The 71,862-nt window shown below is 45.5% G+C and overlaps 3 protein-coding genes and 1 long non-coding RNA gene across 5 annotated transcripts; 2 read left to right on the forward strand and 2 right to left on the reverse strand.

Annotated features, from left to right (window-relative positions):
• Positions 1 to 11,804: 11,804 nt before the first annotated feature.
• LOC142589806 (uncharacterized) lies at positions 11,805 to 18,904 on the forward strand. Its single transcript, XM_075701383.1, has 3 exons — positions 11,805 to 12,107; positions 13,903 to 14,023; positions 18,689 to 18,904. The coding sequence occupies exons 1-3, from the start codon at positions 12,002 to 12,004 to the stop codon at positions 18,825 to 18,827; spliced, it is 366 nt and encodes a 121-aa protein (XP_075557498.1). The 5' UTR covers positions 11,805 to 12,001; the 3' UTR covers positions 18,828 to 18,904.
• A 9,284-nt stretch (positions 18,905 to 28,188) lies between these two features.
• LOC142589810 (complement inhibitor CirpT2) lies at positions 28,189 to 32,142 on the reverse strand. The gene is made up of 3 exons (XM_075701385.1): positions 31,983 to 32,142; positions 30,941 to 31,052; positions 28,189 to 28,455 (listed from the first exon to the last, which is right to left on the reverse strand). Exons 1-3 carry the CDS (start codon positions 32,092 to 32,094, stop codon positions 28,353 to 28,355), a joined length of 327 nt encoding a protein of 108 aa, XP_075557500.1. The 5' UTR covers positions 32,095 to 32,142; the 3' UTR covers positions 28,189 to 28,352.
• A 7,411-nt stretch (positions 32,143 to 39,553) lies between these two features.
• On the reverse strand, positions 39,554 to 51,998 carry LOC142590951 (uncharacterized). Of its 2 annotated transcripts, XR_012830288.1 has the most exons (4): positions 51,961 to 51,991; positions 50,053 to 50,233; positions 45,291 to 45,405; positions 39,554 to 39,771 (listed from the first exon to the last, which is right to left on the reverse strand). It is a non-coding gene; the product is annotated as an uncharacterized LOC142590951 (long non-coding RNA). The 2 variants fall into 2 exon arrangements; XR_012830289.1 differs by lacking the exon at positions 50,053 to 50,233 and having other exon boundaries at positions 51,961 to 51,998.
• A 15,650-nt stretch (positions 51,999 to 67,648) lies between these two features.
• On the forward strand, positions 67,649 to 68,671 carry LOC142591316 (uncharacterized). Its single transcript, XM_075703643.1, has one exon. The coding sequence runs from the start codon at positions 67,649 to 67,651 to the stop codon at positions 68,669 to 68,671; it is 1,023 nt and encodes a 340-aa protein (XP_075559758.1).
• The last annotated feature ends 3,191 nt before the right edge of the window (positions 68,672 to 71,862 follow it).

Raw genomic sequence — 71,862 nt, forward strand, 5'->3', positions numbered from 1 at the left:
TGTAACTCAGCACCTTGCGCTCCCTCCTCTCAATTCTGCATACCTGCTGAGTCAGAAGTGTAGTACTGAGTGGCTGTGACCATCATGGGATTTGTTATAGTATTTAGCTTGTCTGGTATTCGGTAAACGCACACGGACTGGGTGTTTTACATGAGAGGTGGAGTCGTAAACGTCAGCAGATTTTTCAGGGGCTGTAGAGCGTCCTGCACGGTGCAGCCTGCTGGTGGCGCAGAGCTCAATCAGACAAACACAGATAACATCGTAGTAACCATGGGTATTTGCTGCTGGTGTTATTTTCGGGCCGCAACACGATCATGCCAGTGCCGATAACTTGAACGAGCAGTTACGTAGAATGCACTTCGCCACTACAATATTATATCTGTGTTTGTCCGGTTGAGCTGTGCACCAATGGGGGTGGATGTGCAGTGCAGGCCGCTCACGTTTCAACGTCCGCTCATCAGGTAGCCCGCCCAGACCGCTTGGGTTTGCCTGAATACTGGGTACGCTAAATCTATATTTTTATCCTCTTGTGCAGTAAAGGTTCGAGATGAGGAAGCGGCCTGACAATAACTGCGTCACAGCAAGAACCAACAGAATGACTTTTTCTCTCATGGTATTTATTGTGGATATAATATGTACTTGCCTAAGACATTTGCTCAGCGGGTCAGAGAGTCATAGCCGTGTCTTCAAGTACAAACAAACATTTCACAGTGCAATTATTAAAGTAAACAGTTCTCTACAAAGGAGGTAAAATAATACAGTGTATCAACAATGGCTACTAGTCTGGTTGGAAGTCTCTTTGATCATAAAAGTCGCAGTTTGAAATCATCTGAATTAAATGTGACTGTGAAGAATGGGAGTCCCAGAGAGCAGTCGCCCCCAAAGTGACCTGGGTATTTGATATGCGGCGCGCTTCGAGCCCGTCAAGCGTGTCCCCGGTACCACTCCCGTGGATCCCACAGCTGACGTCTGCAGCCTCATCCACTTGATACGTTAGGTTGCTGGTTGTCGGACGACGCTTTTTCCACGATATCGAGGTATGTTCCGCATCGTCCTCGGACGGGTCAAATATGAAAGCGCTGATGGTGTGGGCGTGATCCGTCGCCTGGCGGCTTTGCCGTCTCGGCTACGTTGCAAGTGTCGGTCGGTCCACGAGTGCTGCGGGCTCGAAAGAAACGATAATCAGTGATCGAGTAGACACAACCAGTCTATCTGGAATGCTGCGTGCTTCTTGCCGCGTGGCGATACCCGGCCCTGCGGGAAGGGCGCCGTAGCGAGCTCGAACACCGTCGTCTCGGACTGTGCCCTTTGCGAGAACGAAGCGTGTTGGTTCTGAATTTCAACCTACCATTCTAGTTTTCCATTAACTGTGCTACGCCATAAGCAGCAACATCTCAAAAGGCACATCTTCACATTTAGCTGGCATAAGATGTCGTACCATATGAGGATTGACTTCAAGATCTTTTTTAAAAGTTATTTGGAGAACATCCCCAAACAAAATAGCGTCCTTGAAGTCAATAAAGCAGTGTTCTATAGTTTGCGCTAAATTACAGAGACGACAGCTAACGGAACATACAAAATTGTCTTTCCTACTCGACCAGGCACTAGCAAATAACGTTTCAGTATGCCTTTTGTAAGGGAGTGTTTGGAGCCTGGACAAATAAACACTGTACAAACTTGTACAAGCACGTCATGCTCAGGTGCGCCCATATAAAGCGATCGGTATGACAGAGATTTTAGAAGCACATCAAACAGATCTTTATACAGATTTTTCCATGAGATAGAGAATAAGTATTCATTTGAGAACCTCATTGCCAGAAAGCACACTGAGAGGGACACTTCACGCATGAATCCCTGCAAATATGGATTTCAAGCAACATTTGCCGAAATTACAAAATTTGGTAAAAGATTTACAAGAATAACTTGTATGAGCGCCCGAAGTAATGGGTGTGAAAAGTCTTGAAAAAGGAAGAAACGAGCTGAACAGTCGTTATAGCACAGTTTCACGTCTTTAAGTATAACGGAGCCGACGTTAGCGGGCGCGAGAGGAGAAAACAAAACAGAAGGATGGACGCTATCAAACGCCTTAGCTAAGTCCACTTGGAGCTTTGCTAGACAGAAGGACACAACAAGCTCTCTTCCGGGCTTTAACATGTGATCGCATACAAAAAGCATATCTAATTCGCGTTATTCATGGCAAAATGGACATGCAGTTTCATATTAAATGTAGTCAGACATAAACTAAGTACATTACACATACGATAAAAAACTGTATTTCTTTCAAGATTTCGAAAGTACTTTGTGGAGAATAATTTTTTTCATTGTTTCGCAAGCGTCCGCACACAACCTAATCGAGGCAATATCAGGGATTCGCTTCATGAGGGGGTAATATTTGAAGACAAATAAAAAAAAATTGAAAGAAACCTGGCAATATACCGCATTTTCGTGTTGTACACGTAACTTTCTGCAATTTCTCGAGCGGTGAGTTACCACATGGAACGTGCATCATTCCAACTCAAAGACTAAATTATAATGTGAATACATGCCGGCACTTCGCATAACGTAAGCAAATTGGGCGAAACGTCTATACTTGAAAGGATCATACTAGGGCTTCAAAATGATAAAATTTTGCGACGCGTATCAACCCTAAACGCCACAGATTTTCACAACTTGGGAGCTGACTGCAAAGTGGAGTTTCCTTTGGAGCACTAAAAGTACAGAACGAGCAATACAATTGGTCAAATCGGCCGACGAAATATTCCCCGACTGTAAAAATCAGCTTGCCTTCATGTCGATTTCACAAAGCTCCTCTTTTAATAAAGCTGCAAACTTACAAGGAATACTTCTGTTTTGCATTAACAATGAAGGATTCTGCTTCATAATTCATATTATATTTCCAAAATTTTGATGGTTCACCTAAAAGGACATGGCTGACCATTGGCGACAGCGCACTTTTTGTATACCAGAGATTTAGTTCATCGTAGTTGAAATCAGAAATTTATTGAATGCCAACACGGTTGTCGTGTTGTCGAGTTAACGAGAAGACATAAATGACCTCGTCTCTCATCAAATTAAAAGAAAACTGCAGAATTTGCGCAAGTCGGCAGGCTGCCCAGCATCAACATCCCGTGCCCACGAGGAGGAGTTTCATGAATATTACTGATGCTTCGATAAATTACGCAAAGGTAAGCAAGCAAGGAAGCAAAAAGTGAGTGAGTGAGTAAAAACTTTATTTGAAAACAAGATATTGACGGATGACCTTGTTGTTAGGCAGCCACGAGCCCCTGGGCCCGGGCGGCTTCTTCAGCTCTCTCGATGACCTTCGCCTGCAGGTCAGGGTCGAAGCTGAGCAAAACGCCCTCCCACTGCTCAGTATTGCTTATTTCGTGATTTGTGTGATTTTCGGCTGGGCACAACCACATAATATGAAATAGATCCGCTTTTTGCTTACAATGGGGCTTACATGTATTAGGGTATTGGTCCGGGTAGTAGTAGTGATAGGCTACGGGGTTGGGGTAGGTGTTCGTCTGAAGTCGTCTCCAAGCTACTTCTTGTCGCTTGTTAAGCGATTTGTGTGCTGGCGGGTACACTGCCTTGGCTAACCTGTAGTACTGAGTTATATCCTGGTAACTGACCATGCAATCCCTCTCTGATCCTAGCGTGAGCCGTTCGGGTGCTCGGTTGGCGAGTCGTCGAGCGGCGGTGTGGGCGGCATCGTTGCCGGGTAGGGAGGAGTGTGCTGGTTCCCAAATGATCTGGATTGGACATGGGTGTTGGTTGGTGTCTACTATGTGTTTTACGGGAGCGGAGACCCGACCTTTCGCAAGATTGCGTACTGCTGCTCTGGAATCGCTAATTTTGTAATGACAATGTGTTGGGGCTATTGCCAGAGCGATAGCCGCCTCTTCCGATGTTTCGGAGCTTCTGGTGCGAATTGAACCACCAGCGCGTATTTGACCTGAGGAGTCCACCACTGCAAGGGACATACAGTTGCGTTCTATGTATTCTGCTGCGTCGACATAGACTACGTCTTTCAAGGCGTGGAATTTCTGATGTAGGGCTTTGGACTGCCAGGCCCTCCTTTCCTTGTGGAATTCGGGGTGCATGTTTTTAGGGACTGGATTAGTTTTGAGATGGCGCCTCTGATCGTGAGGAATGTCCACTTTAATGTTTTGCATCGACTCGTAGTTGATGCCGAGATTCTGGAGGATGTTTCCCCGAAGGCACTCTGAGCTAGCCTTTCGTACTGAGATATAATGTGCACTTCTACAAGTTCATCGAGGGTGTTGTGCACACCTAGGGCTAGCAGTTTAGCGTTGGCCGTTCTTTTAAGTAGCCCAAGAGCCTGTTTATAGGCCCTCCTGATAATTCCCTAGATTGTCTCTCTCTCAGCCGCTTTGAGGCAGAGGTACGGGGTGATGTAGGTGATGCGGCTGAGAACGAATGCTTGTACCAACCTTATGATGGTGGCTTCTTTCATGTCAGAGTGCCGGTTGGCAATTCTTGAAATGAGTCGCATCGTCTGCTGAACGCATGCTTCCAGTTTATGAATTGTTGCCGTTGTGCCCCTGAGCTTGCATGAAGCGGCCTAGTAGACGGATGGTGGTCACCACCGGAATCGCACTTCCTCCGGTTCGCACAGTGATTTCTGGGGGTGGCGCAGTGTCGGATTTGCGGTTTGTAGGGGCTTTGAGTAGGAAGAGTTCGGATTTTTGCGGGGAGCAAGTGAGGCCTTTGTCGGTAACGCACTTTTCAACCGTGTCTACAGCTTGTTGCAGCGTGGTTTCTATATCACCATCACTACCTTTAACCACCCACAGCGTGATGTCGTCCGCATACAGATTATGGTGTAGATCTGGAATCTGATTAATTTGTTCCGTTAATCGGATCATCGCAAAATAAAGAGGAAGGGGGATAAGACTGATCCCTGCGGTGTGCCACGATTTCCAAGAGGGCTCTTGTCCGATTGTAGTTCTTCTATTCTTAGTTCCGCTGTGCGATGGTTGAGGAAATCTTTGATGTAGTTGTAGGTCCTCTGTCCCACACCTAGGTACTGCAGATTCTCTAGTATAGCCTGATGCGATGGGTTGTCAAAGGCCTTTGTAAGATCTAGGTCCAGATAAGCCCGGGTACAATTCCTAGGTATGATGTCCAGAACTTGAACTGAAGCATGGTGTTTTGCGTGGAAAGTTTTGGACGAAAGCCAATTATGGAGTTCGGGAATAAGTTGTTGTCCGCCGCAAAATGATGGAAGTGGTTAAGTACAACGTGCTCCATGAGCTTTCCTACGCATGAGGTCACAGAGATTGGGCGTAGGTTCTCGAGCTGTAGTCATTTACCATGTTTACGAATGAATATTATTTGTACATGCTTCCATTGCGAGGAGATAGAAGCTGTTTCCCAACAGCGGTTGAAGTACTCTGCTAGAGCAGTGATAGATACGTCGTCTCGATTTCGGAGGGTCTTATTTGTACAGAACATCATATTGCGAAAATTGCCATAGCACACTAGACGTACATCACTTTCTCTGGCCGTGCGGTCGGACCCACGCGAACAAGGATCAAGACTCCGCCAGGCTACAAGAATCATTACGCAGCACGGAGCAGGCGGAGCAGCTCTGGGCTGCCCAGCGAGCCCACGATGCGGCCAGGGAGTTACAACTCCCGGTCCCAACGTGGGAGTAGCCCGCTCTATGGGACCTTGCGCCCCATTGCTCGCAGGACCTTTCATTAAAGTTTTTCCTTCCATCCATCCATTTGTTATGCCATCGGGGCCTCGTGCAGATTTAGTTCGGAGTTTCAGCAAGACGGCTCGTACTTCTTCCTCTAGGATGGGCGCATCTAAGTTAAGATTCTCCGGACCAGTGTATGGCTTCTGGGGGATTTGTGCATTTGTGCCTATGTACCGGGTTCGGAGCTCTATTAGAAGCTCGTCGTTCGGGCCCTGGTATTGGTGAGTGATCTTAGTGAGGCATTTCCTCTGCTCGGATTTACTCTTATCCGGGTCCATAAGATATCGGAGGAGATTCCACGTTTTGGCGGGACCGAGTTGTCCCTGCATGCTGTCGCATACCTTTTCCCATTGGTTTTTGGTTAATTGGTTAGCGTATTCCTCGATTTCCAGGTTGATTTGCGCGATGCGCAAGCGGAGTGTATGGTTTAGTTTATTATTTTTCCAGCGAGTTTGCATGCTCTTTTTGGCTTCCCACAAGTGTAGGAGGCAGCTATCCACCTCGACCAGACCATCGTCTTCAGGGATTTCCCTCGTGGCGCGTTTCACGCAATCTCTGAGATCCCCAATCCAGGCCTCGATATCGTTTATATGCTCGGTGGCGGTTGTCTCCCGAATCTGGCCGAAGCGGTCCCATTCCGTGAGCGAAACTCGTTTGCCCTTCTTGCGGGGTGGACCCGCCTGAAAGTGGATTTCTATGATATAATGATTGCTACCGAGGCATTCCCCGGTATTAGTCCAATCCTGTCGGTGGCACTCGGAGTTGAGCTTAGTCTCCGATAAGATCGAGATCGGCTCCTACTGCTCGATCCACCGGGAAAAAAAAGCTTGCACTGGTTTCTTGGCTGCTTTGCGTCGATCGGCGTTCTCGCGATATACTTTGCCTGCCCTCGTTGGGGTGGTTCTGTTCTTCCACCGAGGGTTTCTGCCACTGTCGTTGTCGGTTGATGTAGGGAAGCAAAAAAAGAGCTAGAGTAGCTGCCAACAATGAGTTCAATAAAGAATGCAAGAAATTAAGGCTTAATTGCTCACTACCAGCCACTAAAAATATTTCTAGCATACACTGTATTGCTCACAAGGGGAATATTATCTCCGCAGCTAAGAAACTTCTTGCTGCAAGTTTTTACACGATTGTGGTAGAATGTATGTAGTAAACTAAAAGAATTGGGCTACATCAAGATGTATCCGTAAATAGTTTTATTGCCGAGAAAACTCATATTGCGGTGCCAACAATAAATGAGTTATTCTGAAGGAAATTCCAATATTCGTGCTATTGCTTTAGTTCAATCAGAAGCCCATACAGTGAACGAATGAGGACACAAAATTGAACTCTGTAATTTTATTATTATTGTGAAATCTTCTTTAACCGATGTAAAACGACAGATAACTATGTAAGCGTACAATTTCTTCATTTCTCTGTTTAAGGAAACTGGGTTTTTTTTAATTTTCGTTTAGAGTTTTCGTTTAGCTAGAGTATTTAAAGGAGCAAAAAAGCAAATTGGCGCCACAGATTCAAAAAGATATGTGACATGTCTATGTGCATAACATCTTCAATGAAGCAGAATGTGTACACCATTACAAGAATGGGGGAAATGTAAATTCACCCATTATGCGTCTTTTCATACCAGTTAATTGACATTATTCAACAGAGTGCTGCTTGACGAATGTCTGAGCAAACACGTTTGACATCTGGCAAAAGTTTTTCACCTCGTTATATGTTATTTACAAGTTTCGGACCGCCCGCATGGCCAGTTTCAATGGATCTTTGCAGACCTCTAGAAAGCTTGCCAACACTCCCCCCCCCCCCCCAGTGTTTGCTTTCCAGTACTAGTTAGACAGACCTATGGCAGCAAATGATGGATTACCTGAACAAAAGCAAAACTCAGGTTCGACGATGACAATCAGAGACGTTTGATCCATAGGCATTGTTAGCCGCGAGTGAAGGCATCACTTCCAGACCTCTTTTTGGCAACCGGCTAACCTAATGTGAAGAGTGCTCTTTAGACGTTGTTATTGATGTAGGTCACATAATCATTTATCGGCCGCGTAGAAAGTAAAAGACTTCAGGATATGATGGAATGACTGAAGAAGCCCCGCTGGGAAATTTGTGTATATAGTATTGTAAAGTGTATTATAATACAGCTGGGAATTTACAAGATTACCTTAAATGTTGACATTCCTCCAGATGCAGTTTTTCTTTAGCGCTGGAAGCGGTAGTTGCAAGCCGCGATTTCTAGAAAGGGAAGCGGACGAATATTTACAAATCACTACTACAGAAACCGTGAGGGTTTAGAACTGTGTTATGATCTACGAACCTAGAAAATGCGATGCGACTTCTGCACCTTCAGCGTTTCCAAAAGTCCCTGAAGTTCTGCTTGCGGACAGGTTTAGGGCAGCATGCAGGAAACACTCATTTTTGCCAGGTTGGACAACGTAAATTGGCCGTGCACCTACATTAACCCACCTGCAAAACTTGAAGACCATACAAATGCGCACAGAACAATGCTACCTACGCAGAAGCAGCGTTTCCTTTAGTGGTCATGTTGCGTTCATTTCTTATTTTGGATGTATGGTAGGTGTATGCATGGAATTATTCACTTTATATCAATTAGGTTTCTTTTTTGAATTTGTGTAATTTAAGGATCACTTTATTTACTCGGCAGCGCGTACTGCAATTCAATCGTTTTTTTTTGTAACTAATTAATTGTAACTAGTTACATTTTTGCCGGAACGAGCTCTAATAGGGGACGCAGCTTTGAGCACATGATTTTAGTGGGAAGCGCAGTGTCCAAGGGCATGAAAATGTACATGTCTACGGGGTTTACTTTCATTCACTACTTAGCGTCCTGGAGCTACGCCTCTATCATTTGAACATGACAGGCTTGCAGATTTGCACAGCTTTCTTGTAAGTCTCACTTCGAGCTTTTCTCTAACAATAAATTTCTCTATCTCTCTCACTACCCTAAAAGCTTCATTAAGTGGCCTTAAAAGTGAATTAGGTGCTGCTAAATACTTCCTCGTTTTGTGCGGTCTATGACTTTTCTGATATAGACAGAATCGTTTGCCCGTTAAATTCTTATGTTTCTTTCTTATTTATATATACCGAACCGCTTTCACCTATCTCGAATTGTATCTTTCGGGCTGAATAATGTCCTTTATATCAATAAATAAATTACAGATTTGGCAGCATTTTCAAAGAGAGTAAACCAAGCCAATTTGTTCGAGTCCGTTACAAATAGTCGTTCAAGACTGAAAGGCAAATGACGGAAGGGTGCTTGAAGGCCGTAAACCAGATGTTGACCTACAAATTTAAACCCCGCTTCCATAGTATGACAGTGATCTCCTAACAACAAGGAAGCATAGCGCTTGATAGAGGGCCCGAACATGAACATCGCGGCATTAAGTAACCATATTTTTGTGAGCAAGGTGTTCGTACGTTATAATACCGCCCTTCGCTCCAGCGTCCATATGGAGTGAGGCTTGGGTGACACTTCTGTTGTCTTCACAAGAAAACCAGTAAGAATTACTGAAGAAAGTTTTTAAAGGCATTCTATGTTGATATATGCAACGTCTGAAGGGCTCCCAAGGACGCACTGAAAGAGCCAGGTCTACTCGTAGGATTTACTTTATTTGTGCAATATTAATAAAGCTAGAGAGTAAAGTAACTTTAAAGGAGCGGATTACATTTCTGTAATTGCTCAATTAATTTTGTGGCACAGAATTTATGACAGTAATCAGCTGCAATTATGAAAGAAGTGATTGCATTAGTAATAGCTAACTTTTTTTTCTGTAAACTGTTAAGACTGCCTGCAAGTGTAGTTTAAGGTGCTACGGTTAATTTCATTTTGCCCACTGTACGCGCCAGCTAACGTAGGCAGAGGGTCGATTTGTCGTCCGTTTCCTTGATGAACACACCACCTCTTGCTATTAAGTAATGCAGAGCATTTGAATTTAAACGGAAACTGAAAGTGCATATTTTTTCATCCGCAGCCACTTAGTGGTCTTTTCTTCATTTTCCTTCCGAATGTACACTTTCTTGCCAACCATGTAGGTATTAATAGATGCTGCATGTACTTGCACGTTTGTAGCTGGTATTATTTTTGTACTCGTGCGGTTGTAACTCAATACGGAGTTTGCTATATTTATTTTTATTTGATGTTTTTTACAATTGCTGCTTATATCTTATATGCTATACAGAAGGGCCCGTTACAGTCTTTGACCTTGGGACTTCCTTCGGTGTAATACTTCTTTGTGCTGCCTTCTTTCGAATAATAACAATAAATCCTCATTCACTGCTCATTCAAAAGATGTGAAACGATATTATAGCCATGCGTAGAATACAAGGAGACACAGTTCAGGCTGATTTTGTGAATGTACATCCGGTGTCGGCATTCGCAGAGCCATTCATGCGTATAAGAGTGGTTCATATATAAGAACAAAATTTGTTTTGGCAAGCCTTGGGTGTCTCAAGAGAGGACGAGCCACTAGCTACACTTCCTTTCTACGCTTCTTTCTAAGTTTACTATTTGATGCAAGTGAGCTGAAAATTTTCAAGCCATTCTTACTAAATTGCCGAATATTGCACAAAAATATCGTAAGCACGAAAGTTTCGGAAGTTAGGATAATATTTCAAATCTTTCATTGTTTTATTTAAAATAATAATTTCATTTCAAGATATGCTGTTGCGAATTTATTTACTTGTTTTCGATAAACTTGTGTATTTTGGCTGAACCAAAACGAAAAACGTGGGTTCATCAATCCATCAAAGAATTTCGCAGTTGGAGGCTAAGCCTTTGACCACTTTTCAAAAGTAAATTGATTATTTATTATTTATTTATTTATTTGATTCATTATAATGAAGTTATTCGTTAAAATATATTTATAAAATATATTATTATATGAATAGCATCTTTTGGCAGTCCGCAGTGAGCCTTGTTTTCTAAAGCAGAAGCTAAGACAATATCTTACGGGAGACTTTTAGCAATGCTTAACGACAAACTATAGACATCACACTGCAATACAGTCATGGACAATAGCTCATTGAATCGTTATCCTTTACACTTTGTCATTGCACTTTATTGCAATGATTTCAGTGGTGAGAATTAATAGGATATTGTTATTTCAAAACCAAGCAATAGAACCTTCAGGTAAACGTACTGTAAGTAGAACTGAGTTGTATCAAGATGGATTCATGTATATTCCACGCGCTGTGGAAGTCAGTATAACTGCACCTGTGTTGAATCTGCAAATCGGAAAGACACATTTAGTCAATAGCGCAGTGATCTTTGAAGGAAAATGCATCTCGCAAACTGTCGGGAAAAGCGGCCGAGAAAGGCCACACAGCGATTTACACTGTCACCACCAACCAAGGCACCTTCCATTGATATGCAGTGCACTCACCTGCTACAAAATTTGGCGCTGTTTCTTTGCATGCTTTCTAAACAGCGCAATAAATATTATTGCCTGCAGAATCAGAGTGACGATGTATGAATTTTGAAGTGCGAGCATGATTTAGTGATCTAAAAGTGCAGTACCTTCGCAATCACGTTCCTTTAAGCAAACAACACACCACTCATCGCTTACTTGCATATCCGATTGTCTGCAGTGTGCCGAGCGTGAAACAATGAGCGAACGCTGCTTTGGAGGGTGCAATTGTATGTGTAAAGTGGAGGCCCTCATATTCAAAGGTGGCCAATCGAGCTCAAAAACTAAAAGCAATCTGTTGGAGTGCGGTCTTTCATGATGTATAGCTACACAGAAAAAAAAACATTTGTGTGCCACATGTGGCGTTATTCGAAGGCTTTTTTCGCTATGCACACTTGTGCATCTTTTATAACCGAACGAAAAGTAAAGGAATACTGCGTTCATTCATTACACAATAATGCACAAAAGAAATTGCACACTTCATAGTGGTTTATTTCGCAGGCCAGAACTACGTAAATGGGCTGTGTCTCTTGCGTACTTACGCGATTGTCTAAAGCGTTGCTCTAGTACATCCTTTTTCCTTTTTTTTAGTAGAATCAGGCAGGCATGGCAACGACTTTTTTTTAATGTAGTGAAGAGGAAATAAATGGCACGTTTGTTTCCTTAGCGTACAAAGAGGTATAGCTAACACCTAGCTTTTGCTCGTGCGGTTGATGCAAGCATTTCGAAAAGACTATTGCCGAAGGCAGTGCTTAGGCTTCCGGTATTCGCCGAGTGCAACCAACTGATTCAATTCGATAGTCAGGTGACCCCTAACGAGTAGTTGCATATCCTATATACCGGAGATATGCGAGCTTTGTTTGCATGCCTTTTTTGCATATTTCTTGTGGCGTCATTGCTACCGGACCTTTCAGAAGAAGCTGTAGGAGTTGAAGAAGTGCGCCTTCACCATGGTAAGTTAAACGTATGGATTTTAGCTGTTTCCTGCATGCTATCGTTAACAAAAAGACCAAAGTACCTCAATCCTTATAAACTAATTTATCATATTTCGCTTATTTTTTATCTTCTTAGCAATACTTGACGTATGGCATAATTGAACACTGCACACCAATATTTTAGAACTTTTTCTCCAGTGCACCTAATTCGTGTCCGCTTCAACTTGCTTTGCTTTATTTTTTAATGTGTGCACAACATTTGGCATCCCCAGCCGTGTAAAGTGAAAAGTATGATGCCTCGTATCGGCACAAAAACGCCTAATTTTGCTAAGTTAAATCATTTAATCTTTATTGTATTATAAATGTACATGTTTGGTAACTTTCTGCAGCAAAATAAAAAAAATCGAAAGCAAAAAAAATAGCGAGTACTCGTGAAGATACATACGGCTCCTTAGGAAATGCATGGAAAAACTTGTAGTAAGCTGGGGCCAACAGAAATTTGTAGGTGGCTCAACTTGAACTTTGGGGTTCTGAAATTTGAAGCTGGGAAACCTGAAATTTGAAGCTGGGCCAACAGAAATTTGGTTGTGAGCCAACTTCAAATTTGGGGGTGGACCAGCATAAATTTGGTGGTGGGCCGACTTGAAAAGTGGCGTGAGCCAACTTAAAATTTCGGGGTAGGCCAAATTTGAACGTGGGCCAAATGAAATTTGGGAGAAGGCAAAACTGAAATCTAGGGGTACGGTATAGTGTAGTATGGTATGGTATATGGTATGACAAAACTTTATTGGGGTCCTGCAGTTCGTGAGTCATTGAAGTGGGCCGCTCCCACGTGAGAACCGGAAGGCCAAGCCTCTCGGCCGCATCGGGGGCCTGCTGGACAGGCAACTGAAATTTGAGGGTGGCCCCACTAAAATTTGGGAGTAGGCCAATTTAAATGCGGGGGCGGCCAACTTGAAATTTTGGAGTGGGTCAACTTAAATTTACATGTGGGCCAACATGAAATCTGGGGGTGGGCTAACTCGAAATTTGGGTGTGAGCCAACCTGAGATTTTGGGATGGCCCAATTCACATTTGAACGTCTATGAGCGTCCTTCGACTTATAAAGAGTTATGATGGCTAACGAGTGTGCTGAGACGCTTGGCGCGTTTTCATTATATGAAATATGAAACTGCTTGACATCCTGTTTTTTCTTTTTTTGAGCTCAACCTTTTTTTTGCCTGCAACAAACTATACGCGTGTATGACATAAATTTTGTTGTGGTGGTGGCAATGACGATGTTAAGTTACTGCTACATTTTAACAGTTATAAAAGGCTGGCTTTTGCACATTGCAATTCAAATTTTATCACAATTCCTTTTTTACCTGAAATGTGATTTGCAATAAAGCATAATGTTTAGCAGCTGCTGTGCGCATATAGGTGGATAAGGATCATGCTGTGCATCAATTCATAGGGCGTCTTTCGGTGTTCGTTGCCGTGTACCCAATGATCAAAACGTTTTTTTATACATACAGTCAAATACACTGTTAAAAGGAACACCCAGGTGCAGAGCAAGTGCAAAGTTTTGTCTTCGGCGGGTCTTGGAAAGCTCGGCTCCGCAGCACATAGAACTTGTGCTTGACGGCGCTGGCACCTTTGAACCTCTGCAGTGCATTGTCAAAGCTTCAGCTGGCACTTGCGGCTAGGGCATCAGCGCAATGAGAACGTACCGTTAGGGTGTTCCTTGAACAGTTGACTGCACTGTACAATGGCAAATATTATTTTTCTCACCAGAAATACGCCATGATATACACATTGCCTTAACCTGTTGTAGAGCTCTGCCACTATGGGGAATATAGAATTGAAGATGGCAAAAGCCTCGAACTGGCAAACCCGTGCGTGCGGTTGACGTGCGAGTCACTGAACGCCAGTTACGCCAATGTGTTTATTGCTGGGTAAGTGTAATCTCTCTTTAAATATCTTTATTTCGCATGATATATCTGCGACGGGACTTCCCTGACTATTTTCTAGTTTTCTAAAAGAGTTCATTCTTAAGAAAAACAAAAACAAAATACAGTTTTACTGCTTTCTATCACCACATTTATCAGCTCTACATTCTCTGCGGCAGTACTTAAGTGTAAACATTATTGATACCTCATGTGGTTTACATCGTGTGTTTTTCAATTTATTATTTCTAAACAAAGAGCAGATGCTGAAATGTAATAGCCATGAGCACTAATCAGTAAAAACACATTAGTAGCGTAATGTTGCTTCTCAAAAAGAGGATTAACGCAAGTGCACCCATACATACATGTGCAAAGCAATATTATGGCTAAAAGCTACGCTGTGAAGTCACTGTGGACAATCTATGACACCTCGCATAAAGCTACGTTGTCCCAATGTACCAACCGAAGAAAAGTCACATGTAACCTAAGGCACATTAAGTGTGATGGCCACATGTTCGTTTTGGATAATATTTAAGATAATGTTAAGAAATTATTGGATATTATCAATATCTGACGCACCATTCCTCGTGTAGGTACGTCGTGGCGCCAAAGGCTGATAACCACACTAGGTTGCACTCTTCAAATGAATTATGAATAAATTAACAAATGAATTCGTTCATTCAAAAAGGGAATACCGCTGGTGGAGAAGGAGGGAGATACGGAGGAGAGATAGGCGCTTACTAAATCACACGTGCCAGGCAACTAACAACACCGAAGTGGACTGACGTGACTACGCAATCAAGATTTTCGAGAATGTTGGTCTGTAAAGATTCAACATAGCGATGTAGCAAAATACCCTTGTCGTGTCGAGAAAGATTGAGAGCGGCACAGTGTAGGATATGAGATGCTGTAAGTTCGCTTCGCATACGAAGGGGCAAAAAGTGCATATCCGTAAGGCAAGGGTGTCAATGCGCGTCTTAGAAAAGAAAAAAAAGAAGCTTTTACAATTACGGGTAGCTGCTCATCACAATGCCTAAGAAGACGCCCCGGGACATTGTGCAGATATAAATGTGCAAGCTCCACCATTAACGCTTTGTTTTAACCGTAAAATCGAGAGCAATTTGAGTGGGAATACCCAGTTTTGTCTATAACTTATGTGCTACCCCTAACTATGATTGCACACCTGCGTTTGGGTGCGATGACATCTTACCAAGTTGCTTAAATTTCAGTCCTAAATTTTGAAACAACCATTGCGCCCGACTTTTGAATCCCAATGTTACGTGCCCTCGCATGAGCATATGTCACGCAACATTCACGTTGAACTTCTGTTGTAAGCCGTTCCTGTGGAACCGATATGACCCTTGAACACGACCCTCTTTGCCGTATTTGATCTTCCCTGTGATGGGGGGGGGCGTTATGACTGCGACGAGCATTTCGAATAGACATTGCTCTAGAGTTTACCCTTTAATACATGCTGGCATTTATACGCGGTATAACAACTATAACCGCAAAAATATCTGTTAACAGGTTAAGACACCCTTTATAACATCGTACATATTATTTATAACACGTATTCTTTATAATGCCATCACAATAAGTGCGTATACACATTAGCAGCGCTCGCACTGAAGCTAACATTTACCTTAACAGTTCTGTGCTTGCGAGTGATGGCACAAGTTTGCTTCTCATGTAACGGAAATAAACAAGGCTGCATGTCAAGTGATGCCCTCAAAGAAATGCTTCTTCTTTCGTTATTGTTGGTTGCCTAGCCGCAGCTCAAAATTAAATCAGAAAACCAAGGGGAAGGGTAAAAGCAAGGTGTGCCAATACTCAACATTTCCAATGCGAATAACATAGTCAAAACAGTGGAACATTAATTTTTGCTCGAGCGTAAGACATAACCACTCATATTACATTCTCTACAAAGATTAGCAGTAATCCAAGTAAATGTACTGTAAGGGAGCTGTGGTTTAGTGTGGAGGAACATGTTCCTGGGCGAACTCAAGGGGCCTGTAAGTTCTGCTCAATATTTTCCAAATATTCAATAAGTATTGCGTGAAGAACTATACAAGCAGCTTAGCACAATAAAAACCACAGACACAAGAAAGGTGGACAAATACAAGCGCTTGTCCTTGGGCACCTTCCTTGTGTCTGTGGTTTTTATTGCGATAAGCTACTTGGTCCAGTTATGGAAAACCAACTAGCCCAGCAATGAACTCTTCTATTTACTGTTAGCCATATGTCAATATGTTACCGCAATGTTAGACAAAAAAGTGGTTTCGTTACGTGATCTCTATTAATAAAGTGATCCCTATTATTAAAACAATGTGTCGTGGTGCAGTACGACATAATGCGTGGTAGTACTATAATTTACTGTACGTATGAAACACAGAAGACAAAGTCATTTAACAACTCACTTGTTTATTGCTGTCATTACTGCTTCCGGGGCACCAAGTACATGAAGCAGAATTGCCTCTCATGCAAAAGGTCTCCAGTTGACCAGATGCCAAGTTGCGCATGTATGAAATATTGCAAGTAATACGTTATTTTTTTACAAGAAGGACTTCGCGCAAGGATTATACTTCATTGTGCTTATAAATACGAAAATATTGAAGTTTGATTAAATATTTGAGCGTGTTCTTTCGCAAACATTTGTGTTCTGTTCATTCGGTAAATACAACGTTGTAAGCCGTGTCTGGAGTGACATGCATTTGTGGAAGTATTTGTTGTGGTCAACTCCCGTAAGTTCATTCGAGTGCGAACTGAACATTCCTTTACGGCACTACTTCTTAAAAAGAATTGGCTTGTGGCAGGTAGTTGTATTCCTAAAAACACGCTTTTTTTAATACTTTGCAACGTGGTTATGGCGCACCCAACATGGTTGCTTGGTGGCTATGGTGTTGAGCTGCTAAGCACGAGGTCGCGGGATCGAATGGCGGCCACAACAGCCACATTTCAATGTGGGCGAAATGCGAAAACACCCCTGTACTTAGATTTAGGTGCACGTTAAAGAACTCCAGGTGGTGCAAATTTCCAGAGTCCCTCACTACGCCGTGCCTCATAATCAGATCGTGGTTCTTGCACGTTTAACCCCGTAATTTTAAAGAAAGGTTTATGAAGTTCATTAATGGGGATGCAATAAGCGCTTCAAATGTAGCTTCGTCACCTTCTTCAGACAGAAGGCTCAACGAAGCATAAGTATGAAGGGTCACTGCCTTTTATAATTTTGCCGGAATTCTAATACTAAACTTGAACTGCGAATCAAATGTAATGTAAACCCACTGCTTGATTTCTGGTTGCAAGAAAGGCTCGCACTTGAATTTTCCAAATAGCCCGACGAGCAGACAACGCCACATGCGTGCCATAAACACTGTTAACTCGCCTGTTTGTATATTTCCAGACACGCCTCAGCGACAAGCTGGCGCTGAATATGCCTTCAATTTAGATATTTATTTGAGGCGTGAAAATGATACTACAGAAATTAGAGTGGTGAAGGCGGGCATACAGAATCTAGAAAGCAATTTGAGGGCGTAACTTAACTCTTAGAGCACAACACTATTTAGCAGGTGGCGCTAATAAGGAGGAAGCTTTATCTCAGGGCCAATTCGGATTTCTTCGTTCAAGTACATGCGAAACGCAGGAAGGCCCTGGAAGGCCCTTATTCGACAACAACTAGGTTTATATGAATGATATTTCTTGCACTTTAGAGAGAAAGTCGGACTATACCGACTAGTGCAAGTGTACATTTGAGTTAGGGCATCATACATTTCGCAAGAATTACCGAAATTATTCTGCTGAAGAAGTTGACGCAAACAGTTTACAAACCCGTGATTACTTGCAAAGGACAGAAATAAAGTAGTTGAATAAGCTAGATCCGTTGCAACATTTCAAGCATAGAAATGCGATAGAGGAGTTTACAGCTTCTGCGATTATGACAAAATGTTTATCAAGGTTAAAAATGAAGTATTAGTCATGTGGTAGGGCATTATTTCCTAGTGGTTTATAACACATCAGTCTTGTCCATCAAAGCAAACGTGACCTAAGTCGGCGTTTCGGATGCCAATGAAAACGGTTTTTTTGCAACGGCTTCCGAAGATAAAAGAATTTGCTTAAGACGTCATGTAGCCCACGTGAGGAGTTAGCAATCCTCAATTCTAACTGCAATTTCCTGTTAACTATACAATAGACTTTTAGCCTGTCCCCTATTCCGGCAAACGAGGGAGGTTTGGGCGGATTACCGGATTTGCGGGCGTGTAAACGTGAGCGGCCAGAACCGGTGCAGCCGCCTGGTGGCGTAGAGTTAAACCAGATAAACACAGAGCTAAAACTGCAGTAACCCACGATATCCTGCTTCGCTGCTGGTGCAAATTTTTGGCAGCGGTGTAAATGTGAACACGATTACGCCGCTGTAGAAACTTCACACCAGCAGCTAAGCAGAATGTCGTAAATAGCATTGTGTTTGTGTGGTTGAGGTTTACGCCAACAGCTGGGGCTGCCAATCTGGCCACTCACGTTTACGCCCTCGCTAAACCGGCAAACCGCCCGTGCTTGCCGGAATACCGGACGTACTAAAATTCTCTAATAAAATGGAGCTGCTCAGTTAGCGTTTTTGGAGTTTGCATGAAACATAGTTACGCCACGATGTCAATGTCATGTCTTGAACTACCCTTGCAGATGTGGTGTGGTGGCCCTAGGCAACGATGTTCCAGACCTTTGCAAGATAAGAAAGCCGAAGAGGCGGAAACCTTATCCGGGTTGCTGTCCCAGAATCGTTTGCAGAAGAAAACGTAAAGTCAACTCAAACGCCGAATGATACAAATTTACATTTTTGCTACAAATTTTCTTCCAAGAGAAAAATAAAATGTGACAGCAGGATCTTTTAAAACTACATTCATGTATATAGACGAATGTAATTTTTTCAGCCTGCTATTGCTTCAGGTAATGACAAAATAAAGGCGGCAGAAAGCATCCTCGACGATTATCTAAGTTAGTGCGAAACCTTTTCGATAGTTAAAGATGTAATCGCGTATATGCTTTTGAGAAATATTTTATTTTCGGTTTCTGAACTTATGCTGCAATTCCTCGTCATCCTTTATGCCTTCCACATTTTTATTTCCTTACCTACTCCCATCGCTGTTGCTATTGGCATCAGAGGAGGTGCTACCGCGTTGCGGTGCCGCGAACACTCCATCTTCCCCACGTTGGTCAGAATGTTTGGCAATTTGGCTGACAATTTCAAACTGGCCAACATGCATGAAGCGTTTCACTCGCATGAACGGGGTCCAGGGCGGCACCACGCGCTCGGTGATCTTGTTGAAGGCAGCGGCAGGTACAAGAGCCCCACCGGATACCAGAATCCGTTGCTTCGAGAGAGTCGCCGGAGCGTGGCCCAATCCAGGGAGCCCCTGCACGTGGTGCACAGCTTAAGCCAACTCACGTCCGCCGGGGGATGTCCAAACTCGAGAACCGTTAGGTGCGCGTGCCGGGACATCCTGGCGACGCCCGATCGGAACCAGGGGTGATCACCGACGCTACACGCCGCATCAAATTCGCTTTTGACGAAGTGTTTTCGAAACACGCATTTACACCCTTACAGTTGGCAGTCCTCCAATAGTCACCCCTTGGTCTCGGCGACCTTTTCGGCGGCATTCCGCTTGGCGTGTCCACTACTCCTCGGTGGCGCGTTGTCGCTATCTTTGCTCGCGCTCCTCGGCTGTGTGTATCTGGTCGGCCCATCGTTGCGCCTCCTTGCTCGCCGTGCTCGCCGCTTCAGTGCGCATCGCTCTGTCGCCTCTGCAGAGACTGTGGATTCTTACGCTCCTCATCCGTTCGATATATGCAAGGGCCGATTGTTTTATCTGCATGTAGAGGCCTACGCGCAACAAAGGGCAGTTAGCGCTATCGAAATGCGTCTATTTGTAGCCCGTAGCGATTTCAAGCCAGTATCCATGAGCGAGAGGGGGCATGCACGCATCAGTGACAAACTATGCGACCTTGAGTGGCCTTGCGTTTTACCTTTGTTCTTACTATACTCCATCTCGCGAGTACCTTGCAGCGCGGACGAAGGTACAAGGCGTAGGCAGGCAATATACCTGCGCAGCGATATGCACTTCCGGGTGTAAGTGGGTAACTGCCTGATTATTGCCGGCATTAGAGAGCTTTATTTTTGCTCGCTACATGATATGGTACAGCGATACGTGGCATGTTGTGGCCGTTGCGACTGCATGTCGTACACCTAGGATTACTGTGGCAGTTACCCGCGCCCATCCACCAACGACCACCCGCTTCGATCCGGATTCGCGCTTGTTACTGGTTCTCCGCCGTGTCAACAAGAAACAAGTGGCGAAATCCGTCATCGCTCAGTCGCGCCTCAAGCTAAGACCAAGTCATAAGTATATTTTGCCGTAACTATCGAGATTCTCTGTTTGTTTTCACACTGCTATGACTAAAGACGCGGCGGCGAGCTTTAGAACTAGTTTGATTTCTAGTTAGCAGATGGCGCCACAGCACTAGCACAGTGGATGGGTTAATGGTGCGGAGCGCTATAAAGGGCTAATTGTTCCCAACATAATTATTTACTACCCCGGTCTAGCACAGTACCTGAACGCGGTAGCGAGCAAACGCCAAGTAGATGATGAGCAGATGCTGCACTGCAGATGAACATTTGAAGGCGTTCGTCCCGACTACTTGCTAAAGAGGCTGCTAGGTAAATGTAGAGAAGCGATGCCACGCTGTAGCAGGAATATAAACAAAGTTATAGGCTTATGCAGCCAAAACGTTTTTTGCGTAAATCCACCAACCACGGAGCATGTAGCGACAGTATCGTAAGCAGACGTGAAGCGGACGACGCGGCATGGATGAACACACCTCGAGGGGCATTCGGTCTTCCCATACGCTTAAAGTTAGTGTAGCTTCCGCAATGCCGCACGGAACTACTGAAATACACTGTAGGCTAAGAAACGTTGCGCATTTAAAAGTGCAGTGATTTAAGAGTGCAGTGATTTCACTCCCGTTGTCGCTTTGCCGGTCACCGGCGTCCGTAGCAGGAGTATAAAAGTGTTTTGCCACATTTTTACAATTACATTCAAAATTCAGTGCGCTTGGACTCTGGAAAGAAGGATGACAAGCGAATCTGTGTATGTGGGCTCCTTAATGGCAAAGTGCAATTCCGCCGCGGTTTGGCCCGGCATTGCACTATCTTCGGTATCGGCCCACATATGGGGTGTGCTTCACGCCTGCTTCGCCTCCGCCTCGGGTTGGCCAGGTATCGGGCCAATTTCGGGATCGGCCCACGCATGCGGTGTGCTTATCGCCTGCGTCGCCTCCGCCTCGGGTTGGCCCGGTATTTCCTTACCTTCGGGATCGGCCCCCTTATCGGGAGTGCGTTACGCCGGCTTCACCTCCACCTCGGGTCGGTCAGTCATTGCAATATCTTCGAGATCGGCCCATGTTTGCGCGGTGCTTAACGCCTGATTTATCTCCTCCGCGTGTCGGCCCAGCATTGCACTATCTTCGGGATCAGCCCACGTAATGGCGTTTTATTCTAGTAGGGCCGCGTCAATCACAGCGCGTACGCGACGGCACGAACGCAGGTGGCGTCTGACGGCCGGACGGGAAGGCTGGAGTTCTGTGTCGACACACGGACACGACAGTGGGGGAACCAGCCCTTGACAGCTTCGCTGTGAAAACGTCAGTGTCCCAAGCAAATTTTCCTCTTGTCGCACGTAGTCGCAATAGGATGCCTTGTATCTTTTTTCTTTATTTCTTATAGCAAGAAAACACTGTCAGCAATGTTGGGGGAACATTGCTTACATTAAACTTGGCCACATACAGAAAACGCATACTACATGCTAAGCCATTTAGTCTAACCAAAAATTAAAACTTGAGGAAACTAACAAAATTGTCCATAGTTGAAGCCACACAAGAGCGCGATGAAATGTATCTTGCGCACTACCCACTACAGCAACTGCTTCTCGGCCTCGGCCTCAGCCTTTCAGTAACTGCGCCTATGCTACATCTATGCCACACCAGGGAAATACGCTGCGCCTGGAAAACGCGGTCATGCTCGCAGCGGCTGCGACTCATCGATGCTACGCATCTGCATTATTAATGTAAAGTAGAACCTAAGTGGAAGAACCCGAATGATGCGAGCTGCACAGTTTCATAGGCAAGATAGAAAAAAGAAGCGAAAAAAAGTAGAGAAGGTATCATGTCTAAGAAACATGCAGCGCGAAATGACGACGACAATGACGAGAGGAAAGCATTCGAAGTGCCACGAGCACACGAGGAGAAAGTTCCGGAGGCATGAGGCGCGTGACCCGGGCCGTGATAGGGAGATAAGTAGCGCTGAGCTGGCATTGTCTGCGTGGCTCTGGCTCAAGGAGGTTGTATCGCCAGCACAGCACTGTAACTGGCGTCGCGAGCAGCGGGTGTTCCGGGCGCTCCGGCAGCAATCCCCCTTCGAAGCCAGAGTAGCAATGCCACGTAAGACAGTCTACGGGGCACCTCGTCGTCACTCGAGCAAGGCACTGGATGGAAGCGGTGTTCGAACCTTTCGCTAGGCCTAAGCCAGGACTCTCGGCCACCTATCAAAAACGACCGGGAAACAGGCATCAGAGACAGGTGGATTGTCCGGCTGATACTCAGGCGACAGCATCGACAACATTGTCGTTATAGTACCGACCACGGAGGAATTGCCACCAAGCTCGGACTTTGAGGCAACACAAGCCGGTGACAGCAAGTAAGCGTGTTCAAGTCTATCGGCAACCGTGAGACGGGCGCGGATGTTGCCAGACTGTGGCGAGATTAGGATGTTTGGGGTTGCATTTCTTGGTTTGCGGTGGTTTCCATTTCTGGAGTTTATTTGTAATCAGTGTGCGGGTATATTTCGGCGTGCGATAAAAACCTGTGTGCTGGGCCGCTCGGCGTCCCTCATTTCCATTTACAGAACGCCCGCCCCCGTGATCGGCACAGAAGGAAACAGTCACGTTTCCCCAGTACCTATTGTTCTTATATGATACGTGGGGCTCATGCCCACTCTGCGGCACTGGCAATACTAAGGGGGACAAGGCCCACTGAATACGTGCAGAAATTAATTTTCGCTGGGTAATTTCAGAAAACAAATTAAATGCGATGCACGAAAATGAATTCACAATGAATAAGGTTTACTTCTTCTTCGAGAGAACATAATGATCCTTGCGCATTTCCAAAATATAAAGTGGATACCGCGGAAAACTGTGCAAGACTTAGTTCGCATAACATTGAACAATTGTGTGTAATTAGGCGCACGTCGGAAAATCTAGGACGTGTACGCGTATTTTACATGCGTTTCCGACGTATTGAAACATGTTTTCTTTCCTTGGTACGTTTGTGCGCCTTCCGTCTACAATATTTCTAAGAGCAACTCTCTTCCTCTACCACGACTCAGCATGTGCGGTTTCATTTGGAGCTGTTTTGAATGTGTAATGTGTTCTATCGCTTGGCGGATGTGCATGACCACCTTTAAAGTGGAAAGCCTAAACATCACTGCGCATAATGTAATGCAAAATCTGCTATATTAAGTGCACCACGTCCCCTAAGTTAAGCCACACAAGTGCTGCGCCTCATTGCAAGCAGATTTGAATGCCTGAGCTCCATGTTGAGCATAGAGGAGTCGTTATCTTTTTTTTTTCTGCGGTGAAGTGTTCGAAGTGTATATTACGGAGGCACAAATGTAACCTAGTTAGAACATGTCGAACTGTAAGCTAAGCGCGTAGTGCTTTTCTGTATCACCCATAGCGCGCACGCACACACACAAACACACAAACGCACACACGCACACACACACACACACACACACACACACACACACACACACACACACACACACACACACACACACACACACACACACACACACACACACACACACACACACACACACACACACACACACACACACACACACACACACACACACACACACACACACACACACACACACACACACACACACACACACACACACACACACACACACACACAAACACACACACACACACGCAAGCACACGCATACACATACACATACATACATACATACACACACACGAAGAAACCTCAACGTTTCGAGCTGCGTGTGAACTTTCACCAAGCCGTAGGTCTCGGTCCCGTGCTTTGTGCATTCTTTCGTCATGGTTTAAATAGATGGCGTGTTCTGTCTCTATCTTTTTACTTCTTTTTTCATAAAGGTCAAGCCAAGCAGCCAATTTCGAATAAGTTCGCCTCGCCATTGTGAAAAATATTCACGTGGCAACAAAGGCAGTGCGAAGGCACAGCAGATGTACACCTGCTTTTATGGGAGAGAAAAAAAAAAGATTAGCTGTGCTTTGGCTGTGCGCCTGATGCTGGATGATGAATCACAAACAGACAGAGAGAGTGAAACCTCCTTATTAAAAATTCAGAGTGTTTAGCCAGCGTATTTTTCCTTACAAGCTACTCTTCAGAGGAAACACAAAGGCAATAGCAGGACGCAATACTCTGAAAGCAAGGACTGTTAAACTTCCCGCCGAGTACAACGTCGTGAGGTTGCTTTGAATGTTCGTGGCTGATCTCGAGTTGATGCGTGACAACAAGATAGAAGATATGTGAAAAGTTTATTCGAATGCGATTGTTCTCTTTAAAAAGCTTTAAAAAAAGCGAACCTCTCCATTACGTACCTCGCCGGGTTGCGTGATGGCGGGTGCTTCGGCCTGTCTGTTTTCTTGCCGAATAGGCCAACAAATCACAACGGCCGACGCGTGCAGTGCCCACCACTGGGTTTATTGCACCGCCACCAGGTGGCGCTAGCCACCGCACCTCCGCATCAAGCAGACTAGGTGACACTTTTTCCTTGCCCCGTTTCAGAGGGGATGCCAATAAATCATCGTCATCATCACCGCGGCGCTAGCCGTGCGGGCAAAAAAAAAAATAAATAAAGAACCAGAAATCTCGCCTTCGCACATCCGCGGTAGTATATAGCAGCGGCATAGCATCAGTCTCTCAACAATGCCTCAGTAAAGCCTTCCAGGTCACTTTGTGCAGACATTCAATAAACACAAATTCGTGTTTCGAATCTTCTTTTTTCTTCATGCACTGTCAGGAAGGTTCACTGCACGCAGATTCCAACTCGTTAGATCTACTGCATCTTCAGTGGCACGAGCATCAAGTAAAAACTCTTGTTTCTTGCGCAGCAATTCCAGTTCACCTCCTGAGACGACCGGGGATGAAATTCAAAATAAATCAGAAAAGAAATAGAAAAAGAATTGTACACAACAAAATTCATGGGTTTCGTTATACATCTGAGATCAGAGTATAACAACTGGAATAATTAAAATTAACTAGAAATCGGTGATTACCGCACACCCGCGCTCAGAATCGTAGACTTTAGGGACCCGCCACGTGAGCATGACGGGCGAAATATTTCGAAACTCGGAAGCAGAAAGTGGTAGTAACGACCTCACTGATGACGTCACAAACAAGAAGGTGGCGTGATATTTAACCAGCAAAGTAATGAAATACAGTTGCCTGGCAAAGACTGAACACCTGCCTTGCAGACGGGATCTAATGTCACTCTCTTTTCTCTCGCTCCTCCTCTCCCTGCGCTCACCTGTTTGCTTGCTCGCAACAGCTGCACGGGCGCTCACTCGTTTTATGCTCTGACGTCAGCACCGGAGAGGTTGCGTAAGGTGCGCTTCGTGTGCCGCTCGCTAGGGGGCTACGCCTCACCCGTGCGCTGCACTTTCTCCTTCGCCTTCTCTCGCTGCTCGCCCGCATATCGTGCCAGGGAAAAAAACGCTCGCTAGCTCAACCTAAAGAACACTAACGCCGAGGTGCGGGTGCTACACCAAGTCAAAGATGATGGTCTCCTAACATTTTTAATGCGAAAGCGCCAAAGGCCCATTTAGGGAAGAAAGCCGGTGCCTGTAGCGAAAAAATAACAAGGAAAAACGACGCAGAGGAGGGGAAGAAAAGAAAACGTAGACTAAACCAAGCGGGAGATGTCGGCATAGAAGCGTGCGCGATGTCGACTGCGTTAGACAGGTTTGACAAGCGTTGCCAAAAGAAAAACGCTGTATTCACAACAATGGCGAGCGCCTTGCCAGGTTTTATGAAGCATTTGTACAATATTGATGTACGGATGTTTGCGTGCATGCTATTATTGTTTTTTTTTGCGATCAGTGTATATCTCGTCAAAACAAATGTTTCGTAGCTAGAATTTCTACAGCATCACTCCCACTTAAGGCCATTACCGAGTAAAGGGTTGCATTCATGAAGTACACTTATGGCGTTTCAATTTGCGTTTTTTAAAGGCACCTTGTTCTGTCCTTACACTTAGACAGGTAGTTTGCTCGTCCTTTCATAAGTAGCCTTATCGCGATATGTGATGTTTAGTTTGTGAATGCGGTGGTCGCAGCGCGGTTTTCAACGCGTGAAATTCATGATTTGCAATAACATACATGTCGTACCACTTTGCACGTCATGTGCTTCGGCAAGCTTATATATATATATATATATATATATATGCGCCTTGCATATATAGGAGAGACAGTCTGTTGAGAAGTGCACTAATTAAGAAAAGTATTTTCAGCTCTAAAGGTAAGTTACCATTGTACGTTAACAAAAAAAAGCCGCTCTTACCTTCAGATGAGGCCTGGGAAGAAACAAACGACACAATAACGAAAGACGGTTGGCGACGCCGTTTTTAAGTTCCTTCGCCCGACCACTCCGACGTCATGGCAATGAAGTAGTGAACATTTTAGTACCAAACACACTATGACAGGAAATTTAAGCAAGGCATGAAACAGGACGAGCGCTTTCATTTCTGAAGTTTCCATGTGGTGCTAAAATCTTTATTCTTTTACAAGTACCAACTAGCCAGACAACAGGTACAGTGCTCAGCGAATGAAAGGTGAAACTGAGAGCGCATGGCGGCCGGTGTTTCTGGAGCCGGCCGCCATGCATGGCCTGACCCTTCATGCATGACCCTCAAGCGCTGACCGAGCGCTAGGGGGTCAAATGCAGTCCCAGATTGTCATGAAGGCTTTTGCTTTCATTGTAATAAAAAAATGCGTCAGCTCTGTTTCCCCCAGCGCCCACTGGTAGCGGAGACAATGTCGGAAACTATGTGCTTTTTTTTTAATCACTGAGCACTGTACCATTAGTGAGATCATAGATTTCGCGAGTGGTAATGCATTAAAATAGAGCTTCGTTTGTTTTATGAGCCATATGAACAAGGAAAGTGGTGATAGCTTTATCTCTTAATAGATATTGATGTTGTAGTGCATTGATTACAATTCTGGTCTTTATGAACAGTGAATAATGAAGTCAAGCCTCGGACGGCACCCAGCGTTCCATCACGGAAACGTGACGTAAACACAATGATTAAACTTTCGACGAAGAGAAATCATCTTGTCTGTGTGGTGGCACCAGTGTGGGGGCTCACTTAATCACCAATTGCCGATCTCAACGATCCTTTACCGTTTCCCAAGCCCCTTAGCAACTTCTTTTTGTTTCATTTTTAGATTTCCTTGACCTTGTTTTTTGCTCTGTTGCCTTTACAATCCCTTGCTGTATATATTATGCTCATTGGCATTATAATGTTTAGGAACTTTTGATGCAATTCTTCTTTCGGTCTGCATGTCATTGGTCAGTTTCGTTAAATATCGAATGTGTTGGTGCAATTTTAGATAAATAGAGGGAAAGATCGCGTGGAAATGCTGGTACCTTCTTATGGTTTGCTACACTGGACTGTAGATAGGAAGATAGGCATAAGAATAGTGCCTCGTGTGCATGAAGATCCTCAAATCCATGCACAAGTCCGGAATTAAAAGGAACTGCGGAGGCGAATTGCGAAAATACCCGCATACTTAGATTTAGGTGCACGTTAAAAGAACCCCAGGTGATCCAAGTTATTCCGGAGTCCTCCACTACGGCGTACCTCCTAATCAGATCATCATTTTGGCTCGTAAAACTCCATAGTTCAGAACTATAACAACTGCGTTTACAACGTCTGAAGCATAGTCAGAATCATAAACTGTGGAAGGTGAACAACAATCAATCCACTGCTCATCAAAGATTGGTTCTAAACCTAGACCACTCACGCAGACCTGCAGACGTACTTCCGTTTAGCAAATCACCGTATTGGAACATAGAAAATACGAAGAAATATTTATTGTTTATTATTGCTTACATTCAACATCAAGTCAGTCTCTTTCTGGCTCGTTTTTTGTCACAATTCAACGAGTCCCCCTTGCCGATGGTACCATCCAATCTATAAAGACAATAGGATGCTTCAGTGTAGTTTCCGCACTTGAGGCCCTTTAAGAGGTGGTGGGGCACACATGCTTCGGGCAGCAGTTGGGATACTCTCCGTCGGGGGTCCACTCCACCCTGCAGCCCTCCTCGACTCCAAAGTTCGGGCAGCTGGAAAAGCACGTACGTGGTCTTTCAGCGGCTCTATTGTGCTGAGTGTCTTCGTAAGCATTTCAAGTGTTCGTTTCACTTGATTTTAATGCCGTGTTAAATACGAAAGGAACAACGTTCGTGAAATACCAATAGAACAAGGTTTCATAATCGTATGTTTGAAATTCACAAATTACCAAGGCATAGCAATGGAGGCTAAGTAAGGCTATCAGTAATTTCATTCCAAAACGCAAGGATTACATAGTTCATATCAAATAGTTTATTTCAGCGAAGTTAGCATGATGTAGTCAATCAAGCCTGCAGCACCCGCGCAGAACTTCAACGAGCAAGATGCATTTCTTGCTCACACAGATGGCGAACTTGCTGAGCAAACTTTCAATGAGGTAAATATTTCGCTTAGTAGTTTATGGGCCTATCAATCGAGGACCCTCAATTTCAGGCTACAGCCTTTTTCGATATCTCCGTTGATGTAAAACATTGCAGGAGTTTCTTGGCAGTTTTGTCATTGTAACGTGACCGAAACAAGGTGCGATGCCACGTAATTGTGAATGTGGCATTTACTTTAGTTCTCGCAGAATATCACGACGCTGCATGCACACGCTCTCGTGCGCTAATTCTTGCCTTACTGGGCCAACAACTTGAAAACTTGCGGCCGCCATCTGAGTTGCTTGCTATTTCCAAGCTTCACGAATTTGAGTTCATGAATTCAATGCGCGTACTGAAGGATATCAATGAATATATTGTATTATCACGTCTTTTATATAAGAACCGCATAAATTACTGAAAGTGAACAAACAATGGCTACTCGATTGGATACTTAAAACACTCTCTTATGTTAATCTCGCAAATGCATTTGATTTTGGTATGATGAAATGATTGCACTTGCATTCACTATGGAATATGAAGCACGCGCTGTGCACATCCTTCCGGTGACAATATCATAGTGTGCCCTTAGCGCAATTCGTTATATATGCTCTACGATCACGAAATTCGATATGCAGTGCAGCATATTACATATTGTCCATTGGGAAAAGAACTATTGTCATAGCCTGCTGCGTTTCTTTACTCACGAGCGCAATGGGGAATTGCAGTCGCTTGTGGTCTCTGGCCTGCGCAGTCGAACAAGGCGCAATCGTGCTAGATGTATGCATGCCAGTAAATGCAAGATTTGGCGCTGCCAGAAAAATGAGATTTCAGAGTAGTACGCTCGTGCCAGGGAAGAGTGTAAGGCCAGCTGTGATTTTAGGGTATAGAGAAAATGCAGGTGCATATGTACCCATAGAGTATTTAGAGGTATGCTGGCTACAACAATGCCGCCTTTCGGTAAAAGTAGCATTTTGCGCGTTTTCCGCAGTGGTGGTTACCTTGACCTGCTTCTTTTGTATCGTCAACGCACAATTGATATAAGTGAGAGTAGGGAGAGAAACTAACTATTTTTGTTTTAGCTAACTATTCACCCTTAGGCAGCATTCACCCATATGGTATGCCATGGTAAAAGTTCATTCTGCTCCTTCGGAACGCGCGTCACCACGTATTATGTATAAAAATGTGCAAATGTCATCAGGTGAGATTTCGCTTCAGTTCGGCTAACGTTGGGATCGTCCATGGTATATATCGTTATTCGTTACTTCAAAGGTTTATTTCCAACAATTTGGTGAGCATCTTTCATGCGAGAGGTTGTGAACAGCTTGAAAGTGCCTAAAGGCCTTTCGTGGAAGAAATAGAGTGATTGAATGAAACAAAAAAAAATGGTGAACATTTGCACACTTTAGTGCACAGACTACGAGAGCATTCAAGCCTATTAAACGTTGCATTCTCCAAAAAGCGCTAATTACGTACCGATAAAAAAATTTAAAAACCACGCTCAACAAATTAACACATTATATCATCAGAACATATCAATAAACACAGTAAATGTGTCGATGACGGAATTCACTTCCCATAGTGACCCATTGCATGGTTGTCGGGTTCTCTAGCTGAACACATAGTCGAGGGTTCGGCTCCCTGAAGCGGTGCCCGCGCATTGACAGGAGCGAAATGCTGATACGCTCGTGTCGTTACATCTACAGGCACATGACTCGAATCCCCAAAATCATTACGGAGCCCTCCTCGACAGCGTCTCTCATAGCCCAATGAGCAATTTGGAGGCGCTGAATCTTGTGTATTGTAAAAACGAAGAAAACATCTAGAATGAATGCATTCATGCGCTCTTAGAACCTGGCGCTTATAAAGAAATGAACTAAGATAACACATGGGTTAGTGTTTAATAAAAAAAAATTGGTTAAGGAGGATCAAAATGAAAGAAGAAACTCTGTCAAGGAAGCTAGCGAGTCTCGGTGCGCAATCGCCGTCTTGTCTGTTCAAGGAAATCTTGTGCAGCGTGGTCTATGGGTTTTCCACTCTGTCCTCAAATTTCAGAAGTAGCTGCACTGTTAGGATCTTCAAGATGTACAGCAGATTTGTGACATTCAATTCCCATACTCACAGCGTCGAATTCACTTCGCGGGCCGCAGCGTAGCAGGTGGAGATGACGCAGGGGCTGTTGAGTGCCTTAGTTTCACCATCCGGGATCACGTTGCGCTCGAATACGCAGGCTCCTGAAACGTACAGACAATGTGCTCGTCATGGCCGAGCATCGTGGTAATAAACGCGTTAGCCGTTGTTGCTATATTTGAAAACGTATGAGTAGACGAGAACTAGAAGCCGTATTCACACGAGTAGTATTTTATAAGAGTGACAAAAATATATTGTCTAACTAGATACTTGCGTTTTGCTTCTCCTTGTATCGCTGTTGTATCGTTTGTGGGTTTTCACTTCACAGTGTAACCACACACTGTGTAAGTGAAGTACCGCGTAAACAATTAGGCATTCGAAATACCTTATTTCCACTTTGTTGCGACGAGGTGGTTGTCGCTGCACTATAAAATGTTTACACACATTAAAGAGTTTTCTTGTCGCACTGGTAACACCCTAACTGTTAGGGCCTTACAAAGATTTTAGAGGAGGACAACGGAGCTTTAACTACACGTGCGATGACAAAATACGTAATTGAAAACTATGTAATCATCCTAACTGCCTTGGGCGCCAAGAAATATCCGACAGGAGAGTTTCCTATCTCTCCCTGTAAAATCTTCTTGCTGGATATTTCTGGGGGCCCAAGGATGTCAGAAAGAATGAACGTCTTTTGTCATCGCACGTCTAGTAAGAGCTCCATTGTTAGCCTCTATAAATTTTTGTAAGGCCCAAACGGTAGGGGTGTTACTACTGTGACAACAAGACACCATTAAGAGTGTAAACATTTTTACAGCTTGTGTTAAAAGCAGCTTGAAGCATTATGATCCGGATCAGCCGTGCCAGTGCCACGGTTGCCGAAAACAATTGCTTCTTAGAGAGTAAATCTACTGGTACGCTCCCACAACAGCCAATCTCATGGGACAACCTACCGGCCTTGTTTCGTTTAGTAGCTATAATAATATAACTATGCGAAATAGTAAACTGAGCAAATGAATAGCTGGAATCGTACGTACCATCTTGAACAGTCACATTCCTGGTCCTGTAGGTGTGACCGCGTTCCTGGACGTCGCAGCAGACGACACTAAACACCGCGAAAGCACAGAGCGATGCCGCAAGAGTACGCATTTTGAGTGCTCAGTGCTTGCTTGTCACGAATACGCAATGACGAGTGCGCACTTCAGCTCTAACTCTTTTATATTGGCTGAGACGCATTCAGCTAACGAAGCCTCCATAACAAAGCAACAGTGCAGTATTTCTTTTTTTTCTTTGTTCTTCACGTTTGTTTGTAACTCATTAGAGAAGAATCACCATCCTGCTGGGATTCACGGGGCGACTTCGGAGAAGGCCCAGGCGCAAACAAGTTCGTTTCTCTCTCTCTCTCTCTGTTCTTTTCTTTTTATTTTTTTTATTGGAAAAGCACGTAGGACAGTGGTACTTTTCGGAAACTCTCTTAGCGACGTAGCAGCTGCGGTTTTCTCAAACCCTGTCTGGGGCAGAGCAAGACGGATGCTTGGCGTGTGCAGTCGAGCGCGAAGTTAGCGTAACGGGAGTGCTAATGGGCACAGTCGTCTTGTTATATGCAGCAGACGGCATAGTGTTATTTGCTTTAGCCTTGATTTTCTGCTGTACGCTGTTTCTAAAAGGAAAAGCTGAGCAACAAAAAGGCAAAAGCGTAACTGCCGAAGTTGACATGCCGCTTAGGCAAGGATGGCAGCCAGTGAGCTTGACTTTTCTTGCTCAGAGAACGAGCCAAGGACCACGAAGCGAGCGATGAAAAATTAAAAAAAATTATGTATAGCACTTGAGAAACGAAAAACACTGCGTCATAATTGTATTCAATGTCCGATACATGTTACCATACAACTTACAATTAGGAGACAAATGTCGGCGCATCGATACCATGTCAGATAAAGAAAAAACAATGCGTCTCTAGATTTTAGTTTACTAGAGGCAATTTCCAAAATTGTCCCAAATTCACTGTAAACTTAGAAGAATGCCCATTCGGAACATGTCATCCTCAAGAGTGCAGCAAATGTGCAAAGCCAAATACAAATATACTTTAAATAGCAGTCATAAAGACTCTAACACGAGCATTTCAGAAACACAATCTTGTAATAAAAGTATTGGAACGTCGACAACGTTATAGAATTATATATATTTTTACATATAGAAATAAGTTAAAGGATAAGTGTCAGTCAGGCATTTGAAGGAGCAGCCAAGGGAGATCTAACTGCGCTATCTTCGGCGCCGTAGCAATTTTTTTCGGACTGATAAATAAGCCTCGTGAAATATGGAGAATACCATGTGGCTGCGCACCCACCCGGATCATAAACAGCGCCCTCGAATAGGCTCCTTCTCAGTTATCCAGAACAAAATAAAGGAAATAAATAAAAAATACCGTGATCGAGCTAGTGCCTTATCATTCACACCCGGCCAAAGTAACACGTCGCGTTTGGTATTAGTTGCAAACAAGCTGAGATAGCTGTTGTCTAAGCGTAGGTGAAGTGCACAGATATTTTTTTTTTTGCGACAAAACCTACCACCACAAAAGCGAATTGACAACGTCAATGCAAATGTTTAAGGTGCATTTTGTTTCGTCCCAGGCACCATGTCTTTATATAACGAGCAGAAGGTAGAAATGATCCTTGCCTTGGGAGCTGCAAATGACGGCAAGAGGAAGGCGCAAATATATATCGGTCATGGAAGTGTGGCGGTAGACCAAACGCGGCGACTATCATCAAAAATGATGAAAATCTGAGGTAAACCGGCAGATTCAATAAACATCAGCGTAGGACTCCATTTTTGAGTTCTAGCCGCTGATGTTCTAGCATTTGTGGCCTCAAACCCTCATGCTATAGATGCAACTTTTCATGCGCAATAGATTGGAAGGCACTTAGCCGACTCAAGAAACACGTGACATGCATGCAGATTGCGGCGGACTGTCCAGCGGTGGATAATCATTTACTCCATCTCTGGGAAACTCGCCCCAGTCTCACAAAAAGAAACGAAAAAACGCCACAAAAGGCTGAATAGACGTATAACAGACCTGACCCACCAGGCTATCCAGTAAGCCTCTCAATTAGCTGATTCCAGCTGGGTAGATCACTGCAACATGGCAGCCAGACAGATGTCGGGGAAGAATACATGGAAGCTCTTCCGCAGCTTGATTGATCCCGCTCAATCGCGAGGAGAAACACAGAAACACCGACAAAGCGCTTTACACAATTCCCAGGGCACAACAACAAAGCTGGCAGAGACCTTAAGGGAAAAGTTTCTCCGCACCAAACAGGACCTTCGAGGTCAGGAATATCTCTATGCAGGCAGAGATAACCCAGAGATGGATCAGCCGTTCAAACTCTACAACCTCAAGGCAGCCTTAGCCGAAATTAATAGAGGCACTGCACCCCCTCGAGACAAGGTCACAGTGAAACTGCTGGCCAATCTCCTGGATTACACGTATGAACCCTTTCTCGACTACATTATTGCCATATGGAAAGGCGACACTCCCATCCCCCTCGATTAGAAAACATCCCTTGTCAGTTTCATTCCTAAAACAGGAAAGGAAATTAATACGGACAACCTAAGACCTATCTCGCTCACATCGTGTGTGGGCAAACTAATGGAGACGATGGTGGGAGATAGGCTCTCAGAATATTTGGAAAAGCGTAGCACTTTTGCAGACACCATGTACGGCTTCCTCGCACACAAGTCGGCCCAAGACATATTATTACAACTCCGTCATGACATACTAAAGTCAACGGAGCACCCTCACACCGAAAAAGTCGTCCTGGCCTTAGATCTAAAGGGAGGTTTCGACAACATTAAATACAGAACTATCTTAGAACACCTCAGTGAGACACACTGTGGCACAAACACATTCGAGTATATCAAGGTTTTCTGGAGGGATCCAGCCACACTCGTCAGAATTCAAGACAATGGATATGGACCTTACGAAATGGGTTCTAGGAGGACTCAACAAGGCGTCGTGCTTTCCTCGCTACTATTTAACATTGCGATGGTGCATCTCCCGGCCCAGCTAAATGGTATTGAAGGAGTGCGGTATCCGCTGTGCGCCGACAATGTCACCATTTGGGCGACACAAGGAAACATAGGCCATATGGAGGAAAGCCTGCAAGCAGCCGCCCACATAGTGGATCTCTGCGCAGAGTGCTGTGGACTCCAGTGTGCCCCAAATAAATCAATATTTGTGCACCTTAGACCATTACCTAAGGACACTACTCGAATACGTCTCTCTTTGGCTAGTCGTCCCATACACGAGTCCAAGGAGCTCCGAATTCTCAGACTCTTTATTTACCATCAAAGAAGACTCGACAAAGCACTAGAAAAGCTCCGCAAGATTGGGGATCAAGTCGGCCAAATGGTCCGGCGTTTCTCCAACAAGAGAGGGGGATTAGGAGACAGGGACGCTGAACGGCAAGCTCATGCTTTCGTAACCAGCCTAATTCTATATTCGGTCCCCTATCTTCATCTGCGGAAGCATCATAAAGCTAAACTCGAGGTTATCCTCCACATAATGATGAAGAGGGCCCTTGATCATAAATACTTCGTTTAGCGCAAAACAACGGACACAAGAAAAGGCGACAGGACAAGGCGCTACTCTCAACTCAGTTGAGAGTAGCGCCTTGTCCTGTTTTCTCAACTCAGTTGAGAGTAGCGCCTTGTCCTGTCGCCTTTTCTTGTGTCCGTTGTTTTGCGCTAAACGAAGTATTTATGGATCCGCATAAACTAGCCCGCCAACACATTGTGCTGAAGGGCCCTTGACCTCCCTGTCGCAACTTCGAACGCGCGACTTCTCACTTCGGGAGTAGTGAACACATTTCAGGAGCTCAATGAAGCCCACCCTACCAGCCAATACATACGTCTAGCTCAGACAAAGTCGGGACGGCATTTGCTGGAACGGCTCCACTTAAAAGGCGGCTTTCACGTTTAGGAGCGGGTCCGAGTGCCCGAACTCTGGAGACGCGCAATGAGAGTTCGACACCTCCCCACAAAGATGGATAGGGAAGACCACAGTGGTCGTCACTAGGCGAGGGCAGACGCCTTGCAACGCCACTATGGTAATAAACACGGAGTCTTCTACGTGGATGTGGTCGGTCCATGCCGCGGGGGGTTGTATACGGCAGCGGTCATCCACAACATCCACAAGGAACAGTAGATGGGCTCACTTTCAAAGCCTCGGGCTCAACATATGCAGAGAAAGTAGCGATTGCCCTAGCTGCCACTGACCCCCTGTCTAAATATATCCTAACCGGCTCGTGTGGGGCTTGTCGAAATTATGAACTTGGTTGGGTCATCCGCTAGCTGAACGAATGTTGCAGAACTATAGCAACAGGGGAATTGATCCTACCCCCCTTTGCCTAGTCTGGACTTCGAGCTACCAGGGCCTAGTAGACAATGAAGCCGCGAGAACGTCGGACCAACCACTCATCCACCGGGCACACCATTTAGACCATGAGTAACTGGAACCCGAAGGTAACTGTCTTCTTACATTCAAAGGTATCCCGACCTTTTACCTATTACATAGATTACCTATTACCTTCAATCAAACGTAGTGATTCACGACCACAAGATACTATCTGTTTTCTTGCGGCTTGGCTGGCCAACGGACTTAGCGTCGAACGATGCAACCAGCACTCTACACCCAAAGCTTTCGTCGGCCCGCAAAGAAACGATAATCATGCAGACATGTGTTTTCGACATCTGTAAGCTGACCTTTTGCTGCACCGCTTCCCGTGCTGAGGGCTCGAAAAGGTCGTCGAGTCGAATTGTGAGGCGTTTGAATATACAGCTTTAATTGCAGACCCACAAAACATGTTCCGCATCTTTGAGAACAAAAATGACATCACTTAAGTTTTTAACGGATATGGCGTCACTTTATTTTTTATTCCATCGGAAGTGCTACCTCGTGTAACAGATGGTGCTAAGCCCCATCAACCGCCATGTTTTGAACGCATGGTCTTCTATGAAAGTGTCGTCACCAGATACATTTACCTCGCACTGGCTTAATTATCCATCTTCGACAAATACTGGTCGTACCTGTGGATCTCCAGAAGGGTGCACGTTCACGTGTGCACAGACCCAGAGCTTGATAGTTGCGCAACGCATTTCATGCAATTGTAATAAGAGAGAGAGAGAGAAACGTTTACTGTTAGAAATAGCGTCCCCAGCGAGCCCTGTATCACCCTGAGAAGGGAAGGCTCCTTAGTCAAGGAACCCTCGGCTTCGAGCGCCCTCTTTGCCCTGGCAACCAGTTGTCGTTGGTCTTCCAGGTCCCTGAGGGCGGGCTTGGCCTCCTACGTTTCGAATAGGTGGTCTTGATTTGCTTGTTGTGCTCGTTTCGGATCCGTTTCCGGTTGCATTTCACTGACTTCCTGACACGGGCATTCCAGGACCAAGTGTGCCAATTCGTCGGGTACGTTGCAGAGTGGGCAACGTACCCGACGAATTTAGCCGTGAAGCATCGGGGAGAGGAGGCACGCGTGAATGTACGTGAGAGTAATAATAGTATAGACAAATTTTCATCGTCGCCGCCATCACCACGATGTCCCATATCAAGTCCATGTGTGATAAGATCACGCCGCGCGTAGCGTATAAACGGCTCCAAGAAACCACAAGACCGGTGCACTTCAATCCATAACTTCATGATACCTTGTTGAAGGCCAAATGATCAAGGGCACGCTAAAGAAGGAAAGCTCGCGTCTTCCTATTCTAGCTGAGGTGGTGCTGCACATGAATGTCCACGCGGCTGAACGAATAGGCGGAGCTCGCGCCATTCCTTAGAGGGTAATTGACGGAGGATGCGAAGGCGGGGTCGACTGTGTCGGGTGGTAGCTTCATATGTGCTGTGTATTCGGGCGATTAGTGTTGAATGTGGCGCAATCTTAAATTTCTAAGACGAATTTAAGCTGAATTCAGCAAGGAGCCTTCGCTTCCCTCTGCCGGTATTCTTTATAATGTGAGAATTGTGACCGCGACTATTCGAATTATTTTAGTGAGATTCGTCACGTTTACCTGAGCACGCTTGCGACCACGTTTGGTAATTTAATTATTGAGCGAATGTTCACTGCGATTTATTCGCCAAATAAACACACGACCTTTACCTCCTGTATTTGCCATAAGACTATCATATCTCTATCTTTCTGCCCTTTTCGACGACATCTATCGAGCAAGCTCGCATTTGGGGCGAGATTTTTTAAGCTTTTTCAAGCTTATCCAGCTGGGCTGGTTCAGTTGGATCCAGGAGGGTCTGATCTCGATTTTGAGTTAGCTCGCGTTGACGATACGACCTCTTCGTTGGCGTGCCCGCTGACGTTGCCACCTCTCTGGCGTCAAACTTTGCTTGCTCTTTTCTTTAGCATTGTGATATATTCTGAGCTGGAGACAATCCTTTCAGCTCTCTTCACGTGGAGCTTTGTACTTCGAGCACTTCTTCGCGTTCGCTGTGCTCAGAGATTGATCATGGCTACTTGCAGACTGGAGGCATGCCATCTGCTCAGGACCAGACAGCGGTAAAACAGTTCAACTCGAAACACTTCAGAAAATGCAGCTTTCAGGACACAACGGCACACTGAGTGCCCGTCATCCCCCACCTTGACTTCGGTAGAAAAGATGCTCTTGTTATCGGTCAGCTGAAACAAGCCTTGCTATAAATGATGTTTAACAATTGTGGATCGGCGGAACGTTCTATTCGTCGACTGCTGATCAACGTGCGAGTTTTTAACATATAAGCAGTTACGTGAGATGTAGTGCTTTGTTTACCGTTTCCGCGAAAGAGACCTTACAACTAAGCATAGCAAGTGCGTAGGTGTGTAACTGTAAACAACAGTTTGCTGCGTGGTGTGAAATCTGCTTGAAATAAATATTTACGATTTCAATGACCCTTAAGCGTGGGACTCAAGGCCATTCTCGCGTTTTCATTGCTGTCAACATTTTGTATGTCGTCCGGCATAGAAAGTGAATTGAATTCTTCAGGGAACGTGAAAGCCAACGTGACAGGTTCCTCAGCTTGAAAAATAGCGGCTAGCCATCCAATATTAACCGAGAATAAACAAAACATTTAGTTATGCTTTACCCAATTCATGTGCGCCTTAGGATGAACGCTCCTTTTTTAAAACATTAGGTCAATGTAAATGTTTCAGTACATGTTTCTCCGTGTCTGATGTACAACTTGTACGCATTACAATGTCAGTGTCTGCCAGTGATAAAGACAGAAATACGGACGAGGAAAAAAATTAATATTTGCCGATAAAATCTAAAGCCTTGTGATCACTAAGAATCACCACGTTTCGAGAGCCCACTGTACAAAACTGTGATTTGCGGTGGCACAGGTGCATGTGAAGTATTTGCCTAAGCTTTGAAACCTCTCTTCTCGGGCTAAGAACCTCCCTCACATTTTAGGAAGGAAAACTAAAAAGCTCGGGTTCTAATCAAAATAATGTGCGAATTCAGTCACATCCATGTACTATCCAGATATGTGTCGCTTTTCATTCGCGCTTATAGAAATTAAGGATAATATATTGCTTAACGTTTTTGTAATCGTTTAGTGTAAAAGATGTTCCTTTTATTTCGCGATGTGTCGGAGTTTACATTTGAAAAAGTGAAAGAATAACAAAAACATTGTTAGCTTCTGTTGTGTCCATCATATAACAGAGTACAAGAAGGAATTAATTTCGCTTTATCCGGTTCGCCTTTTTCGAGAACCATGGGCAACAATACGGGAATCCTCCGCCTCTATTTTCGAGGTGTAGGCTCTCGGGGTCGTAATTCCTTGGGACAGTGCAGCTGGAAAAAATGCACCAAAATATTTAGGTTTCAGTGACTTTATGTGTTCTTTAACTAAATTTCGCTATGTATAGGCCCTTCATTCAAGAATTAAGGAGTATCAAGATTTGTCGAAGCTGCATAATTTGATTCCCAGGAGAAGGACAATGCACAGAGACATCTAAATTAGCCGGATAATATTATTTTTTACTTATCTAATGAGTCCTCATCGCTACAAATTAAGTAATAATATGTTGTTGCTCAGTAAACCACTTACGATTGTAGTGCATTACGGCAAAGATCCGGCTACACCCCCCCCCCCCCCATAGTGGTGCCTTAAGAAAAGTTCGTGTTTGCAAAAATAATTTGTGCATAAATGGAACGTACGTAACCGCATTGAGTATGCAAAGGTTAATGTATACAAAGATGAGTGTCCGGGGGTTTAATAAAGCGAAATATTCTAGGCTAACCTCCTCCGGATCTATGCCAACCATGACTGCTGCTGCTGGGTTCTGCTCCTATCGGGTGCTGCTGCCACGGCTGTGTGGGCCACTGCAACTTTTCTTGATAGCTCACACATCGGACAGCACTGAGATAGGAAATCTGCCTCGAAATAATCTCATTTCTAGCCGTACAGCTGTGCAGGATTGCGGCTCTCATCTCTACTGGATTATGCGGTGAAACAAACACATAGTATATAGATACTCACAGTCTAACAAATTTGCGCCTTCCAGAGCTTAATTTCTCCAACAAAGCGAAGCTTTTGGTGCCTTCTTTCCCGCTGTTCGGGTGGGTGGGCTTCTTGCTGAATCAGGAGAACCGGTTCACGTGACCGTACAACTACTGGGTGCACGGCGGGGCTAGTTTCGGTATCTGGTAAACACTGCGACCATGTTTCTGGTCGGCGACGGAAAATTAGATAATTTTGCATATCTGGCTCTACATTTGTCACCTATGAATCAGGAAAGTGAAATTGCGGGATTTCTTGTAGAAAAAAATGTGTCTCCTCGTATTTTCATTATTGGGTTACATGTATTTTGTCGAAGTGACTTCGCGTTTATCGCTTCGGCTGTCATTTTGTTCGTCGGCTCCTGGCTTTCTTAATTTGCCCACATACATGTCTTGGCCGTATGCTTGGCCCTGGAAGACATTGTTTCTGTATCAAAGAGTGGTTCCAGCAAAGAAGGCAAAACATAAGAAAACCATAGGGCGTCCTACGCAGCTCTATGTTGGGCAAATACGGGGAGGGATAGCACGGTCACTTTCTGCCGCTTCCAAGAAAAATGAAAGGTAAGCACGCTCTTTATGCAGTCGTTGCATAGGAAATAGCCGCTAACATTATTGAAACGGCTATAAGACGAAAGGAGGAGTTTTCCGGGCGCGGTATATTTGTCCGTATAGTGTGTGAATACAATGAAGCTGCCTATCGACAGCAGCTCCTAGGTCGGCCGAGTGCTAGTCTTAAAGATTGACGTATACTTATTTGCACTATCCTAAAGGGAGGGGGCCTACAAAGTATTTACTAAGGTAATTGCAAATAGAATCAGGAACACCTTAGACTTCTGTCAACCAAAGGACCAGGCAGGATTCCGTAAAGGCTACTCAACAATAGACCATATTCACACTATCAATCAAGTGATAGAGAAATGTGCAGAATATAACCAACCCTTATATATAGCTTTCATTGATTACGAGAAAGCGTTTGATTCAGTCGAAACCTCAGCAGTCATGGAGGCATTACGGAATCAGGGTGTAGATGAGCCATATGTAAAAATACTGGAAGATATCTATAGCGGCTCCACAGCCACCGTAGTCCTCCATAAAGCAAGCAACAAAATCCCAATAAAGAAAGGCGTCAGGCAGGGAGATACGATATCTCCAATGCTATTCACTGCGTGTTTACAGGAGGTATTCAGAGACCTGGATTGGGAAGAATTGGGGATAAAAGTTAATGGAGAATACCTTAGTAACTTGCGATTCGCTGATGATATTGCCTTGCTTAGTAACTCAGGGGACCAATTGCAATGCATGCTCACTGACCTGGAGAGGCAAAGCAGAAGAGTAGGTCTAAAAATTAATATGCAGAAAACTAAAGTAATGCTTGACAGTCTCGGGAGAGAGCAGCAATTTACAATAGGCAGCGAGGCACTGGAAGTCGTAAGGGAATACATCTACTTAGGGCAGGTAGTGACGGCGGATCCGGATCAAGAGACGGAAATAATCAGAAGAATAAGAATGGGCTGGAGTGCGTTTGGCAGGCATTCCCAAATCATGAACAGCAGGTTGCCGTTATCCCTCAAGAGAAAAGTATATAATAGCTGTGTCTTACCAGTACTCACCTACGGGGCAGAAACCTGGAGGCTTACGAAAAGGGTTCTACTCAAATTGAGGACGACACAACGAGCTATGGAAAGAAGAATGATAGGTGTAACGTTAAGGGATAAGAAAAGAGCAGATTGGGTGAGGGAACAAACGCGAGTTAATGACATCTTAGTTGAAATCAAGAAAAAGAAATGGGCATGGGCAGGACATGTAATGAGGAGGGAAGATAACCGATGGTCATTAAGGGTTACGGACTGGATCCCAAGGGAAGGGAAGCGTAGCAGGGGGCGGCAGAAAGTTAGGTGGGCGGATGAGATTAAGAAGTTTGCAGGGACGGCATGGCCACAATTAGTACATGACCGGGGTTGTTGGAGAAGTATGGGAGAGGCCTTTGCCCTGCAGTGGGCGTAACCAGGCTGATGATGATGATGATGATGATGAAAGGGAGGGGATTGGGCGACAACAAACCCGCCTCGCGTGCATTTACGGATGGCTCGACTGCTGACTGGCGACAAGATCCACGCCTCATCGACCATGGACCAGAGGCACGAGAAGGGAGGCGGCGCGAAAGCACACTCAGCTTAACAAAATAAAATAATGGGAGCGACATGATAAAAAAATAAGCAAACTACAAGCAGACGGTGCAAAACTTCGCGGAAGGCGTGCGGGTCACACACAACACAAACTCTGACGCAACAGAAAGGCGACCAAGTGGGAATTCACAACAATCCCCAAATTATAAAAAAGATACCTTCCAGAAATGAAAAATACATGCTACAATAAACGCAGCAGACACTACAGTGACACAACATACAAAAACTAACACGCAATGAAGAATTAAATGAAAGATGAAACGCGATTACAAGAAAGGGTCCGGCGGTAAGTTCTGAGAGCGGGTTTGTCTGTGGTGTGCTCGCCGAGATGCCGATCTGAAGAAGCGTCGGGCTGCCGTTATCTCGCTGCCGAGAGTCGTGACGGACTTGCACCGTCTTTTGATTAGCCGCCGAAGACTTCAGCCTGGGGCTTTCAGCCTGCCGACTGCATCCCCAGCTGCCTGTCGGTGCCCGACCACGCCGTTCCGTCTTCCAAGACACTCTCCTTGCTCGCCGAGGCTACCTAGACCCTCTTCACGCCCTGGCGACCCACGTGAACAACCGGTCCGGCAAGTACACGAACAATGGGCAGCTTTTCCTCCCTACCGTCGTGTAAGTGGCGCTGCGGCTATGTCGATAATCGCGGCCATGTCGAGAGGGACGTCTGCACGCACTTTGTGACAGCTAGATAAGCCACTGGCGAAAATAACGCTTTCTTATATCTCGCCGTCTGCTGCCAGTTTTATTAAGGTATAAAGACAACTGATAATTTAGCTTTGCTGAAGATGTTTGAATACGTGCTGCGCCGACAAGGTCCTAAGGTTAGATAGCACTGTGCTTGCCTGTCCTTGGTTATACATTGCAAGCCGCTTGAAGCTTCGTGAGGAGCGGAGACTAATCGAAAGATCCATGTGGAGATGCAAAAAGCACTGCAAGCACGCGTTTACGGTCGTCGTCTGCACCGCAGCCTGGCGCGTTTTACGTGACGAAGCGAAAGTTTCTTGCTTCGCCAAAAAGACAGCCTGCTTGTCCGTTCTATTTTATCGAATATTCATCTGCGATGTGCGATCTTTGCAGCCGTTAACTGAGAACTAATCGGTCGGGCAGATTTTGCTGTGAACGAGCGAATTTACTTTCGTGGCAAGTCGCGCTGCTGCGCAATGCATACGAACGTCCTTACATCAGAGCTTATCGAGCCATGTGTCAAGATGTTCCCGCAAAGATTTCTTCCCCCTGCGCGCCACAAATTCTTATACACAGTAGGAAACGCTCGCAGACTCTTGACCAGTGGCTCACAATTTTCGAAGCTAGTCTTCCTGTTTTGGCATTCGTCAAAAAGAGGAAGACGCGGAGTGCATACAAGTTTGAACAAGCTAATTCGTCATTGCGATAGCTACAATTGAATAAGACGTTCCCGGATCAAGGTAGTTTAACTGCCAGAAACTGATCGGTATGTAGAGACAACTGTTGAGAAATAGCAGTCACAAAGCTGTTACTTCTCTATAGTAGCAGTTAAAATAGTAATTTGGCTTGTTGGGTTTTTTGTGCCATATTTTTGTGTAAAACCCCACAACAGAATGTGAGAGTTTACCGCACGAATTGAAAGTCGATTTCGCAGTAGCAGCGCTGTAATTTTTTCCACCAATTTAGTTTTGTGATTTTGATAAGACTGAAACACATTTTTAGTGCAGCACCTAAATATTTAAAGCGCGATTACAAGGTTTGATCGACTAGCTGGTTTATTTAAGAAATACAGCAGGTTCGACAACCATAATATTTCTTACGACATCTTTGACCTGCTGTTGGTAAAGAAAAGTACGTTTTCTAAATTGTTCTCAGGAGTGGCAATCAATTTAGTCATGTACCTAAGTGCCGCTGTTGTTTCTACAAAAAATGTTCCATATTACTGAGGTTATAAACTTTTATTTTCTCAGTACCAAGCAAAGAGGTAACTTCGACAGGCAGCGTGTGGAGAGTTATAACAGTGGCTGTTGTTAATCAAGCATATTTTTTTTTGTTAAAGCGCACAACAAGTTTAGCACGCTTGGTTGATTGGTGTTCACTTAAATTGGCGAAGTTTAGTTGAACTGTGAATCGGTTGTTGCTGTTAACAATTGGCTATGAGAAGAGCTGCAGGTTTGGCGTTGACAAGAACAGCAAACTCAGCTGCACCGCAAAGCTGATCGATAGCAAAGTAAGGATGTCCGGTTATATCCGATGGGAACAATGTGCAAAATGCACCTAACTGTTGGGCACGTGACACGAGACCTACACTGTTAACAAGAAATGATCCGCGACAATTGACAGTGCTTTACTGTTTCGGAAATCGGTTAAATGTAATATAGGTTTTCACTGAGACATAGCGAGGCCCGCTTGTTCAAGTTTATAGATAAAGACTGTCTGGTGTACTATAGGATATTGTTACGGCATTGCCTGAATCTATTCACCATTGTGCTCACTTACAAGAGAGCTGAGTGTTTCCTAAGGCGCGAACATATGTGAAGCGTCCCGTCGTTATTATTTTCCCCTTTTATTTGTTGCTCTTAGTTGGGTTTTTCCAGTATAGAGACATGCCCAGATACGGCAGTACAATGCACGGAATTGCCAAGAAATGCTCGTACTTACTGCTCTTCAATCAGGTATCCAGCTGTCGCGTTGCATGTCACCCTCCTGCAAAATTGAGATGTCTCCACTGTGTGACCATCTGGCATTTTAAGTTCGTTGCTGACCATGCATGCTCCTGGGTAAACGTGGATATTTTTTTTTCTTTAGAAATCAGGGCGGAGGAAGCCGTTTTGGTGCACTGATTTGTAGCACCAATGACTAAATCTATAATCAAACTCCACGCTGTCTGAAAAAAAGAGTCCTTTCGCTTCATAATTACAAGCAAATAAAAAATTGATGGTGGTATGTCACTTGTGAATGCGGCCATTTTTTGGCAAATTTTTGTCCTGTGACATAGCACTATTTTCTAGACACCGAAAATGGGAAAAATTCTCAAGTTTTCATGGCTCTGGATTAGTGTCTCATCAAGTCCATTCGGACAAACAGGTTGTTGCTCATAGCCGCCTAAGGAACGAGAGAGCTTGGGGCAAAAAAATAAGTCAGCCATGACACCGGCGCATACATTCGGTAGTACCATTATGAGAAATACGTCTATTTAAAGCTGTACACTCTTTTTTAGCAGCTGCACTAAGCTGTGTTATGTTCGATTTGTTTAGTAATCTATACTGAAATTATTTACCAATAAGACCAGTACAAAATTTATTGCCAAACTTCCAGTATTAAGGCTCTATAGCTTTATGTGAAACATCTTGTTCTTTAGTTTCTAGCTTCCTACTTGTTATGTAATCATTTTTTTCTTTCATTTTTTTCTGTTTCCTAAATATAGCCCACTATTTTTGAAGAAAAGAAGCTGGCATGCTCGCTTGTGGATTGCAGTTGCAGTGCCCTCAAACACGCCGTCTATTAACGAACATCGTATTTATTCTGCTGAGCTGCCGCCTAACAACTGACGATGGGAGTGATGCAGCCATCTAGCTGTCGGCATACTGAAATATGTCACTGGGCTTCATAGAGCGGTCAACGCCTGCGTCAGTGCCCTGTCACTTTTAAGGCCGGCTAAGGGCACTGTTCTTCACACGTGGAACGTTGAGTAGCAGTCCAATCGAGACGCGCAAACGGGCAGGTAACTAGTTTTCATTTTCTCATTCAGTCGGCTTTCATTGAAGCGCATACGTATGAGTAAGTAAGAAATCGTAATTTTTAAGGGGCTGAAATAGATCTTTAGAGAGCTCTCTACAACTTCCTCGTGGGAAGTTTTGCCTTAAGGTTAGGCTCGCGAATTTGGTTACTAATTCTTGACTAATAATGCACTTCAGGAGAACACGTGAAATAGGGTCACTTGCTCTATACATTAGCCAGCGACATGCATTTGGTCGCTTCTTCCTATAGTGTTTCGTTATATACATAAAAATTGGCTAATGCTAGCTGGGGACAGCCTACAAGTGCGAATAATTCTAATATACTTTCATAGCATGCCATGCGGAGACCCTACCACTTAGATGCGCACATATCCCCATATGGAGCCAAATATTGAGCCGTATAGACAAACATATATACCACATATATAGCACACTAGGTAATATTAAAGAATGGTGATTTCTTTTGAACGGATTGTTTTTATGCACACAAGCATATACTTGTTGGAAATCTCATTATCTAACTGTACATTTAGACAAGCCGCTCTCATCAACTCGTGCAACAATGTATCACAAGATAGCAATGACGCATGTTCTTGAAACTCTTAGGTCTTACTGCCATGCATCCTGCCACGACTCCGCTATGCGACGCGCGTATGGCAAAACAAGTTTTATTTTTCAGTCCTTTGAGGCATGTGACATGTAAAAAGAATCTGGGACTCGATAACATTGAAAATCTGAATGTTCCTATACCATTTCTGCAATCAGCCCTCCACAATTCGTCAAAAAACTTTCAGGCCACCCACACTTTATCTGCCTGCCGTGCGACGTCACGAAAACCGCGAGAAGCCCATCTGCTATGACGTGTATACATTGATTCTGCGTTAGGCCGAACAAAAGAAAAATATTTATTTCCTATTCTACGCCGCTTTCGCCGTCCGACCTCCGCTACTAGTCAAAAGTTTTCTTGCTGCGCCCACTTCACCTGTCTGCTACGCAATGTCAGAAAAACGCTAAAATTCACTACGTTTAAGTGACGCGTACACATTACAGATGCTTTGTTATATCTGAAATAGCTTTTTTTCGGAATAAGCCAGTAGTGTCCCGTTCCGAAAGCAATAGAAGACGGCTGCCCGCCATTCGCTCTGGCACTGTCGGCTCTAAGCTGATCGGGAGAATGATATTTTTTAATATAATTTTACATTTTACTGTGGCAGTATAACGTTGTCGGGCGCTTTCGACACCCATACGACTTCGCTCTGGCAATTCATTTTTTCTGAGGATCCGTATTAGGTGGCATTTATATCATTCCGTTGCACACCGGTGTACCTTTCGACCAGCCACCGCAAGCTAGGAAGGGGAAACGAGCCAATCGAAGACGCTGGCACAACCCTCCTCATCCGGTTTTCTTTCATGGATGCTAGCTTGGCCCCCTCAAAGCCCTCTGCACTACTGCCTTGTTCTCGCCTCTTGTCAGTCAATTACATAAGAAGAAAGTGTCATGGTCGGCAATGCTATTCCCTTTGAAAGGAAGACAAAAAGGGATCTCCTGTAAACGGAAAAGCGTTTGATTGGGCTCTTCAAACAACGCCGCGAGTCAACGCCCGATAATTTCGTCGGCAATTACGTAAGTTGGACGTCATGATATAGTAATAAAAACAGATTGGAATTGTTTTACTTAATAGCGCCCCTGCTGGCACTGTGAATGCCTGTGTCAATTTGATAAGATGAGCTGCCTCGGCGAACGACAAACTTTCTCTCGCAATGTTATAGAGACATGAGGACAAGACATGTGGCATTTACAAATATAATCTTACAACCCTTTCATTCAAACTTTCAACCGCTACAGCAACATTTAGAATGAAGAAGCTGTAACACTAAATAAATTGTTCATAACTGTACTGAAGTAGTTTTTTTCAGTTTCGAATTATTGTTAACTTTTTTTAAGGAAGAGTTGCGGGACTGATAACGTTTACGTGTTTCCGCTAGTCTTCCTTGTGAAACCAACTAATCTCCTGAAGCAGAAATGATAGTTGGGCGAGTTGCTACGAATTCATAGTGAAATATTTAGCGCGCACAAATGACAAGGACACAGTGAAGGGGGTCCCCTGTGTCCCTCTTCACTGTGTCCTTGTCATTTGCGTGCGCTAAATATTTCGCTATGAATCAACTAATCTCAGTTAGACATGTCATCTGAGTGACTGATGTATGACGGAAGAGATTGCGTGACCATATTCGTAATTGTAACGTGCGAACAATATTTCTACAGTTGAATAATATGCAAAATTTTATCAAACAACTTTAAAGACTTGGCCACCTCTTGAGGAGACGTGAACGAGCTGCCATTCATTGTTATTTTTTTGTAAGTTTAAAAGGCTAACGAATGAAGGGCGCCGAGAGGTGGTCTTCCAGATGATGACTGACAAATTAGAACGATACTTCTATGGCTTGATAGCGATGGCCGCTTTGAAGACTGGTGCCAGAGAATGCCTTAATATAATTTTCAGTTTCTCACTGGCCCTGTTGGTAGCGACCTAACCTAGCTCCAGCCGCAATGAACCAGACCGCTCCATAGAGCACCAAAACCCTGGCATCACCCCATTCAGTAACCCCAATTTCTTGAATAAATATCTTAATTTACTACAAAGACCTCCTCCCCAGCATGCACATGAAGCGGGTTTTTAGTGTTGTTGCAGAAGTCATAAATAAAGACAAGGGAAGAATACTGAACAAAGTTTAGAAAATTAATTCCCTGTAAGATAAACAACCTTTGAACGGCTACGGAGAACTCATTAAAAGTCGCAGGTCAGCTCGTTTCATCTACTGTATTTGTGCAACGTTAATAAAGCTGGAGTGGAAAGTAACGGCAATGTAATCGATTAATTTTTAATAACTACCAAATTCTTTTCGTTGGGCCGTAATTCGTAGCCGCGACCAATGACATTTTTTCTTCAACTTAGTAAATACAATCGCTCGCTGTTTTCTATAATGTGTACAATTCTGATGGCTTCAGAGTAATGTGACCTTTGAAATATAATTTTTACTGCCAGCGTGTGTTGCGCAAAGTCTACTGCACAAAATATATGTCGGCTATAGTCATCAAGTAGTCTTTTGCAAGAAAATATACTACTTAAACTGTACAAATTCTATAGGACAGACAATTTTTTTCAGTGTTGTCATGCTCGAATTAGCACTCGAGCCAACCACCAGACGATACCGAATCTGCACCTTTTTAGAAGCAGGTGTTAGTTTGTTCTACCAAATTTCCAAATTAGGACCTTTCGCGGCAGTTTTCACGTGTGACGTAACAGGTGGAGTGCATATTTTCATGATTCCTTTGTTCTGAAGAGAGATCGATAAGTTAACATGACAGCATTGATTCTTTATTATGTAATCAAGGCGACCTTTTTATTGGAGAACGACGGTGGTTTCAAAGTGATAAACATATAGTGTTGTTAAGAAAGCGGAGCTGGCAGCTTTACCAAAGGCCTGGGACGTTGCCACTACTTCTCGTTTTAATCGTGGCGGCATCCATTTTGAAAGCATAAGCACCACGGTTTCATTTAGGAGATGCGTAGAACTGAATTTAGTGCATCAAATTTTTCCAGCGCCGAGATCTCCGCAGAAATCTGACATTTTTTGTTTCGCGTTTGAGAGGACATAATTCCGCTATTGTGAACACTTACCTTGCACTACAGCTACGGGTATATTTATGCACCCAGTGTATTCTACAATAACCCTCCTATTCTTTGATGCAGCTTCGTTACTCATAAAGAAGATGACGGAAAGTATAATTGTAGAAAGATTCATGTGTCCTGTTTTAAGATTAGCAAGTTATCAAGACAAACTCGTTTGGAATGGCGTTGCCTGAAAAAAAGACAACAATCTCTGAAAATAGAAAACTATACATACCTATAAATTTAGGTACTGCAGCCAGTCGCTGCTAAGTAGTATACGCTTTGCTGAATATTTTGCCTCTCAAGTACAGCTAGTAAAGACTAAAAGAACGTTCCACAAATGCAATGCATTTCTTGTTTTACTTTCAGCGTTCTTATATACATACGGACAAACACATAAAAAACACACGTTCCTTAATAAATGTAATATCTTGTGCATGCCACTTTCTGTATTTGCCAGTCTGTACAAAAAGCGCGCAACTTCCACAACAACCTATCAACGAACTGAAATCTTAAAACTCGTCCCATAATTTTATCTGACAGCGCTTTGACAGCTTTTATCAGGCTATTCTACAAACCTGAGGCTCGGACACAGAGCCTAATTCTGAGCCCATTCACCATTTAGGGAGGAAAATTGGCCATGCCTAATAGTGGTATACGGCTTCTTTTTAAGCCACATGTCACAAAAAAGACAAAACCAAAACAAACAACGGGTACAGGGCACACTGTCCCTTATTACTGATTTGTTATTTGTAAATGAAATGGCAGACTAACTTTTGACTTCCGATATAACAGGTGGGTTCACGCACCTGACGCGGCAATTTAATATGCAACCAGGAATTCAGAAGACTCAGGTTTCTCGACAAGACAGTGGCATAGAATTGCCCGAAGTGGGATAGTGTGAATGAACTAGCATATGCGTTGATTCACAGGGTTCATAGCAGGCTTGATCGCTGTCAATACCAAAAAAGAAAAGGTGACGGACGCGTACTAATAAAGCATAATAAGGTAAATAAAGCATTTCATGTAGTCAAAACTTGAATTTTCTCATCTTAAAGGTATATTCTGTCTGGAAGCAAAATGATTAAGGTTCTGTTATCATATAAAAACGCACTAATAGTTTAGTGAAGTAAGGAACAGCATCTCGGTTCGTATGCAATCGCTTCTTTTTAAACATTGGTAGGCCCTGAATATCGAAAGAAATGTCACAATTGCGAGATGACATTTTGTTGCTTTCATTGAACAGTGCATCAGTGCATCACGAAAAAACTTATGCACGCATAACGATCTAAGCCTGTCGCAGCTGAATAGATGCCCAAAGCTGGTGCTCTGGTTACATGCCCTAGCTAATATTGACGAGTGCACGCAGGTAAGCACCACATGCGCTTGCCAAGCTTTGGATCCAGGTTAACGTTCGTATTCTGGAACGTTGCTTCTCTGCACACCTCGACCTTGCCTGAAGAAGGTAGCTGGCAGCGGCATCCTCAGACAAAAGTAGTCACTGCGCTTCAATTGCACCCCACAGCATTTCTTTACAAGCATAGCGTCTCCTTAAGTGGAGAGGTGGTGCTGTGCTAATCTCGGAGGAGCGGAGAACAACGTTCCAGTCAAGGATCGTTTCATGTATACAGGGACATCGCTTCTCTTGCTTGCACACCGTTAGTAATTTTTTGCTACATCATTAGAATACTTTTCGCTGCACCGTCTGTAACTTATGGAGCGATAAACCTACAACGCTTGCGCCACAGAAACATTCTTTATGAGCAAAATGAGGAATGTACACTTAAATTCATTAAAGCTAGGAAGCTACTGAGCTATGTATCTATAGGTCAAGGGATCCCCGTCTTATAAATTTTGAGCTGAATACTGTGGCACAAAGAAGCCTAGCGGAATTTTGAAGATGAGGAGAATACTTACTGTTCAAAAGAAGCTGTGCTATGAAACGCTGTTCCGCTTCACCTGCTGCTTTTCGAAGCAGCTTTTGAAGCTGCGTCTTTTTCACAGCGTACCAAGATTGAAAAGTTCAGCAGTTTAACGCACTCGACATATAATAATGACCTGTTGTGAAACGAGATTTGGAAAGCAGATGGGATGTATATTCGTTAGCACAACCATCTGCACAAGGACATAATTTACGAACTAGTGCTGTTCTTGCTGCTTTGTAGTAACGTGGGGCATGCGCCGCGGCAGCCCAGTGGCTGTAGCATTGCCTTCTTGAGATCGAGGTGGCGGGTTCAATACCGTCCATGGCAGCTGCCTTCCAATGAAGGCGGAATATGAAAGCGCTCGGGTATTTAGAATCAAGTGCAGGATAAATAAAGCATTTCATGTAGTCAAAACTAGTCAGGTGTACCCCATTACTGCGTGCCGAGTAATCAGATCATGGTTTTGGCAGACTAAACCCCAGTTTTTATGGAGTCCTGAAACTATAAAATTGGCAACTTCTATAATTTTACTTATCGTTTGATGGTCTAATCGCCTATCATGGATTAGAGATCTCCGCGGAACTATTGCCGGGGAGGCCACTACTTCCCGAAATTTTGCGGTTATGCTGTAATGCAGCATACCCGGGCTTGATCATTGAACTTTGTTATCGACTCCTAAAAGTAAGTTTTTTTTTACTTTATTATCCTTGTTTGCAGGCCTAAAGACAGCTCATTATAACATACATTTCCTAATTTTCAGCGATGTTAACTTTCCTTCGATAAACTAGCCAACCCTGTCACCGCGCTACTAAAAAATTACCGACGATTACGTTACTTCCTAATGCGAAATTTGAGCGCAGCAAATAAGCTGTTTCACCTTTTGGATAGATTGAGGCAAAGAAATCGAGCAACACATGTATGCGCTATCACATAATTTTTTTTTATTTTTCACACGTATTCCTTTAACAAAGACTCCACTAACAGTTCTTGACAGTCATGAAGGAAGCTTTGTGGTCGGAGAAATACACTGATATATGTTCGACTTGGTACACCAATGCTTGATTCTCAAAGACGAGATCTATACAAGTGCCTCGCGAGGTTGTCACAGCCGTGGGGGAAGCAGAGGCTAAGCGCCGCCACCGAGAAGACCCTGCCGTTCGCGCCGCCGAAGCGGAGGCTCATCGCCGCCGTCGAGAGCAACCAGCAGTAAGCGGAAGCGGAGGGGGGCGGCGTGTACACCCAGCGGCAAACGATGGGGGCAGAAGCGCGCGCAGCAAGCGGACACGATAAAGGGAGGAGGGAAGAGATAGCAGCGACTGACTGATGCCGCTGACGGCGATAGTGAGTCAACCCCAGCTATCCGCCACACAAGAACAGGGGGGGGGGGGACCCTTTCCTCCTCTTTCTGCATGGCGGCGACGGTGTTCTATGCAGTCACGTTATCTTGACTCTCTAGCGGCGTCAGCGGCATCCAGCGGTATCAGTCGGTCGCTGATAGCGCTGGGGGGATGAAAGGGGGGCGGAGCTGGTTACGAGGCCGACGACGACGCCGACGACGACGACGACGCGAAACCCAGGAACGGACGCCAAAGAGCTGCGCTTTAAAATAACACTGGTCATGTATGTCTTAATTTTTTTAGCCCCAACTTAACAGCACGCCAACGCACATTACAATTGATTCTTGCGACATTCTTGGTCTTATCCTAGAAACACACGCCGATACCTTCTCTTCAATAACTTTCTCCCGCCGTTGCGTCATCATTCTGTGATAAGCGGTACCATCTCTAGTTGAAGGAGAGAAACGGCTTCGACCCAGTGGGTATCAGGTTGCGAGTATCAGACGTGGCGCCGCATCCACAAAGCCTAGTTCTCGGCAATGCTCTTTGCGGTTGGTTGCCCGTCTTATGTAATGGCATGTTGAGCACCAGGATTGGCTGGAAACGCTTGATGAACAATTCTGGAGTAAAGCATTTTTTCGAATACGTGCTCCCGGCTACTATGCAGAATGCCCTCAGTGCTCGCCGGAGTTTGCTCGGCGGTAGTCAGTGAACACGGATAGCGTGGAATGCGCAAAAGCAGCAGACAATAACATGTCGAGACGAAGTCACGTATGTCAATAACAGAGTACAGGCGCCCAAATCTTTAACTGGCGTGCGCGAGCGGCGACTTTTCCGTGCGTCAGCGCCGTATGACGGGGCGAGGCTGGAAACAGTTTAGCAGACGATGGGGCCAGCTGAGCGCGCTTTGTCCGTATGCACTTAGCCTCAGACTCTTTGCAGCCGCGCCCCGTCATACGGCGCTGACGCACGGAAAAGTCGCCGCTCGCGCGCGCCAGTTAAAGATTTGGGCGCCTGTACCTTTCGCATGCCGCTTCCAAGTACCAAACCCAGAAGACTGGGCAATGTTACACGCCAGCGCCTCTTATTGTTTTTAACGCAATATCGCAATACCGTGATTGGCCCGCTAGCCATCGCTCGGCGCGACCCTCTCCCGACGCCTTTCTGGCGTGCGTCACAAGCAAATGTCTCCTCCTTTGTACATTGCCTCTCTATCCGCCTTCAAATGCGAACCTTCCAGACGTGGCACATTCTCACGCCTACCCTTTCTTTCGAATACGTCACACGATGAAAATCTTCTGTAACTTGCTTTACAGGTAATGTACTGCGTGGAACAATGAACAAATGAAAGAAGACACGCTCGGTCTGACTACGTGACTCCTTTTTCTTGCGACCGCCCAAGTGATGTTGACACCCGAGTAAATATAGATAAAGCCATCAACACTGGAGGTGTGCCGAGGGCTGACTTTTATGGCTTCTTCGATGCCCGTCACTCATTTATCTGAGGACGTTGCTAGAGCTCGTGTACACCCCGAACATTGCCAAACTCGGGACATCCTGCATATCACCTCTTGAATGGTATTTACGTAAACAAATAATGTGCGGGTACCCCGACTTGTGGGAATAGGTTTAAAAGAGTCCTCAACCACTTCTTATGGAAGTCGAAAAATGCATTTAAAATTATATACACTGCCTAATAACTACTTTGTGGCAGAAAGTACGTCGCATAAAAATATATTGCCGTGCGACGCCCCCCCCCTCCCCCCCGCTCGAGGGAACCTTACCTATGCTCGTACGCTTCTTCCCCGCTTGTAAAAACACTTTTATTCATGACGTATTGAGCAACAGATAGCTGTGTTGGGACTTTTTCATGTTGCTGTACAGTTTCGTGAATGACACTTCTCATCTAATTATAACATTTGAGAAGTTGATTAATTAAGAGTAATTATATATTTAGGAGGAATGCAAAACAATATGTGAGGATCTCCAAGCGACGACAAACAATATTACCTTCGTTCTGTCGAGCTACGTGTCATTTGCATATTTTAAAATCTTAGTGCATGATTGTTGGGACACCCTGTACAGGTGACATATGTACACATATTCTTATTATGGTAGAACACGAACAGTATTGCAGTACAGAATAAGAAATCGTGAGCCCTTCCACTCTGTGAAGGTGGGCGACTCGTCAATCACTGCTGCTGTTTAGCATAAGACACAAAGGTACGAGCAAAGGTACGAACTCGTTTATTGTCTTAATGGGTGATCTCGTGACGATAGGTACGCACCACATTTATTGTCTTCATCGGAAGGTAATTATTTTTGCCTCATAATGGTGGCGATGATGGCCTCGTGGTCGTTATGGTACACACTGATCCACTCGGGTACAAGGTTGGACACGTTCTTAGCCAGAGCCAAATCTATGCACGACTAATGAATGGCTCATACTCGATGAAACACTTTGCTCGGCCGCTGCTGGTTTTAATGTGCTCCAGCGGGGATGACTACTGCCACCTCGGGGAGCCAGAGGTAACTAGCCACGCACGTGACGGGAACGCTCATGTAGGAAGGAAACTGACCATTTTTTTAGCATACATTTGTTCCGTATTCTTCCGCAGGGCGTAGTGATTTGCCAGTGTGGCTGTTAAGCTTTCACAATGATTTACGGCTCAGATTGCATGGCGACGCAAGTTTTAGTACTTTCACGTACAGAGTACAAAATGTTCCATTCCCAAGTATGTTGTATGCTCAGTTACATTAAGAACTATTGCATCGACACGCCAGTTGGTCAAACCTGGCCCTTGCGCCATAAAACACCGCACATCATCATCATCATCATCGGCACGGCATTTGAATTCATAAACTGCTTCCGTTCCCGCGATTCCCTTGAAGTGTGTGGTATGCTCAACGACACTAATGAACAATGCATCGGCACGACGTAATGCTTTGTTATTAAAGTCATCCGGGAAAATGCCTCACGTCCAAACATATCCCCCTGCGACTGTCAGAATTTAATATGCTACCGTAGCAAAAAAAAAGCAACAAACTCACATTGGCACGGCACTCGAATTCATAAACTGTTTCCGTTCCCGCGAATATCCTGAATTTAGTGTGCGGTATGCTGACCTTATACGAGTGTACGAGTGCTGATTGCCGTGTTATAGTTTGTTAACGAAGCTTCCCCTCAAGTCTAAATATTTTAAGGCAGTTTTCCTAGTCTATAAAGCCGCTCGAGTTCACGCTGCTCCTCTGGCGGCCATTTTTCCAAGAAATTATGCCTTCCAACTGCCGCGGACAACAACAGTCCCTTTCCACATAAGTATGAGGCTCGGAGCAGGAGCTTTGGCGCTTGAAAGTAACCGTTGGCTTGACGAACCAACCGACTGAGCTACCTTTCCGGGCAACATTGAAGGATCACGAGTTCAAATCACATGTTATGTTCCTTTTTTTCCGTTTTTTTTTCTTTCTTTTAATGTATTTTCCTTCCTTTTATCACTGTACGGAAACTCTGCTAAAAAAAAATATATATCCTGAATTATGTGTCGCCACACATGTGCAGGTCATAAATACCAGGTTCACTAGCCGAGTGCCATCCATGCGGTATAACCGAGCTCAGATTGGTCCACCTTGACTGATCAAATAGGGCACCACTGTAGGTTAAATGAGGCGTACAACTCCTGCGGGACCCGCCGTGGTTGCTCAGTGGTCATGGTGTTAGACTGCTGAGCACGAGGTCGCGGGATCGGACCCCGGCCACGGCGGCCGCATTTCGATGGGGGCGAAATGCGAAAACACCCGTGTACTTAGAATTAGGTGCACGTTAAAGAACCCCAGGTGGTCGAATTTTCGGAGTCCTCTACTACGGTGTGCATAATCAGAAAGTGGTTTTTGTCACGCAAAACACCATAATTCAATTTTTAATTTAACTCCTACGGGGACGGTAGAGTATCCGTCTCCAGTGCAAGAGGACCGTGATTCACATCCCGGTGCCGCGCAATTCTCCACCGAAAAAAAAAACCGTGTGTTGAGAAAATTGCACAAACAGGCCTGAAGTGCGGCCTGATCCCAGTGACCAGAACCGGTAACGCACTCTCTCACCAGAGCAGGATTGGCCACCCTGGCGCAGTACTTGGCCACAACCTCCTATATGAATACAACAATCAAACCCCGGCCCTCAGTCCCCAGCAGCCGCGAAGCAACTGACCACGGCGGCGGTCAGATCTGTAACGCTGCAGAGGGTGCTAAGAATACCTGGCTCCGGACAGGCCGCCATTGGAATCTGAACCTGGCAACGTTTAACGTTAGAACGCTATCTAGTGAGGCGAGTCTAGCAGTGTTATTGGAGGAATTAGAGGGTAGTAAATGGGATATAATAGGGCTCAGTGAGGTTAGGAGGACAAAAGAAGCATATACAGTGCTTAAAAGCGGGCATGTACTGTGTTACCGGGGCTTAGCGGAGAGACGAGAACTAGGAGTCGGATTCCTGATTAATAAGGAAATAGCTGGTAACATACAGGAATTCTATAGCATTAACGAGAGGGTGGCAGGTCTTGTTGTGAAACTTAATAAGAGGTACAAATTGAAGGTGGTACAAGTCTATGCCCCTACATGCAGTCATGATGACCAGGAAGTCGAAAGCTTTTATGAAGACGTGGAATCGGCGATGGGTAAAGTCAAAACAAAATACACTATACTGATGGGCGACTTCAATGCCAGGGTAGGCAAGAAGCAGGCTGGAGACAAGTCAGTGGGGGAATATGGCATAGGCTTTAGGAATAGCAGAGGAGAATTATTAGTAGAGTTTGCAGAACAGAATAATATGAGGATAATGAATACCTTCTTCCGCAAGCGGGTTAGTCGAAAGTGGACATGGAGGAGCCCGAATGGTGAGACTAGAAATGAAATCGACTTCATACTCTGCGCGAACCCTGGCATCATACAAGATGTAGACGTGCTCGGCAACGTACGCTGCAGTGACCATAGGATGGTAAGAACTCGAATTAGCCTAGACTTCAGGAGGGAACGGAAGAAACTGGTACACAAGAAGCCAATCAATGAGTTAGCGGTAAGAGGGAAACTAGAGGAATTCCGGATCAAGCTACAGAACAGGTATTCGGCTTTAACTCAGGAAGAGGACCTTAGTGTTGAAGCAATGAACGGCTATCTCATGGGAACCATTAAGGAGTGTGCAATAGAAGTCGGTGGTAACTCCGTTAGACAGGAAACCAGTAAGCTATCGCAGGAGACGAAAGATCTGATCAAGAAACGCCAATGTATGAAAGCTTCTAACCCTACAGCTAGAATAGAACTCGCAGAACTTTCTAAGTTAATCAACAAGCGTAAGACAGCGGACATCAGGAACTATAATATGGATAGAATTGAACAGGCTCTCAGGAACGGAGGAAGCCTAAAAACAGTGAAGAAGAAACTAGGAATAGGCAAGAATCAGATGTGTGCGTTAAGAGACAAAGCCGGCAATATCGTTACTAATATGGATGAGATAGTTCAAGTGGCTGAGGAGTTCTATAGAGATTTATACAGTACCAGTGGCACCAACGACGATAGTGGAAGAGAAAATAGCCTAGAGGAATTCGAAATCCCACAGGTAACGCCAGAAGAAGTAAAGAAAGCCTTAGGAGCTATGCAAAGGGGGAAGGCAGCTGGGGAGGATCAGGTAACAGCAGATTTGTTGAAGGATGGTGGTCAGATTGTTCTAGAGAAACTGGCCACCCTGTATACGCAATGCCTCATAACCTCGAGCGTACCGGAATCTTGGAAGAACGCTAACATAATCCTAATCCATAAGAAAGGGGACGCCAAAGACTTGAAAAATTACAGACCGATCAGCTTACTGTCCGTTGCCTACAAAGTATTTACTAAGGTAATCGCAAATAGAATCAGGAACACCTTAGACTTCTGTCAACCAAAGGACCAGGCAGGATTCCGTAAAGGCTACTCAACAATAGACCATATTCACACTATCAATCAAGTGATAGAGAAATGTGCAGAATATAACCAACCCTTATATATAGCTTTCATTGATTACGAGAAAGCGTTTGATTCAGTCGAAACCTCAGCAGTCATGGAGGCATTACGGAATCAGGGTGTAGATGAGCCATATGCAAAGATACTGGAAGATATCTATAGCGGCTCCATAGCCACCTTAGTCCTCCACAAAGAAAGCAACAAAATCCCTATAAAGAAAGGCGTCAGACAGGGAGATACGATATCTCCAATGCTATTCACAGCATGTTTACAGGAGGTATTCAGAGGCCTGGAGTGGGAAGAATTGGGGATAAAAGTTGATGGAGAATACCTTAGCAACTTGCGATTCGCTGATGATATTGCCTTGCTTAGTAACTCAGGAGACCAATTGCAATGCATGCTCACTGACCTGGAGAGGCAAAGCAGAAGGGTGGGTCTGAAAATTAATCTGCAGAAAACTAAAGTAATGTTTAACAGGCTCGGCAGAGAACAGCAGTTTACGATAGGTAGCGAAGCACTGGAAGGGGTAAGGGAATACATCTACTTAGGCCAGGTAGTGACCACGGATCCGGATCATGAGACTGAAATAACCAGAAGAATAAGAATGGGCTGGCGTGCGTTTGGCAGGCATTCTCAAATCATGAACAGCAGGTTGCCACTATCCCTCAAAAGGAAAGTGTATAACAGCTGTGTGTTACCAGTACTCACATATGGGGCAGAAACCTGGAGGCTTACGAAAAGGGTTCTGCTGAAATTGAGGACGACGCAACGAGCTATGGAAAGAAGAATGATGGGTGTGACGTTAAGGGATAAGAAAAGAGCAGATTGGGTGAGGCAACAAACGCGGGTAAACGACATCTTAGTTGAAATCAAGAAAAAGAAATGGGCATGGGCCGGACATGTAATGAGGAGGGAAGATAACCGATGGTCACTAAGGGTTACGGACTGGATTCCAAGGGAAGGGATGCGTAGCAGGGGGCGGCAGAAAGTTAGGTGGGCGGATGACATTAAGACGTTTGCAGGGACAACATGGCCACAATTAGTACATGACCGGGGTAGTTGGAGAAGTATGGGAGAGGCCTTTGCCCTGCAGTGGGCGTAACTAGGCTGATGATGATGATGATGATGCTGACCTTGCCCAACGACACTAATGAATTGCATCGGCGCGATGGAATGCTCTGCCACCAAAGTCATCCGAAAAGACACCTTACATCCAAACATATCCCATGCGACTATAAAAATTTTATATGCTACCGTCGCAACAAAATAGCAAAAAACTCACCTAGGACACGGTCTTTTCGCCTTGCCGGCCACGCATTCTGTCGATTCTGCGCAGCCAGCTTGGCTAGGGACAAACGGAGCTAACAAATTTCTTCCCCGTAGTACCTAGGCGAAGAGAAATCTCAAGGACCGAAAGTCCCCGCATTTCTCTCTCGTAACCACTGCTACTCGCGCATCCGCAGAAAGAGTGGAGAATTCCAATTATGCTGTGCTCATCTTTTACAAGCTTCTGGCGACCTCAAATTGTGCTTGGCGACTTGGCTACTTTCTGGCTACTTTTGGCGGTGGTTATTGGTATAGGAAGTGTCCGAATCACGCTCCCCCTGACGGTGCCCTCGAAACAACAGCCCAAACCTCAGATCTTGAAGGCCACGTTTTTACGTCTTGCAAGCTCCGAATGCAAATTCCGGAGTTCAAAATATATCATAGCCGCCATATGGTCAGAGGGCCTCTTCGACTTGTCGTCCTGGGCTGCGCAGGACTGCCCGAGATCCCTCATATGCGACGCTCGTTGGCGGAAATCAACGCTTTGTGCGCTCAGGGGCTGTCATGGACTGATAATTCAACAGGCCCTGACAGCTCTCTCAGTAACAGGAATTAACAAATATTGAAGGAAATGCTTTGCGTCCTTCGTACGACGGAAGCAATAGGTGGTGTCTTAATATAACCATCAGCGATAATTAACTGCGTCTATGGAGAATCTCGAAGACCATGATTGTTGGCGCCAGGAACGACTGCAACAACCGAAAACACGTCATCGCAGCCATGACCTTACAGGTGTCAGTGTCTCTGTGACTATGCGACTGCGTACCAGGGGCACAAGAAATTTGTGACTCCATACAGTTCTCTTGGGAACATTTGAAGTAAAATTGTGGCGGTGCAAGGACGGCGTTCAGTGAGTGTATTGTATTAAAGATGGCGGCACCGCTTCGGCTATGTAAAAGCACGAAAAAGGGCTGCAAAATGATCAAACAAGGTCAGCTGGTCATTGTAGTAAATCATGAGACAATAATATATGATAAAATTTGTTTTGTCCTGTGATTTTTGTTTGCCATCCGTGAACCAGAAAACTAAAGGTTTTTTTGCCGTTTTTCGTCATTATTTTCTCGTCAAGAAGTGGCAATTGTTGGTTCGTCGCTCTGTGGCTACCTTTTTTGGCTACCAAATAAAGCTTTTGCCGCGGTTGGCTACTTTTTTGGCTACCTTCCAGAATTCTTCGGCTACTTTTTCTCCCGAAAGTCTGGCGACCCTGGACACGCGTGACATTTCGACGAGAGCTCCCACCTGCGCAAAGTAGAGATGCGCGGCGCAACTGCCACCCCGGGAGAGCGGATGGTAACTAGGCACGCATGGGCTCAGAACGACGAAAAGGGGGGGGGGGGAGGGGAGGGCGCTGAGTTTTTGCTTATGGACATGAATATTTCACGGCAAGATAGCCATAAACAGCTTAGCTGCATTCTGCAGCTTTGTTTTAAGTTACATTTCATATTTTACCACAATTTTATGAAGCGGGAACGTTTGCTTCCACCCGTTACAATGAGTCGCTTAGCTCTAAAGGCCGCCCCACATTCAGCGTTTTCCCGGCGTTTTCTGGCGTTTTGTCACCCGGCGTCGCCCGGCGTCGACGCTGAGGCTGGCGCTAAGCCAAAACGTCGTGCTCAAGGGACACCAGATCTCGCCGCCGCCGTCGGAAGCGGCTCGACAGCGCCGACCAATCAGCGCATGGCAGGGCGTGGCCGCGCTGCTGGCAACTCTTGCAAGAAACTTCCGCAGATTCGCAGTTCGCGCCGCCATTGCTGTTTGTTTGGTTGCTTCAATCATGCTACCGGCGAACATCGATAACGAGCTTCTCATAGCCATTGTAGAAGCAAGGCCGATATTGTGGCAGACCAAACACAAGGAACACAAGAATCGTGTTAAAAAAAAACGTTTTGTGGATTGAAATCGCCGCCATCGTCCTGCCGGGTGTACCAAATGAGAAGCAGGAGCTTCTTTTTTAGCAGCAAAAGCTGCTGCCTTCTTTCCGTGATGTGGCGTATGGCGTCTAGCAATAAAAAGCACCTACTTCCCCCTCTATCATAGAATAAAGAACCCTCGATGCTCAGCTTCGCACGCCGACGCGCCGACCGCTCGTGATGTTCACGCCGATATTGCTGCCAGTTTTCTGAAGCTTAGCCTTGTGTAATTTTTCTACACAGCCCTGAATATTTTATTTAGCGTAAAACTATGCAAAAGGCATAAGTATTGCATTGAAGAATACTTATGACAGCTCTTTTCATTGATATTACACAATTAGCTTAGGAGGTATCTGGTAAAATAAATCTGGTCACATTGTGCGACGCTGCGCTGGCGCTGGTCCGCGTGCCGCTCGTGTGGCTGGACGCCCTCTCTGGCGCCGTTCATGCGACCACGCCGGGAGACGCAACGCCAAAAAACGCCGGTAGAAACGCTGAATGTGGGGCGGCCTTAATGGCTAGCTAATAAAGGGAAACCGAGAGGAGTTCCACCAGATGTTAGCTAACAAATTGAGACGGCGCTTCTATGGCCCGAAAGGGATGACCACTGAACACGTTCATGTGAAGAAACCGCCTATGGGCGATTTTTTGAGTGTTTCAGTGTACCTGGAGCTTGAATGTGTATAATGTTCTTCAGTAATTGTATTTAAACAAAACAAATCAGTATCTTTATGGGTTATTATGGACGACGGCGACATATGACACTGACGGTTCATAATTGATACTGCAATAAATTCCGCTGAGCGCATGAATGGTCTGGCTTGCACATGGGATACGCCAACGTATTGCAGTGATTAAAACATTGGTCTGCTGCGTTGAGGTCCCTCTGGTGTGAAGTAGACGCGCAACAACCGCGGAAGGAAGACGAGAAAGAAAAGGACTTCGTAGGTTCTCTGTTTTAATCCTTCCCTCGGACAATATTGTTAATGTTTATTTATTAAATGTGATGTACTCGGAACGTCACAGCGCACCATTGTCCCAGGGGCGCATTTGTATCAAAATATCGCCCCACACATTTAGGACGCACTACATGCGTGATCGGACCACGTTAAGAAGCTTTAAGCACACCCGTTAGGGAAGAGTGGTGGTGCCTTGCTAAGAAATACGTTAAACTTCTCAAAGAGGACACTACAGCCCCACCCGACAGAGGTCAATTTGGCGCATCACGAGTTTTCGCATTCACAGTTCTACGTCATGCATCGGTAGCTCACTTAAAAATTAAAACAGTAAGCTCGCAAACATACGATAGAACAATTCAGTTAAGCGACCATACTTACCATGATGCAACAAACAAATAGCAGAAGCTGGCTATGTATGTCTTCTGCAACGCTTACCATGATTTAGCCCGCTAAAACATGTTTGCCCATGACACGTATTTTATGGTAAAATATATAATTGTCGGCATTTCCTCCCAGTAACATTTGGAAGTAGCACAAGAACTGAGCTAACACTACATGCAGTCTAGACAATAACAGCGCCGTTTACTTGTCGAGCTACTTCTAAAAATTAGGCTGTTTTTCATCGACTTGTTTTAACCAATTAGCATCCAGCGTACTTTTCAATGTACAGTATAATATTCATTTGTAAAGATTTACAGACAAAACACCCAGTGTTCGTTGCTACGCCGTTTCGCTGAAGAAGGCCCCCGCGAAGATGACCGCATTTGAGATTTTTTTTTTGCCTCTGAAGTGTCTGATCTATTCATCGCCAAACTTGGAAAAGTGCTGAACATAGCAGCTGCAGCTCTACATGTAGCTTCTTTATTTTTTTCCATGCATAGCAAGCGCTTGCCGAAGCTGAAGTTTTGGGGTAAGTTTTATTAAAGAAGGGTGTAAATGATGACTCGATGACATTCCCATATACAATATATATTTATACCGTCGCAAGAAAATGAATGCAAGTGTGCATTGTAAAGTACGCTGGGCCTATGTGTATTGTAATGGTTGGGGTAGGGCATGAAATATATGGCAGCTGGCCCATGTCGTCGTCCAACTCATCTGCTCAGGACGTTGTTGAAGGGAAGGACTGCTTCTCATCGAAAACGAGGAATATGGGATTTATTTACAGTATCTACATGAGTACCCTGAATGACTGAGGAGCCACCCTGAGGAGCCACCAACGGCTCCTTAAATGCACTCTATCCTCCCTAGATCCCTAAGTGGGGGAAAAACGGCCGTTCGACCAAACGGAGCGTTAAAAGTCATCGTAGCCGACCCACCTTTGAAGGGGAGGGGTTTACGCACTCACTTCCGCACAGGTTTCACTGACCACACTGAGGTGAGAGGGTTCTTAGAGACACGGGTCCTGCCCCGAGCAGGCGCCTCTTCATACCAGTGTTGACCCTGCAGACAATGGCCACCGCGTCTGTCCATGACTTCTAAGCCCCGTGAGACGGCCGCCAGACACCTTCTCCCAGGAATTCCACCGCTTCTAACAAGCCGTGGCGGCCATGGTGAATCCACTAACAATACCTAGTCCGCCGACCGCGTTTAGTCATAGCAGCGCCGATGGGGTGTTGACGCGGCACATGGTCGTCCCTACAAAACGTGTCACCGCAGCAGGTTGGGAAGGCTTCCAAGGTCGCTTCTGGGAAACTCGCCCCCTCGGCAGCTGCAGCTGGCTGGGAAAATCTTGTAGGTCAGTAACCTTGCAGGCCTTTCGTAACAATATGCTAGGGGGGTTTGCTTGATCTCGAAGCACACACGATGGCTTTTTTTCCTGTACTTTGTCAAAATTTGCCACAGTGAGTGACTTTTCACCATTTTACGGACATTCCTGTGCATCCGTTGGCGGCATCTAACGAGCACTTCGGGGACCACGCCTTGGCCTCCGGGGCGGCTCAGTGCCACTCGTCCGCTACCATCATGGAATATCAAGTAGAGGGAGAAAATATTCTCCCGGAGGAAGTCACTCAAGAGCAGGGATGGCAAACCATGGGCGCTAGAAGAGCTGGCGCCAAATCGCGGGAAGCTAACCCCAACGCCATGCCAGCCAACGCCTTTCGCTCCCCATAGCGACAAGTCTAGCGGCGTAGCGCTGAAGACCAAGATTATTAGGGCAAGCCGAATTCCGGTCCTTCCCAAAGAACACACAAAGATCGTTATTAGGCCAAGAGGTGGGCTGAATATTTCCAAAATTGGAGCGGCCATGGTGGCTGACGCAATATTTGCAGCCTCCGGCGTCAGCCAGCACGAGCTCACACAAGACACTCTGTGCCCTAACTTACAGCAAAACATCATGGTGGCCGGCACTCCCAGACGGCAGAATGCCGATCGATATGCCCGCATCAAGCAAATCCGAATCTCAGGCAAGATCCACGAACTCTGCGCGTACGAGACAGCCCCGCACTCCAGGTGGAAGGAGGTCATACGTGCCATATTGTTACAAGACGACCCAGCGACGGTGGATGGAAAGATTGTTAACCAGAACAACCCTCTTGCACTAGCAGCAAAGCGAATCGCTCAGACTGGGACCATCATGATCGTCTTTGACGGGCGCCGGGTACCTAATTTTGTCAGGTACGGAACGCTCCTGATGAAATGTTCCCTATATCGAAAGCAAGTGGACGTATGCCACGCCTGCGAAAGACTCGGGCATCACGCCGATGTCTGTCCAACACTGAGCGACGTCGTCTGTCGGTGATGCAGCCTGCCAAATCCTGATGCGCAGCATCAATGCACCCTAAAATGCAAGATCTGCGGCGGACCGCACCTTACCGCTGGTAAACAGTGCGCGCATAGATTCAAGACGCCGTACATTGTTCGCCGACGACGATTCGAGCGTGCCAGGCAGCAAGAGCAGCACCCCACGCCGTCGATCGTTCGAACTTCCGATCAGAAAGCCTCATCCAGCACGAACCTTAGGGGCAGAAGACGCTTGCGCTCGAGAGGCCGCCCTACAAGCCGACGGGGCTCCAGAAGTCGCTCTACCTCGATCGCTACTCACATCGCCTTCTCCAGCGCGCTCCAGCTCCAGAGGCTGCTCCAAGTCCCGTACCGGGAGCGACTTGTCCAACAGGTCACAATCGAAAACCCCCAACGGCGGTAAAGGCAAGTCCTCTCTAACGTGGGCTGATAGGGCCCGTGGCAACCAAACGCAGGCGTCCAACTCTCAAGACTCGCGCGACCCGCGTTTCACGAACGAGCTCGAAGAGCTTAGGCGTGCCAATGCTAGTCTTAGGAAACAAAACGCTCTGTTCAAGCAGGAAATCAGTCGGCTAGCCACCGAGATGGCGCAAATACAAAGATTGGCGCTCACACAGCCAGCTTCTCAGCCTGCCGCACGCTCTTCGGCCATGGACACGGTGGAGGCCCCTCCCAAGACAGTGGCAGTGAAGCGTCGCTCCCTGGACGACTCAAGGGGAGACGAGATGGTAGAACTCCTGTCTTATCTCAAGCACGCCCTATCCAACATACCAACAGGTCTCTCTCATGTACAAGAAATGATCGCGCATCCTCAGCTGGGCCTGGTCACCTCAACGCTAGAATACTTAGGCTGGAGGGGACCAGCCACGGATCTTTTCCAAGCACATCTACATCACAAGTCCCAAAGTTGCACAGCGTCATTGCCTCACCGACGGAGGGTGCCATTCTGAATGCGGCACTTTCGCAATCCATCCCCAAGCCCAAACATGGATAACGGATCTAACGTCATAACAATTTGGCAGTGGAATTGCGCAGGGTTCGTCAGCAAACGGGCGACCCTGCGACAATACCTAAAAAGCGTAAAGGACAATCCCCAAGTAATCGCCTTGGAAGAGACGATCACATCATCACCCATCAAGCACCCCGGTTTCCTGAAGGTGGCTTCCACTTAAGGAGGAAGGGGGGTCGCTACCCTAGTGAGTAAAAAGTTCACGTGCCTCCAGCGAGACCGTGGTCCCGCGGACAATGCGGTTGAGTACGTCATGGCCGAACTCCTTGTCGACCCCCCTAAGCAGCGCTTAAAAAGAAATAGTATCTTCATACTCAATGTTTACTACAGACCCAGCGTTCACAGAGCTAGGCCTGTTGGTATTCTCAAGAAGGCCGTGCATTTGGCCGGCTGTCAGCTTCTAGTCGTCATGGGGGATTTTAATGCCCAGCATCAGGCGTGGGGCTATTCTACCAATACGAAGAAGGGTAGAGACATATGGGACGCGGCAACGGAGGAAGATGTTACGCTGGTAACTGATAAAGACTTTCCAACCAGGAGAAAGAACTCGGTGTTCTTGACTCCGGATCTTACCTTCGTCAAGAACCTGGAAAACGTCAAGTGGACCAACACAGCCATGGACCTCGGTAGCGATCATTGCATAATCGAAGCGGTGATCAAGGCTGCCCGTAACAAAACGAGGACCTTTAGGTTCACTCACTGGGACTTGTTCCGAGCCAACCACTCCGAGCTCGTCCTTAATAAGGATATGGACCTAGGCTCTTGGTGCGGCGAGATAAAGAAGGATGCGGCTAGAGCCACGAAGGAGGTGACAACCGATCTGGAGGTGGACAGGATGGACAGCAGGCTCGCGCATCTATTGGAAGCCAAGCACGCACTGCTCAAGAGATGGAAGACTCAGCGCCATAACAGAAGACTACGCAAGAAAATTTGCGATATAAACAAGGTGATGGAGGCTCATTGCAAGGTGCTATGCAAGCAGCAATGGAACGAGTTGTGCAACTCGGTGGAGGGCCAGCTCAAGAACGGTAAAAGCTGGGGTCTCCTCAGGCACCTACTACACGATGGCAACACTAAGTCCAATCAGAAGAGAGCTTTGGCGAAAGCTGTCCATTTGGCCACCGACTCGACTCCATATGAGGCGGTCACGGAGCAGCTCATGCGCAAGTACCTGGCGGCCACGGATGATCCGGTGCTCCCCCAGTTTCCCGAGTACGAAGGGCGCGACATACCATCTATGGAGGAGGATTTTACCGTGGCTGAGGTCAAGCGGGTTCTCTCATCCCACAACGGCAGATCTGCCCCTGGGCCCGAAGGGATCACCAACAAAATGCTCAAGCATCTCGACGACGACTCAATCGAGTTTCTTACACACAAGATGAATGAAATCTGGTTCAGCGGTCTCATTCCCAAGAACTGGAAAGCAGCCTAAAGACTACTCAGACCCAAGCCAGGTAAGGCGCCGAACATCGACAGTCTAAGGCCCATCTCCCTGACGTCGTGTGTTGGGAAGATGGCCGAGCACGCCATGCTTAACCGCCTCACTGACCATCTCGAGTCTAACGAATGCTAAACACACATCATGATTGGCTTTCGGTCCGGGCTTTCAACTCAGGACGCCATGAGACTGATCAAGCTCCAGATCATTGACTCTACCTCTGCCGATACTAAGGCAATTCTCGGCTTGGATCTGGAAAAGGCTTTTGACAACATATCACACAGCTTTATTCTCAAGAGCCTGACAGAGTGCAACGTCGGAAACGGGCGTACAATTTCGTGCGCTCCTTCCTTTCCTCGAGGTCCACTAGACTCAAGATTAAAGAGTTCTTGACCCACGAAATTCAGCTTGGGCCAAAGGGAAGACCTCAGGGGCCGGTGATCTTCCCGACGCTGTTCAACATCTCCCTGGTCAACCTGTGAAGGGCCTTGAACAAAATCCCGAACGATAACCACACGATTTATGCGGATGACATCACCGTCTCGTGCTCCAGCGGATGTGAGGGTAAGGTCGAGGGTGCTTTGCAAGAGGCCATCGATGTGACGGAGCGGTATCTTATTCTCACCGGGCTGAGGCGCTCGCCCGCTAAATCCTAGCTCTTGCTCCACAAGAAGAGGCCCAAAGGCGGTTCTCACCGGTCCGGGAAGCCAGCAACAGAGAGCCACATTACGTTAATCACCGGTAAGGGCTCCCCAGTACCGCGGGTAGACACTATCAGGGTCCTAGGAATGTTTATCGAGTCAAACGGGGCCAATGGAGCCACCCTCAAACGCATTTGTTCCAAGACCGAAAGCGCCAACGGATCGCCAACAGGTACCGCGGAATCATGGAAGACAATCTAATCTGAATTAACCACGTCTTCGTGCTAAGTCACCTCGCTTATTCAGGGGCTATGCACAACTGACTCGTATCGGAGCGCAACAAAATCAATGCCCTAATCAGAAGAGTCTTCAAGCTTGCCCTCGGCCTTCCCATCGGAACGCAGACAAAGGACCTCAATTTGGGAATTCACAACACGTTCGAAGAGATCGTTGAAGGATTTTCCCAGTTTGTGTCAGACTCTCTGGTACCCCAGCGGGCCGAGCCATACTTGGCAAGCTGGGACGTATCCCCACGATCACCAGTCTCGGCGCTGTGAAACTGCCCGACGACGTAAGATCCAAGATTTACATACACCGGATGCCACGCAATATGCATCCCACCTACAACGAAGGACAAAGACGAGCCAGGGGTAAAGCGCTGCTCGCCAGTGCCCGCTTGAACAAGGACCGAACACGCTTCGTACGTTCAAGAAGAGGCCTTCTCCTCAGTGGTCATTGACTGTGATACTAAAATACTTAGCTACCCGCCGCGGTTGCTCAGTGGCTATGGTGTTAGGCTGCTGAGCACAAGGTCGCGGGATCGAATCCCGGCCACGGCGGCCGTATTTCGATGGGGGCGAAATGCGAAAACACCCGTGTACTCAGATTTAGGTGCACGTTAAAGAACCCCAGGTGGTCGAAATTTCCGGAGTCCTCCACTACGGCGTGCCTCATAATCAGAAAGTGGTTTTGGCACGTAAAACCACATGATATCTTAAAATACTTAGCTGCGCTACCATCCGCACTTCTAATTCCAGCGTTGCAGAGCAGGTTGCTATTGCTCTTGCATTGACGGACAGTGTGAATGACACAATTTATTCAGATTCCAAGGGCGCTGTTAGGGCCTTTCAGGTGGGAATGGTGGCTCCCCAGGCCCTACGTGTCATTCAAAGTGCTAAAGACATGAAACATCACTCTTTGGCCTGGTTCCATGCGCACCTTGGAACCATTGAGGGTGCCTCGATCAACCCCAACGAGGAGGCGCACTCGACTGCACGATGCTTGAGTGACCGTGCGCTGGGTAACACGTCCTCTCCTGGGTGACCCGAGCCTCTCTGCTCGTACAACGAAATTGCAAACATAATTATCTGTCAAGAACACTCCTGCCTTTGCCGCACTCCTCGCTGTGCAAGGCCCAGGCCGTCACTCTCAGATTTCTACAAACAAGCACTTACCCGAGCCCCGCGGCGCTGCACACAATGTACCCCGAACAGTTCCCAAGCCCGGAGTGCCCTCTGTGTGGTGATTACGCGGACTTCGAAGATGTCCTGTGGGGCTGCGCCTCTGCCGGTCCTCCTTTCACCCAAGAGGATATGATGAAGCTAATTAGGGCCCAGGATCAGACCTCTCAAATCCTGACAGTCCTGAGGTCCCCGAGGTCCATGGTCCCCGAGTGGGCCTAGCCAGGTGACGTCGAGCTTGCTTGCGTCTATACTGGACCAAATAAAGTTGTTTCACTCACTCACTCATTGTCTACAAGAGCTGCGGAGACTTTTGCAGGAAAGAAATATATCTTGAATGACATCAGCATTGCTATTATTCCTCCTCGTTCCTTTCTTGCTGCCGCCAAAGATGAGGATGCTCTTGTCTTCTCAGTCAATGAGATATCGAGCAGTGTTAAAATGTGATAAATGGAAACCATTGGGATATCATATGAAGAATATCTAAAAAGATAGAGGATTCATGCATCTTTTATTACAAATTGGAAAATGACTGGGAGGGAACAGAAGACCACAAGGCTGTGTATATTCTTATGCCAGTCGAGATGAGTTACGCCAAATATGTAGGGCCACCCAGATTGGTGAACCAGTCGAAGATCCCTCCTCTTGGAATGACAGAAAATTCTAAAGAAAATGACGCCTAGCAATCATACAACAGGATTGAAATGCAAGAACTGACTGCCATTGGAGGAGATGTCACGGGTATCTTCAATGTTTCAATTAGCACAGAACCAAATTGTGAATCCTTTAGTTTTGAATGGCTGTATTCATCGCCAATTATCTCGTCCAGATCTGCGTCAATAATGTATTTGCGTTGCGCACGCCTCTGAAAGCAACGTCAAAGCCCTTCCTTGTTACTTGGTGAAGTCATGTTAGGCACTTGAAAAGTAAGAACACCTCTATAACAAACAATATTTCCCACTAAAATGCTAATTTTGCTACCAGAAGGTTATCCGGGCTTGCGCAAAATTTCGGTTGACTCTACGCTGCAACTGTTTTTGTTTTTCGAAGCTTCAAGACATGGCATATACATTTCGTGACTTAC

Source organism: Dermacentor variabilis, chromosome 8 (assembly GCF_050947875.1).
Source record: "Dermacentor variabilis isolate Ectoservices chromosome 8, ASM5094787v1, whole genome shotgun sequence".
Classification (NCBI taxonomy): domain Eukaryota; kingdom Metazoa; phylum Arthropoda; class Arachnida; order Ixodida; family Ixodidae; genus Dermacentor; species Dermacentor variabilis.

What these genes read in the sequence shown, in the direction of transcription:
- LOC142589806 (XM_075701383.1), top strand. Translation starts at nt 12,002, where the DNA reads ATGCGAGCTTTGTTTGCATGCCTTTTTTGCATATTTCTTGTGGCGTCA. An exon ending in AGAAGTGCGCCTTCACCATG is followed by an intron (nt 12,108 to 13,902) that starts GTAAGTTAAACG and finishes AACCTGTTGTAG; the next exon opens with AGCTCTGCCACTATGGGGAA. An exon ending in GCCAATGTGTTTATTGCTGG is followed by an intron (nt 14,024 to 18,688) that starts GTAAGTGTAATC and finishes CTACCCTTGCAG; the next exon opens with ATGTGGTGTGGTGGCCCTAG.
- LOC142591316 (XM_075703643.1), top strand. Translation starts at nt 67,649, where the DNA reads ATGGGGGATTTTAATGCCCAGCATCAGGCGTGGGGCTATTCTACCAAT.
- LOC142589810 (XM_075701385.1), bottom strand. Translation starts at nt 32,094, where the DNA reads ATGCGTACTCTTGCGGCATCGCTCTGTGCTTTCGCGGTGTTTAGTGTC. An exon ending in GAATGTGACTGTTCAAGATG is followed by an intron (nt 31,053 to 31,982) that starts GTACGTACGATT and finishes TGTACGTTTCAG; the next exon opens with GAGCCTGCGTATTCGAGCGC. An exon ending in CGCGAAGTGAATTCGACGCT is followed by an intron (nt 28,456 to 30,940) that starts GTGAGTATGGGA and finishes GTGCTTTTCCAG; the next exon opens with CTGCCCGAACTTTGGAGTCG.